Consider the following 72,089-nt stretch of genomic DNA (forward strand, 5'->3'; position numbering starts at 1 on the left):
AGTAATTCAGTATGCAAAGGAAATACAAATACAAGGTCTAAGGATAATTATAAACCGCCCTCACTGCAGTTTTCATCCATGCTAACTGCCTTCTTGGTTATGGCATTCAAAATGTTCTCCAACTGAAGGGAAAAAAACAAACCAACAAATCCCAAAAGAGATTACCTGCATTAGAAACACTGTAGAATCTCTGCAGTTTAAAACTCACTGGAAAGAAAAAAAAAAAAAAAAGGAAAAAAAAAAAGAGAGAGACCCAAGAAGGATTCAGTTGCTCAGTGCTTTATTTCACAAAAGAATGAACATCTCAGCAAATGTGTAGTATCATACTTTCCACATATCAGCAGAGCCCAGGCAGCAGCGAAATGTTACTGTTCTCTATGCTTTACTGGCTGTTAGAAGGAAAAAAGTAAATTGAGCATAATGCTCAACTATAAATATTGTCAAATACATCCCTGTTTTCAGTCTGTTTTAATTAAAAGAGATCTTATGCTGCCTCCTGTTGGTCACCTACAAACAGAAACATCTAAAATTAATCTCCACATTAGGAACTGCAGTCAGCACATTCTATAGCCTATACCTTACCTACTACCCTTTACTAACCACAGGAGGTAAACAGTTTTCTTCACAGAGTAATAACATAAATAAATCTGACCCAGAAAATCTACTCAATTTTGTGAATATAACGAATTTTAACAGCAGTAAACTGACTTACTACAAATGTATTTAGAATATAGAAAACAGATTAATTAGTCCTTAAATAATAATCATCAGGTCTGTGCAAACATAATCAATAAAATACCTGAATAATTGATATTTATTATAACAACTAAACCAGTATGATAACATTACCAAAGTGCCATAACATTTTGATAGCATTCTTTAAAAATTAAGATTATCCAATATAATCATCATTGGATATTAAAATCCCACATACAATATATATTATCTTCGTGTATATTATACTGGTCATGCTTATAATGTATTCTGTGACATAAAATAGAATACTATTAGAAATGTTTTGGTTACATCATTTAAGTGCAAATAGTAGATTATAATTTTACATGCATTTTGTATGTTTAAACATCACTCTATTTCAGTGAGAACGTACATAGTCGTTAATCTAGTTACTATCTTTAGAGGAAGGTACTTTTTCATAAAGCTTTGATTCAAAGAGCTTTGAAAAGTCATAAAAGATTTTTAAAAACTCACTTTGCATTAATTTTGTGACTTTTTTTTTAATTGCATAAATGCTCTGTAGACTGAAAAATCAGTTTGATCCAGACTACAACAGTTACTCAAGGAAATATTTTTTTTTTTGTGTAGTTCACTGAGATTTCTTACATCTTTAGCAATTAATCACAGGGTTTGGAACATAGGTCCTTTCTTCTATGATAAAGCCTTGTTTTTAAACATGACTTCCTAACACTTCTGCTTCTTCTGCATTCTGTTCTGCTACCAGATTTAATAATTTGTATGTGGAAATGTGGCAAATGATCCTTTTTCCTTCTGTGAGAGCTGTAGTACAGGTTGACGTGCCTAACTGCAGAAAATCAGTACCATTTCACAGTAACTTTTCTGTAAGCAATACTAGAAAGTAACTGACATTACTACATTATTTCCTGATCACTGAGTAAGAGCTCACCTCCCTGTGAAATCCGTGAATGATTTTTCAGACTGGGAACTGACATTAGTTCCTGCACAAGTATAGTGTAGAATATTAAAGAAGCATGTCTGTTTTCCCAGTTCAGCTACAGTCAGTTTTCACTGTCTATAATTTCTCTGCACTGAGGAATTTCTCACATACGTCATTGCTCTGTCTGATGTCAGATGCCAGAGTCTTATAGCAAGTAGCTGGGTGGAAGACTGCCAAAAAGATCTGCCGTAGGCAAAAACTTAGAGGAAAGAGCATCACCTGAATGACTCACTCGCTTGCTGTTTATGTGACCCAGCAATCTGGTCATGACAGTGGCAATTAAAACACCCTTGCAATTCTCTAGTCTCTTTCAATTTGCATAGCTATTTATACCCATGTACTACGGGCATATTATGTCACTTTTCTCAATGCATAAATTGTATACTCATATTACTCAGGTATAAACACAACACAAATACATAAGCAAAGGTGAATTGGGCGTTTTATTCCAATGATGTGACAAGTTGCAATAATTAATGGTTAATGAAGTCTCTATGCTACCCTGAGTAGCTTCATTAAAACTAAAACTCTCATTTTCCTATGTGTTTGGTTTTTTCCTATTGTTTCAGTAAGTAGGAACAGTATTCTTCCTCTCTCTACTCAATACATTTGCTTTGCACTAACAAAAAGTAGTTGTGTCCCAATATAAAAATACTTGCATTTCTGCAAGGTGATTGTAGAGGTTACCTAGCTACGTTTAGTTAAAATATGGAGACTTATTATGAAAAAAAAAAACAAAATAAATGGGGAAGTTGCCTGAAATACTGTAGCAAGCTACTAACTTCTACAGAACTGACACACATATTAATATACAGAAATTACTGAGTGGAAGGGTCCTGCTCTATTCCAAATATACATGATTTTATTTTACATGCTTATGAAAATTGCTATGATGAATGTTATCTAAATTTGTAAGGGTATCTCTTAACAAATTACAGAGTCAGTCACAGAATCAGAACCTTCCATTGTTTACTGTTTAAAACAGAAGCCTGTTCTAGGCAATATTAAGCTTTAAGCATTAATATTCAGCTTGGGTTTTACAAAAAGTACATGCAGTAGTGATGTGATAATGAACTTACCACAATTGTCTCAAGACATATAAAAGATGCCTCTGATGCCTCACTAAATTTTATTAATTATTTAAACTTCTTGAAAAGATGTGATTAAATGTTTAGAATCATGATTTCTGTCTGGCAGAAGACAACCTTACTGCTTTCACAACACTTATAGGGAACATAAGGGCTCTCAGTGTCTTATCTGGATACCTGGTAAGAAAGGAAATTCTCAGGCTGTGGAAGAATCCAAATTAATTTATGAAACCTAGCTAATTTCAGTGTCCTCCTGTCAGAAAGAAGACTGACTTTGTAAGCATGAGATCAAATTTACTTCAGAATATATGGCTAGACTAATATTAGCACTAAAAGTCCATTACAATTTTAACATTATCATAGCTGACTACTTAAAGTTTATCAAGCAATATATTGTGAAGTGTTAACTGTGTAATATTTTTTCATCTAAAAAATACAATGAAGTTCAAGATAAAGTGTTTTAATTAATTTAAACCACAAGAGATGATTTCTCACATCAGAAATACTATTTACTATTGCCTTTTAATATGGGGGTGTAGTTTTGTAACTTTATATTTGATGTATGACAAGATACAACATTTTCCCATAGTTAACGGAAGCAACAGCTACGGTTCAGTTTACCGCTTGCTGCTATAAGCAGCCTAGTGACTGCTTAGTAGGTAGCACTGAAGACTTCAGAGATGAAGACTTCCGACAGAAAACATCCTGAAGTCTTCTTTCTTTAGTTAGCAACATGACTGAAGCAAAGGTATTCACATGAATCATCTGTCCTGTAGAAATCTTACCTACCCTGCAGTATGTTATTGAAGCTTACTTTGCCACAGTTAATGGCATGGAAACAGAAAATAAAGCTACTACTAAGGCACAAGGATGGAGGAAAACTGGCAAAACTGAAGAGCTGAAGTAAGATGCCAGGAATTATCAGTCTCTTCAAGTTAAATACCTGGTTTTAATACTGTGAAGGTCACTTTGGCTCTTGTCCTTGCTAAGGTCATTGTGATAAGATAAAGCTGACAATGTATTCCTCTTACAGGTTTATGAACATAGAAAATCTGAATCGCACTAATGAAAATGTCTTTTAAACTTCAGTTACATAGGGAAAAGAGTACACAATCAGTTTTCTCATTTAGCAATTTGTCTATTGGGACAACTGTGAATATTACAGAAATAATGACACATATTACACAACTAATTCCTCATGAATATTCTTTTTGGAAAATTAATATAATTTTTTAAATTATTCTAATCATTACAGAGAAGAGTTGTATATAAAATTAAGTATATAATACTGTCTGTATAATGACTAGTATGAATGACATTTTAATGGAGTCTTCCAAAAGCAATCCTACAGCATTTAATCAAAACTGAAAATTTAAACAAATAAGTACATATTTCTCCATCTGTAAACTAATACTTAAAAACTATTCTACAACTTGTGCATTTAAATAGACTCTTTTAACTTGGGAGTTTCAAAATTCTCCAGAGCAAATTGTCAGTACAGGTGACCAGGGGTCCCTATATTTATTAAACTGAATGACCTGACAGTAAAACTCAGTTAAGGCTCTTGGCATTGGTGAAACTTCTTCCCACTCAGACCTACTACTGTGGTAGACTTGAACTTCATCTGTGATTTCTTCTGGAGCATAATCACCACCTAGTATATAAATTTTGTCTTCTGTCCCAACTGCCCCTGCATTAAAGCCAGCACATTCAAAAGATCCTTCCCCTTTCCAAACACAGGTTTCTGGGCAAAAACTGTAAACCTTGTAGGTGGAGAGATCACATATGTACAATGTGCAGTTCACTGGAACAGCTTTGATTAGAGTTGCATGGAAAAACTGCCCAAATTCTGCTACAAGCTCAGACCACTGATCAGTCATAGCGTTATACTTAAAGAAACAGTCAAGGGACGGATTAAAGGCATCAGTAATCTCTACTTCTGAGCCAAGGACATAAATTATATTCTGGCATGCACTTGCTTCTGGATAGTAGATACCTCTTGGTAACTGGCTTACAGATTTCCAGTCTTTGGAAAGAGGGTTATAGGATTCTACATCCAAAAGACTCCGCGTTTCTTGAGCTCCTCTGGTCTTTCCACCTATCACAAAGAGCTGATTTAAGGTTACAACAGATGTGTGCATTGTCCTTGGTTTTTTCATAGCTGACACTATGGAGAATTCATTGCTAACTGGGCAGTAGCACCAGGTTTGGTCAGTGGCATCATGAAATGGTTCAGCAATATGAAGCCTGACAGTCCTATAACAATTACCCTTGCATCCTCCAGTTATAAATATTTTTTCTCCATAGCTAGACAAACTTGACCCTGGCAGATCAATCATGTGCGTATGTGGTAGTTCTTTCCATTTATCTGTTTTGATGTTGTAGCAGAACGTATGTCTGTTTTCTCCATCTTCATCAGTTTTATGAACAAATATATATTTTTCTGTTGTTGAAGGACGTGCATCTGGAAACAATCCACTGAAGTTCTGCACACTTTTAACTGCATCATTGATTATTACGGAGCAATTAGCACTCTTAAGTAAGTGCTCTTCAGAATGCAGAAAGTCCTGCAAAGTCTTTTCAGGTAACTGGTGTAATCTCACTTTTTTAATCAAATTAGGCAGGTATTTCTGCCGTGTTTCTAAGTTGTGTTTGGTCCATTGGAGGACAGCTTTCAACACTGATTCTTCCTCAGGGACATCTAGTTCATCAGCCTCCAGGCATTTTTGTAATATCTCAAAATTCATCTCCAAGAAGTCACTCGATCTGAGCAGCAATGAAAAGTGGTGTTGTACAAAATCTAGCGCATGATCAAACAAGCGGACAGACCCATAACTTTCTGATAGAGAAAGCAACTGTAAGCAATTCACAAGATCAATACTTTTTATTAGGAAGTCACTGCAAGCTTTGGAAAGGAGTGAAACTTGAAGAAATGACGACAGTTGGAACAGCATTTCCACATTATCATTGGTTATCTCTGTTTTTCCTGTGTAAGCATAATCAAGAAAAGCTTTCACTGCCTTGGGTGATAGGTTACTAATAGTAACATTGCCATCATCCCGTTCTTTCATATTAACTTCAAACATGGCTCTGTGAATAGAATACACAAGATATACACACAAATTAAAGATTCAGCAAACAGATGAGAACACTGATGTGGAAGGAGACAATTAGGGGCACTTAATAATGTGGGCTGGCCTAAAATTGGTCTAAATTGTGGAAGTTCTTATATGAACAATGAAATTACTTGGTGTGTTTGAAAAAAAAATATTGGTGATAAGAACATATTCAGTGTGATGGCTTAACAAAATCATTGCAGCACTTGTGTTTTGTATGCATTTTCACAAATGGTGATGAAGTCCGCAGCTCTCAGCATGAGAGAATATGTGAAATATTTCAGGACAGCATCAGTTTCAACTTTGGGAAAGAAAGCCTGATTTAAAAAAATACATAGTAAAAAAGCCCTATGAGTTAAGTCATGCAATGTGGATGAGTACATAAAATTATGTGGAAAAAAACCCCTTCCAAATTGCAGGCTGAGCAAATGGCCAGACAGATGATGGGTGTAGTCCTCAGAAATAAAAGTAGGTAAGGGGTAAATGGGGAGAAAAAACACAAGGAAACTTAATTCTTGCTTTAGAGTTGACAGAGAGATGTATGAGTACAGGCCAATGTCAGAGAAAAAATGAGATTTTGATATGATTGCATGACATAAAGAAACCGTGCAGAAAGTAGATTGTGACTGAATACAAAGATGATGGTTGAAATTGTGGAATGAACTATTGACCAGGAGATTTGTGGAAATTTTATTACAACTTTAACTGCTTTATTCTAACTATGTAATAACATTTAACTCTTTCACACAATCTAACACAGCAAGATAAAATAATTAAAGTTTTACAAGCAAGTAAGTGCTAGCAACAGAACAGTGCTGCAATATCCCTTGCCCTACCCTCCCAGAGACTAAGCCTCAAGCTAGGATAGCAGTGGCTTCTGAATATGACACAAGATAATAAGGGAGGAAGAGTTTGATAAATCATCAAATGCAAAGCAGAGAATCTGGATATTAATATATCAGTTAATTCATACTAAAAAAGTGTTATATCATAGTTCAGTTATACACTTAGTATCTCTGTTGTAAGGGATTTTTGAAATCTCATTTTTTTCTGAAGCCAAAGAGGAAAAAAAAAACATCCCTGTGTATAGCACATACTCTTTGGGATGTGAACACCTGGTAAAGGAGGAACTTGTCTGACTTCCCGAACAAGAACACAAAATTACAGTAAGACTACTGTGTCCCAAAGACCTCTTTGCATACTAAGTGATGACCCTTATAATCCTTTGCTCATTAACCCATGAGCTATGAAAGCTCTAATTCAGGAGTAAAATAGCAACTGAACAATACTAATAGAAGAAGAGCAATGTAGGCAAAGGTTTTGACTCTTAAAGCTAACAAGTGAGGATCAAAATGTTGCTGATTATTCGGTTTACACAATGAAGCCAAAACTAAGAGAAGTCCAAAGGCCAAGGAAGACAAAAGGTGTTCCATTTCAAAATGTTTGTAGTGGACCTAGGTACTTTTTATTCTTTGAAGGTAAAAACTGGGCCTTGCATTGCAGGATGACCTATGAACCTGATGGCTGCTATTATCTACCATATCAACTATTAGGAGCAGGGAGAGATCTCTCCAGGCAGTTTTTAATCTGAAGAGTCTGTAGGTAATGAAAAGGACACACGCGTTTCCATGTGCTTAACTTCAGTTCTAAAAATTACCACTGGAAGTTATTTCATCCTAGTATTTCTTTCCACCAGATCATCTTGGTGCTGTCAAGCAGCTAAAAGACAAATGAAAGTAGTCTTGTGTGTCAGAGAAAAAAAACAAATCTGCTCCTACAGTGGAGAAAGTGCTCATTTCATCCACATTTCGTCTTTTTTTCAGTAATTCTTAGAACACATCTAGCTATCTTCTGTCATACATGGCAGACTCACTTAGACCATGGGATGTTCCAGGACATTTGAAAATAACACTCACCTATGTACGGGCAACCAAATTGAGGCTATTAACTCATTTCCAAGAGTCCATTTTTTCATTGTTAGAGTCTGAGCTTTGTTTTTAGTAAACTCTATTCAGAAACACTTTCAGTGTGGAACTGAAAGTTTGAATCTTTCTAATAAAAAGGTTAACAAGGCTTATTTATAAATTAATATTCTGTATGTGAATGAAGACTGTCCCTTAAGAATACACAGCTTTAAGCACAAGAAGGAAGATCCATTTCATGCTGAAAAGATGAAATCTGTAGTTTAGGAAAAGTATGCATATCTATTTAAATACCTCTGAAGACAATTTCTACAATACCGACCACTCTTCTTGGACAAACAAAAACCAGTTCCATTCCAAAGTTATGTACAATTTATCCACAATTTCTCAGTACAAGATTACAAGATGTATTTGTAATCAATCGTTTCACAACATGAATTTGTCAAAGTACATTGACTATAATATAAAAATTGATATAAAAACTGAAACAATATCCTTGCAGACCTTCAAGTACTGATACAGGCAGCAGGTAACTCTTAAACATACATAACCTGTGTCAGTTCAACCTAACAGCAGAACCACCTATTTATGATCTGAAACTTGTATTACAGAGTTTTAACTGCTGTTGGAATCTGATTCATAGTCCTCATGGCTTTCTGTAAATACAAAGAGCTGTATCTCGCATACCCCTAAAAGGATGTTTGAATGCTGTGCTCAAAACTCTGCAGACATATGTAAATTGTGATAATTTTTTTAATTTTAGGTTTTGTTTCGTTTTGTTTTTAAATTCTATTCCCTCCCTCCTTCCCTCCCAGAGAACTTACAATCTATTTCCTGCAAACTCACACCAAAATTAGGTTTACCTGAAAAAATCACTGCATGCTGCCAGTACGCAACGATGACAGGGAATTATTTCATCTTTCACACGAATTTTAAAATCAAAAAATATATTTTGTTCTCTGAACTTTTGTAGTACTTTTAGAATTTGTTGTCCATGACCTTCAGCCACTAAGGAATTGATTTTATTTTCAGGAACAGAAATTCCATTGCAAATAGGTCTGCTAATGTAATCCCGTTGATTGGCCATGTTTTCTTCAATCTATTCCTGAAATGGAAAAATAAGTAATTGATTCTACAGTCTTATTATTAAAAAAACCAAACGAAATCAATACACCATAAAACAAACAAAGAAGTTCCCAGCATTGAATTTAGTTTGTGTATCATATGCACAGTTAGAAATTTGTGTTACAAGTGACTTTGATAATACTACTACTTTGTAAAATATATTCATATGGCAAATTTTGTAAAGTAGATTATCTGCCATATATCAAAGAACAATTCTACAGATAATACCCACCTGTAAGAATTTTTTTTAATAAAAGTACACAGGAAGCACATCAAGGAGTGTGTTTAATTGTCAATTAAGAGAAAGACTAGTCCTAGGCTTACCCTCAAAAAACCCCACATTTTTACAATTTTATGTAAAATTAAGATGGAAAAAGAAAACTTAGTTATATATTTTACATTCCAAAAGGCTGATCACTCTACATCTTGTAGTGGAAGGGAGACAGAGGCTATTAGACTGCATCCTAAGTGGATTCCCATGAGGCACTCTGGACTGCAATAATGGCATACAAACAACACCAAGAGCCTGACTGAATTACAGGATTGCTGGGACTTACCAAACAGGGTCATTTAGAGACAGTTTTTTGACAGTACACCTTTGAGTGCTTAGTCAATTGAAACTGATTTTGTCATGTACCTCTAGTCATGTTAGGAAGCTTTGTGTTTGCCCACTCTAAGTTTCATTTACAGTGGCGTAAATTAACTGGCTTTAGAACACATTTAAATTTAAGACCATCTCCCTTTCAGCGGCCAAGTTTTTCTCTGGTGAAAATCCCTACACTGAAGTGTGGTTTTTCTATGGTAAATTGGTTTGAACTGTTTTTTACAACCACTTTGTCAATATAAAGAAACTTCAAACATGATTATATTTTATTTACACCTATTTAAAGAGCTATTTATTTATAGCATAAATTGCCCTTACTGAAAATCTGAGTCAAGACTGCCTATTTTAAAGCTTAAAGAAACATTCCAATTTTTTTTTATTCTAGGATTTTGCTTCCACAATTCCAATTAAAATCAGTAACAGATAACGGCCCACCTGAATTGACAGGGGACAAAACATTCCAAACAAAACCCAGAAACAAGAAAATACTGGTTTTGGTTTTCAATTTTCTGAAAAGGCTCATCTGATAACAAGATATATTCAGCGGAAACTAAACCATCAGGCAGTCTTCATGTGAGGTACTTTCACAGCAGACTGATCTATACTTTATCTAGTCAGGTAGCTCCAACCACAAATAGACCTCCATGTCTCCTGGAAGAGAAGAGATCCAGTGATCTTGCTGCCAGCACTGGCACCCTTGGAGCAGGCATCTTCTCCTTCCCATGGCCAGACAATCTCAACGTATTCACTCTTTCCATTCTAAGCCTGAGGAACTAGGAAAATACAGAAGAACAAGACCACCATTTATTCTGATAATGTATGGCCTCATAAACCCCAACTTCCATAAATCATGAAACTTTTTCCTATGTCAGAATTCTCTAGAATACCCTTTTCTTATGAATTTAAAAGCCTACTCCTCAAAAGGCTGAATCTTCAAAAGCAGAGTTGCTTCAATAACATTAGTTTCCCACATTTGAATGAAACTTTTTTATAAAAGAAAGTGAATTTCAAAGTTTATTTGGCATCACGTCAAATAACACTTCTTCTAAAAGAAACATAAACCTTTCTGCAAAATTCTGGAACTGACAATTGATACTAGACATCTTTCTCCACTTACATGTCATTTCTATAGCAAGGTCCAACCTACAATATGCTTTCTGATGATAAAATTACCAATTACAGTAATATTTGTATTATGAAGATGGAAACATCTACTGTAATCAAGTTGAACTATGCTATTTTAGACAAGACATCATATGATCACTTTCATACAAGCAATGAATGTTTCAGAAAGTTTTCTTTTACCACACTATTACCACAAATACTCTATTCCAGAACATTGGTGTAGAGACTGTAAACCTCTTAATTACACATCAATTTATTAATGCTTACATATATTTGTTCTTCTGTTAAAATTGTTATTTGACATCATTTTCCTTTGTATATTTCTTCATTCTTACAATTATCAAGAGTGTTGATATCCTCTCTCAACTTTCATTAGAATGAATAATTGTCAAACTTTCCAAGGTTCACTTATAAGGCTGAGTTTCTGGTTTTCCTTATTATTCCTTGCAGTTTTCTCTTTACTCTGGTTTGATCCTAAATTTCTTTCACTGATACAAGATTTGTTGTACAATGTTATGGTTCAGACCTCATCACTGTCTCACTAGACCAATTTCCAAGTCATCTAGTGCATCCTAATCCTAATCTCTAATAGCAGTATCTCATTATTTTCTCAAAAGCAAAATTCAGCAGTCCATCTTTAATGTTTTTGTCCACAATTAAGGAATGTAGTAATGAACGCTGTGCGATGACTTAGCCTAATTCACCCTTCTCTCTATTAAAAAATACATATTAATAAATTCAATTTCTAGCTGTCTTGTAGCCAATTCCTGACTTACTTTATAATTTTGGTATTAATGTACCACTTCACTGAATCTGCTGATGATTTTAGAGCCCTTCAAACTCTCTTAACAATTCAGCTAAAACTTGGTATGTTAAACAAGGCATTTATAATTATTTCACGCATTCTTCTACAAAGCCATATTAATTATCAGTAGGGGATTTTATAAATATTTGATCAGTAGGGGTTTTTATAAATATTTGATAAAAGGGTAAGAAACTTAGGGGGTGCAAATATACATGGAAGAGGTCTGCAGTTCAGGAATGCTGGGGAACACCCCTCTTTTTATTTGCTCCATAAACTCCCCCAGGATTCCCATTAAAAGGCCTGTCTTATTGTGGATTACCCAGAACCAAGCTCCAGTAAAGGGTTCATTAGATCTGGGATCTCTTACTTTTCCTTTTTAAGACACATCTGTGTGTTGTTGAGCAACCGGCCTTGCAGCCTCTCCTGGAACAAGACACAAGTACTGCTGTGCGTGATCCGATCTCTCACCACCTGGCAAAACCTCCCTGCTCCTCCTGGACCTTTACAGTCCTACACTGGCAAATGCCCCCTTAGCTATTAGCCTGCTTTTCTGAAAAAAAAACCAAAAAAACAACAAACCAACAACTGGTTGACAAAGACAACTGAAAACTATTCCAAAACTAAACTCCCCTAAAGTTAAAATTTAAACATTTTCCCTGGCTTATTTTTATTGGATAACACCTGAAACACAAGGCCAGTTGGCTGCTACAGTCAAAACTGATACAAACTTCACAGTTATTAAGGTCAACCCCATATAACACATGTGAAGGGGACATACATGTACCTCTCAAAACTATCTGTACAGGTGTCCAGCTGAGGGGCCAGATTCTGCATGCCTGACAGTCAAGGGGCAAGCAATGGCCAGTCTGTGTAGGGCCACAGAGCAGCGAGCAGTTGAACAGAAGGCTGGGGATATGCCAGGACCCAGGACATCCCTCTGGCTGTCCTGAGCAGCCAAGACCCCTGCCAGAGGTCTCAGAGACCCTGGCACAGAGCCCAAAATGCCTGTGGTTTTGATTATGACCCATGGAGCAAGTTACCAACCTTAGATGAAGATCTGCAAGCCACGACAAATTAAGTAGAATGATAGCAAATTTATCATGAGGTGAAAAAGCAGATTTTGGGGTTTTTAGAATGGAGGTCTGGGGGGCAAGATGAAGGGATCTGGACATGTCCAGCCTTTCTCCTTCTTCTTCTTCTTCTTGGCCTCCCTCTTCTGCTGTGATGTTGGCACTTTTAGATTGGTTTAGAGTAGAAGCTCACTGTCTAACATAGGTGATAGGTATTGGAAAGTAATTGTAAACATTGTAAACGTAGTTTTTAGTATAAAGACATAAAATAAAATTCTTTCTCCTATCCTGCTGAGGTCCCCCATGACAGGGGACCTCAGCAGGACAGGAGAAAACTTTTATAGATAAGATACAATAAACAACCTTGAGACAGAGAAATTAGGAGCCCTGACTCTTTCTTCAAGCGCCGGGCTGGGAAAAGGGACTTCCAAACTCTTCTCGGGGTCACTGTGACAAGCTAGAGACCCCAACAGGGATAGTAAACTACTTTTGGTCATTATGGTGGATGAAATAAGGGACAGCCTGAGAGCTCAGAGGGTAAGAGCATTCTTATGATCTGTCACAGAATCCAGTAATAAGGGCCCAGACCTCATTAGCTGTGCTGTTTATGAGACCCCTCTGTCGCAGAAGCATAGAGTGGTTTGGGTTGGAAGGGCCATGAGGGATCACCTGGTTACAAGCCTTTGCCAAGATTTAGCACTGTCCTTTTCCCAGGACACTAAGGGATGGAGCAGTCTAGAACATAAAGAGCTCATTGACCCAGATGCCAGGTAACCACACTGAGAACTCTGATAAGACCACAGTCAAAATATGAGTTATACACACATTACTCATAGTATCTAAGCATTTGTAAAAAGCTACAAGAAAGTGTTTAACTGACCTTGATTCCATGCAAACATCTGCCAAAACCTCACTGAATTTCTAGTGGAACTTTTCACTTCACCAATGCTAATGCTCCCTTTCCAAAGATATATGGAAGATGCAACATATTTATGATTGTTTTTTAGTTAGCACCATCAACAATCCTTCTTAAGTGTTCTTATAATTCTGTACCTAGAAGACGCTGAAATGCATTAATTTATTTTTTTATACTTTTCCTTCAGGAAGTTCAAATGACCTTTTAGACATGAATTTAATAACCTGGATATATGTTGAATCCTATATATTACACTAGGAAACTATAAACACAGCATACTGTTAAACTCATAAAGGAGACCAAAAACATCAGGACAGACATTTTCAGAACATTCAGGCATACACTAAAATCATAACCACTGCAACAGATGTCCTAGAAATGACTTTCACATCCATCCCACAGATCAGAAACAGTAAAGGAAACAGAACTGTGAAGTGACCTTTGAGCAGAGATGAACTTTTTTTTTGTGCAGAATCTGTTGTAGTTCCTACCAAAGCACTGATGGGAACATACTCACATAATGTGAGTATATTAATAAACACTTCTGCTGAAAAGATTTTGCTAAACCAACAGTCCAAATAGCCTTAGCTGCTACAACTGATAAACAAAATGGTTAGAGAAGTTTAAATATGGTAATGAAGTTGAGAATGGTGGAAGATGTGCAATTATTTCTTGGTGAATAACCAAGGAAAAGATATCAAACTAGGGAGAGGATGTGTAATAACAGTGAAGCATGAACACCCAAATGAGGGTCCAGAAAGACAGTGGCAAAGACACCAAACTGTTTGATCACTTTATAATAGCGAGATAAAAATATACATATAAATATGTGTGACTTTGAAATAGCCTAGGGAATTCTGCTTTGTGGAAGCACTGAGCACACATAAACATCTCACATAGCTCAGCTCGTACTCTGCCAGGAAAAGCCCCTTAGGGCTGTGTCTGCCTGACAATAAACAGGACCAAACCCTTGGAACGGGGCTGAGGCTCCAGACTGTACCAGCACAAGGGAGTGGCCATTCAGAAATTAGAGGTAACACTGCGCAGGTAGACATACATGCATGGAAGAGCTCTCTCCTCTTCCAACACAGCTGGCAAAACTAGTCAAAACTCAACCCTGATTTGGTACTTTATTAGTTACAACCAATTGTAAAACAATCTATCTGCTTTTACCTGAAAGCACAATACAGCTGTGCTACAGCACTCACCAATTAAAAAAAACTTAAATCTTTGTACTTCATAGCAGGTAACTTATGAGAAATAAATTGTTCTTCAATGGAACATTGTGTTTATTACATGGCCTTCTCCAGCTTGGACAGTATGTCTTACTAAGGACCAGGATTTTAAAAAAGGGAAATCTTAAGACCTGGTATTTTACAGAACATTTTATGTACCCAAGATGAAAGAATTAAGCACAGTGAAGATGAAGTAATTGTATAGATTTCTCTAGAGAACTTTCAGGGGGTCTTTTCCAAACAAAATGTAAGGGTGCATTAATATATGTTTTGAAAAGGTCAAGATCACCATTCTAAGATCTAATATTAAAAGTATTATAGTATTGAGTATACTGTATACCCAATCAAGATGATTTGCTATTTTCATTCCTTGTCCATTCAAAAGGAGAGAAATTAATGACTTGTTAATAAGTTTTAAAAACACCACTCTACACTCTGCATCTAATTTAACATTCACTAAGATGAGTATGAGTGGAACGCATATCTGTAGGATTTGGTGACACTTCTAATGAACTAAAAAGACTGACTACTAAAAAGCCAAGAGTCACTTAAAATGTAATTAAACTATAAATACTGAGTACAAGTTCTGTGCTTTTATATTCCATTAATGTGTTGATTGTCACTGATTGCCTGAGATTGAAAACACTAAGAGAATTCCAAGTTCCTGCCTAGAAATTTCAATGCAACTGAGTCTCACAGGTTTTTCATAAATAACTGAACTTCAAAGAAAAATAATATTCAGTCAATCATTTTAGCAAGCAAAAGAAAAAAGAGGACAGGACCTGTTGCGACATTTAATCCACAAAAATGACATTTATCAATAATAAATGTTGGGATAATATTCTCAGATTGAAAGGTGACACAGAGACTTTAAAGCTTTGTGTTCTTTAGAAGTGATGAAAAAAATCAACATGGAAAAAAAACCTAGCATGGTATCAGTAGGAAGTAAGGAAATTCCAGTAATTCCTGAAGGCATTTCCGGAGTGGAAGATTCCAACTCTGCAAGCAGTGATTATTAAGTGCATATTCCCTGATAAACACATGAACCCATTAAGATAAAGCAGTAATCACTTAAAAGAAGTAAAAGTGGCTGGATTTTCTCTTAAAATTAAATTTCTCTAATTCACCAAGTTATTTTGTAAATTATTTCCTTTGCCAAAAAAAGATCAAGAACTGTAATTTTAATTTTCAGGAAAAAAGGAATTAAAATGACACACTGTACTTCTAATTCTGCTGAAAATAACTGCAAATTCTGTAAAAGAAAATGACAGATTTTAATGGCTTCTGTAGTCTGTCACTTTTGCATGTGATTAAAATGTGGGTTTTTTTTCAAAACATGCATGAAATATTGAGCATCTTTAGAGATTATTTTAGTATACCTTATTATAATAGCATGTTTTACTTAAAAATGTGTGTTTATATTGAATACATCCATAATTATATTACATATTATACAATGCACCTTAAGCTTCAGATTGCACTTACACACGAAGCTGATTTTAAAAAAAACGTTCCTCCACTAGTGAAAAGAAGCGCTACATGTTTAAATCTCTGAAGTAGAGAACGTGGACAAGCCAAACCTATCAAACCAGAGGGGAGGTTTTTTTGGAACTAGGTAAGATCCACAATTCATTAGTATTTTAACCTATCAGTAACTAAATACACAAACTGCCACAATTTTCTCTTCAAAGTGCACAGAACACAAAGTTTGAAATGTAAGCCTCAGCTACAGTTTGATATTAGTGAAGAGCATTTTCCTGGGATTTTTTTTCTTGATGGTGTTAAATCCTCCTCTGCTGTCAGTTAACTTTGTCTATGGGTTTGGATAATGCAAAAAAGATTATGCCATTCCTTGCTTCATTAAATCATGGAGAAAAATAGGAACAATATTTTGAAATAAGTCAAATACCCAATTGATTCCTTGATTAAACATTTTTTTATTCAAGTTACTTCTGTGTTTAAAATATTTTGTGAAGACCAATCTATACTAAACTATAACTGAGACTTATTCTGGACAGAAAGACCTTCTGGCCTGTGCAGAAACAGCAGTTTTCCATATTAACAGTGAGCCAGCAACGGTGAACAACAACAACAAAAAAGGAGGATGGTAACAAATACCTGCAATAAAACAATTTTCAGCATTTTTGCATCATTTGTACATGGTCAGTAGGGGATGGAAGAAGTGCAAGTATTTCTAAAGGTAAGCAACAGAAAGACAGGTTGTAAATTTTCAAATAGGCCCCAGATTTTAGCTATGGTTCAACTCCAGAACCAAAGGACAAACAAATTTATTACCTTTTGAGGATTTACAGATGGCCTATAATTGAGGAAAAATGGGAATCCAGTTGACAACTATTGGAATTCTTAACAGAACAAAGAGCACGAGATACAAGAGCCTTTTGTTTGCACAGATCCTTAGGAGCCAGAACCCGCTCGGGTGATGCAGGCGCTGCATCTGCTCTCGGGACAATCAGCTCCTCTTTATGGTCAATAAAAGGTACACAGAGCCCGGCCCGCTGCGACAGCGACAGCTCTGCCAGGGCCCCGGAGGGCTCTGCAGCGGGATGGATGCGCTGGCGGCGACACCTCGGCAGGATGCGCTGCTGGCAGCGACGGGCCGCGCATCACCTGTCCGCAACGGGGCGCGCTGCCACTAAGAACCACCTCCCCCGGACCCCCTCGAGGCCATAACCACCTCCCAGTGCCGAACAGGGCCGAGGGAAGCGGAATTTAGCGGGCAGCTATGTTCCTTGTGCCACAGCCAGGGTTATCTGCCATCCCCAGCCCTGCACCAGCACCGGCCGCCATCGCCCCCGCCCCGTCCGCCGCGGGAGGGCAGCGCCGGCAGCGCCCCTACTGCGCACGCTCAGCCGCCCGCGCCTGCGCCCCGCGGCGGCTCCGTTCATTCTAAGGGAGGACTAATTCTGACAGGACGGGCGGGATGGGGCAAAGGGATCCCCTTCCCTCACAGCGCGGCCCGGCCGCGGCATGCGGCGCTCCCCGCCACTGCCGCCTCTCCGCAGGCGGCGAGGCGCCGGTCCCCCCTCAGCGCTCCCTCCGAGCAGCGCACACCCACCTGCAGCCAACACCCGCAGCTCACCGACCGGTCTGGCCCACCCTCCGCAGCAGCCACGCCGGCAGATTGGCTATTTCCGGCGTCATTCTCCTGCTCCTTGCACTCGGAATGGTTCCGCCGGCCGCCACTCCAGGTGAGGGCCCGCCCACCTGTCCTCGCTGACGACACCGCGGGTGCCGCTCCGCCGCAGGCACCGCCTTTCCCCTGATAGGTCGCTACCTGGCGCATTCCGCTGTCACTCACAGGGCGCTCTGACATCTGGTTGGGTATTGCTCTCAGGGGCGGGGCCCTCCGCGCTTCCCTCACGCCAATTGGCTGCCGCCGGGCCCGGGGGGCGGGCGCAGGGAGCGCGGCCGGGCCGTGGCGGTGGGGCCGGCCATGGGCAGCGTGCGCTGGGCCTTCCCGTGCGGCGCATGGCGGCCCCGCCGCCGCGAGTGGCTGCTGGCCGCGCAGCTGGTGCAGCCCGAGGAGAAGGAGCGCATCGGCAAGTTTGTGTTTGCCCGCGATGCCAAAGCAGCCTTGGTACATGGGGAGCCGGGGCGCGGTTGTCTCTCTGCACAGTCAGCGGTGCCCAAGTTCCTGAATTGCCGTGGGAGAACGTGCCGTGTGAGGGCATTTCAGGGGTGTAAAGCTAAAGGAGAAGGCTTGTATAAAAGTATGAAGCCAGGAGGGACGGCAGGCTGCTGTCAGTAGTTACTCTGAAAGACTTCGCAACTTCTAAGTCGTGATACCAAGTCAGGAGACAATATCAGCGTACCCCGAGGGATTCTACATGGGACATCGGGGTAACGACTGGGAGAATAAAGCTGTTCTAAAAGATCCAGGGTTTAAATCTCGCCTAATAACATAGTAGTACACGCTTGCTAATTAGTCTGAAAGGAGTTACTCATCACTTTTAGCTGTTGAGAATGTCATTTAGCACCTAGGTAGGAAATGGATGTACTGAAAGGAAGTCTGTTGAGACAATTTTACTGTTCAGGATGGTGTAAAAAGTATTTATTTGTGCCATAAAGTATCGTAAATAAGTTACTAATGTAGAGAAAGGAACTACTGCGATTTGTCTGGGCTGGGACTTATGTTAATTGTGCTAATAATGACCGTGTGTTTGATGCTCTGATGGACTCTTCTGCTTAAACTTACTTGACACAGGTTTTATAAAAGGGAGAAATTTTAATTATTTGGCTAAAAGACGCAAAGTGATATCAAGAGTAATAAAGCAACATTTTTTAGCTGGGTGGTTTTTTAGCAGCCTCGTAGCACAGTAGTTCTGTATGAATTACTTCCATTTTATTTCACAGGCTGGTCGCCTGCTGATGCGGAAATTAATGGCAGAGGAGCTGTGCATACCTTGGAACGAAGTCCACTTGCAAAGGACACCAAAAGGAAAACCTTTCCTGGCCAGTAACTTAGTTGGTATCAACTCAAATTACAGCTTCAATGTCTCTCATCAAGGAGATTATGCAGTCCTTGCAGCTGAGCCTGAGCTTCAAGTTGGCATTGATATTATGAAGACTGATTTACCAGGTAATTCATTATGGTGACTGAAGCAGATTCTGCAGTGTTTGAGTACTGAACATTTTCATATTTCCCAAAGAACCAATCTGTGTCCTAGAAATGTAGTGTAATTAGCAGAGGGTGTGTGAATGTTTTGTGTATTTGGGATTTCTAGCTGTTAAATGCACTCCTCATTGTTTATTTTGGGGTGCATTATAGGACAGATACAGATATATTTCTCTTTCAGAGAAACAGAACTCTGGGAAAATAAGATCATGAATCTTTTTATCATATGGGCAGCATCTGCAGATACTTTAATTATGGATTTGCTGTGTGTGAGGCAGAAGGAGGAACATCTTTCCAAACAGGGACAATGGGATCCATCCCCATGAGAGCTTGAGAGACTGTTACTCAGGTGTCCCATATGTATGGACATTTTGTGTGTCAGTAACACAAATTAGCTGTGAATGTGAAGTAATCCTCAGTGAGAAGGGATCATGAGGTGGTCTTGGGAAAAGACTACACTTTACAAACTTTAGCTATTGGCCTATTTATTAGTATGAAATGACTGGATAGGTTGGTGAACTTCAGGATCCAAATTAGGATTGTAGCAAAGTGTGTTTTTAAATACAGTTTTATGGAGGTGATTTAGCTTGCAGATGTTCATCAATGCATAGTCATGGGTTAAAGGAGAAACATACTGGGATTTATGATTCACTGGAATTCTTTTTTTCTTTAGAATCTTCCTTAAACATTTAACCAGATATGACAGTAGTAGCTGTGTTCTTAGAGGATCTTTCTTCTAATTTTTTGGAGTTGCCCGGCATTTTATGCTGCAAAATATGTTGTATTGTAAGGGAGAGGTTCAGGTAAACCCTGACTGGATAACTTTCTATCTGATCACTTTACACCTCTTTAATGACAACTACAAGTGTGTAGTTTTGCACTGTCACATTCAGCCAGGATTCACAGAAGCTTTGGTGCAATCTGAAGTTCATTCCTGTCACTCACACCTGCTGTAGACCCTCACTCTGAGCACAGTGGTCAGCAGATGAGGCCCAGGGCAGCCTTTGGAGAGTCCTCCAGCAGAGCTGTTGTGTGTTTGGTGACAGGAGCTGTGTCCAGTGGGTAAGCCTGCTTTGGTACAGGGCCACACCTGACAGGACTGCAGGAACTCAGGGCCCAAATAACCAGATTAAGCTTGAGGCTGGTGCTTCTGTCATAGCTCTCTCAGGCAAAGCAAGCAAGGTGATGTCCCAGCTGTGTCTCCTCACAGCATCTTGCACATCCTCAGCTTCTTCACTGGGGGAGCAGAGTGACAGAGAGGGCCTTGATGCTGTGCAAACACTGCTGATACCAGTGTGCTATCAACACTGGGTTATGCATAGACATAAAACACAGCAGTCCACAGGCTGCCATGGCAAAGGTAACCCCTGAACCCAGTACTCTTGGAAACACTGTGGTTGGGCTGCCACTGGCCTTACCACAGAACTCGCTAATTTTAATTCCTCATTCCAAAAAGTTTCTAGTTTCAGCAGGTAAACAGTGAAAATCAAAACATTCAAGCTCTTGTATTTGAAGCTTTTCTTGGGAACTGCAAAATTCAAATTTATACAGAAAAATAAAAAAAAATTATATGTGGAAGTAGGGATATCTTACATCCTCTGCTGGTATTTTATTCAGGGGTAAATGTAGCTGGCATTTTAAAGGCATGTTGTCAATGTCCAGCAGACAAGTTTTATGAAGGGTGTTAAACTTTATTTCTGAAGTCTAAAGACTAAGTAATACTTTGAGATCTGATACAGACAGGCTTTAGTGTTTTTGAGAGATGCTGGTGGTTTCAAAAAACTGAACAGTGAAAGATGACTCATATGTCTTCCTTTTTGTAATTATAATTTCTATTTTTGAGAAAGAAATAAGATACTAAATGGAAATGTAATAATTGTATGTTGAAAAGAGAGCCAGTAAATAAGTAATATTAAGGTTAGAACTTCATATTCCAGAGACTATAATTTAAAGCTGGCCATCTTTTCACCTGAAATTATTCTGAGGAAGATTTTTGTCTTAGTAGAATCACCTTCAGCTCTATTTTGTTGCTGGGCTATGAATAAGTAGCACTGACTTTACCAGTATTTTTTTATCTGATAGTTCCACTGAGTGGTGCTCTTGTCCTGCACTTGCTAAGTACATTGTATTTCTGAAGGTGCATCCACTATAAATCTCTTTCCTTGGAACAGCTACAAGGACAAAGAGTTCCCTATGAACAAAGTACATTTCAGTAGGTTTGTTTGTTTTCTTCAGGCACTTGTTTAACTACAAAGTTCTTCTTCTTATGGTGTTATCCAACAGCATCTTGATTGAGGTCTGTTGTATTGTAGCTCTTATATTCCTTTATTGTTCAACCAGTGAGCATGCAAAATCTGCAGTGCAGTTATACAAGAGTATCGTGCAGCTGAAAGTTTTGAGAAATCTGCTGTTTGTATGCTACTATGTAACAAGGAGTCCTGGTGCACATAAACATTTTATGTCACTTCTTAATCCATCCTATGCATTTTTGTTTTACTTATTGTTCATAAGAAATTGCTTCTTTCCATATGACTTGTGCTTCCTTATTAAAATCTGAGAAATGAAACTACTGCAAGACATAGCCTTCTTCAAAGGTGAAGGCTGGCCACACTAGAAGCTATTCTTACCATTGCAAAAAGCAGCAGTTCTACAGAAGTTCCACAGGTGTGCAATGGTTTATCACCTTTTTTCCTCTATTCAGATATTGCAGTAAATACTGTAGTGATGGTAGAAAAGGAAAATATCCTCTTCAGGTATTGTGTGTTGCTACCTTTTGGTTTTCTGGCAGGTTATTGTAGATTTAAATAAGTCTTTCAATTTAATTGTTTTTGAAGAATTACTGAGATCAATGGTTATTTTTCTTCTCTTTAGATCAATTTAAGATGAACTCTTGAGTCATTTGGAAAAATGCGGACTGTCCTGTAAATTTGTTTGTAGAAGTGTCTGTGTACATTATTTGCCCAGGTAATGCATGTGAGTTTATTTTAAGCCTTTCAAAAAAGACATGAGAAGGATTCTCACAATACTATTAACTCCTGTGGAAAAAACTGAGCTTATGTTTGGTTTTTTCACTTATGGAAAAGAAATTCTGCAACAAGTGTCGGCTTGGTTTGAGTGGTGTGTGGGATGTTGATTGACCAGTCACTTGAGCTCTGTAAAGCAGAACGTTTTCAGAGACTTAGGAAATAATTACAGCTTAATAAAAATTGCCTTGAGCATTTGAAAAAAGTTTAGATCTTAGGCTCAAGAGCTTTCCTGCTGTGCAAGTGAATTTCTTTTCATGATGCTATTTTTTAGCTTAGATGGAATTGCAAAGATCAGTAAATTAACAGTTCATTCCGTATCTTTGAAAATCAGCCTGCAATCTTTCTTACATATCCCACTATATTTACTTTGATCCAGATGTCTCCAATATCAGTTTTATTCCAGAATTAAATATTTGACATGCAGTAGAATTAGCTTTTCTCATTAATATTTTGATTTTATGCTAGGCTTGCTTGTTAAAAGACACAAAAGGGTAAATTATCTGCATGTGAATTTCACAGAAAAATTAATTTGATCTAAAAATACTCAAATAAATACTATTTTAAGAAAGTAGGCTATTATGTGCAAACACCTAATTATTTGAAACAGGTTTTCTCTGAGGCAAGAAAATATAAAAAAAGAACTTGACTCATTTTTCTCTTTTAATTCTCATTATCACATTATTGGGGTGAGGTAATGCAAGAGATGATAGAGTTCTTCAAATCAGAGACAGGTCAAATGTGTATATAAGTCCCACATGAAGAAGCTAAATACCATACTTCAGTCTAGCTAGTGGAGGAAAGCTCTCTCTCCAGACAGTTTTAAACTTTGTGCTGTTAATTTAAACTTTGTGCTGTTAATTTTGGTATATTCCTAAGCCTAGTTGAGTTAGGCTCACCTACATCATAGTTCAGATATTTGGCATGTCTTTTGTCTAGCAGCCATGGTCAGTTTTTTAAATTGCAATGCTTCTTTAATTGCTGCATTTCAGCTTTTCAATAAGAATTTCCTGACCTAGAGATAAATTTCAAATCAGATTGTTCTTTAGAGTTCTTTTGTCCTTGAAGTGATTTACCTTAAACAAAGTTTTAACTGTTCCTGGTTTTATTGTTGTATTTCAGTAAATCTTACAGCAGCAATCAGTATCTAATCTTTTACTGCTAGAGATAATCACCAAATTGTTAGCTAATGTTACAGCTTTAGGTGTGTAGGTGCACTGCTTGGAATGAAGAAATTAACAAAGGGTTTGATTTAAATGTTACTTCTTACAGATCAAAGAAGTCATCATTTATCAATACTTCTGTAAGCACATCATTTTTAGATGTGAAGGATGTTAAAACAGCTGATATTCTCGCTGAGCTAAAGAATCACAGTGATGTTATGCACATACACTGAGTAAACAGGGAGACATTTCTTTGTTCTTGTTCTGTTTGCTACTGGGAAGAAACAGCCATCTTAAATGTATTCTTAAAGGATGTATAATATGTAACAATTTCATTGCTGTGCTTTATTCACATTTCTAACACAGTTTTAATTGGAAATGAGACAATTCTGTAATTGATAAAGCACCAATGCTTGATAAACTGTGAGAGTTGATCTTGTGATTAAATCTCCTCTTTAAAAGAAAATTTCTTTATTTTCCAAATAAACATTCTTAATTCTTTATGATTATTTCTTTAATATAAAAATGTAAAACAATTTGGATTAAAATATAAACTGATGGCAAAATGCAATACTATAAAATTAAGCTGTGAAGAATATATATTTAAAATGAGGAATAAACTAGTGATTAGGAAAAGAAATATCCTAAACTAGGAGGTTTTATTAAAAATAAGAGTTGGAATAAAGCGTAACTATAAAAATGCTTGTCAGATTGTTTTGGTGTTGTGGGTTTTTTCATTCTGCACAATAATCACAATTTATTACTGATTTGGTATTTTGGGAAATTAAGTTGCACAGTCACAATGAGCAGCTAAATAGAACTGATTTTTTTAACAAAACCAAGTGCTTCTTAGCCTTTGACAGTTAGCTTTGGCTTTCCAAATTAAGAAAGTGTAACAGAAGAATCCGATCCAAGGACTAAGGTAATGCAATTACTATGTAGGTGTTAAAAAATTGCCCTCTGAGGAGTTTCTTGCTAACGCTGCCCAGTTCCAATAGCTTCAGCCCTACAGATACATGTATTTGTTGCAAGACTGCAACATAGAAGCTGAGTTTGCTTTGTGTTGTCACAAGCTTATTTAGATATTGGCTGTGCAGGTATTAGAGTTTGGAGCCCTTACTGGTTTCAAGGTTGTGAGACAGCCATTTAGTGACAGACTTGCAGATTTTTTTTTATACTGACTTATGAAATGCTAGAAACTTATCTTAAAAATTTCACAACTCTTCTCAGTAAATATAAGAAAAAATAGTCTCAGCTGTATTTGCCTGATATATTTCCTTTCTAAGAGAAATTCTTATTTTCAACAAGGCAAATATTTTTGTATTTCCTAAATAAAGATGACAGGTTGCTTATGTTATGTCCAGTTTTCAGGAGCGTTTAGGATTGGGAGACATTTGCTAGTTCCATAGGTAGATGCTTTCTTTCCATTTATTGGGTTGGTGCTGGGAATTCTGAGCATTCATAGCTATTATGTGCTGTGTTGTATTTTGATAGAAAATCCAATTTTGTAGTGTATTAAAAAGTTATTACTTGCCCTGCACAGTTTTCTGGTTTGTTCATCAGATTTGTTGGGTTCTGTGTTAAGCATGTATATCTTCCTTTTTCTTTCCTAGTAAAAAGAAATTTAATAAAAGCAAAGCAAACACTTGGAGATGATATCTGCAAGAGTAGATACAGCTGATACAGGTGAATAGACCATTGAAGTTCATCAGTTTTTCATCTGTGGGCCTCTGCTTTTTCATCTGCTTTTGCCATGTTGCAGCACATTTATCTTACACTTGCATCTTTCCTTGTATATTTTGGCTGGATAAAAGACAGCTCCTGTAGTGACAAAATTTAATTTGTGTGATGTTAAGGGGAAGGATGTGGGGGGGCAACATGCCAATGACCAGCTGACTGCTGTCTCTTCTCTGTGAGAAGACCAAACAAAGCAAAAGATGTTGGATTTTAGCTGTCAGGTGGGACAAACAGTCTTCCATCTGCTGGCAAGCCAAACAAATGGCTTTATAAGGTTTTGGTTTTTGGATTTTTGTTCATTTGTTTTTAAAGAATGTCCTTATGTAGGAGAGATTGATTCCCAAATTTGAAACACTAATACTACTTCTCTCATCATGTGGAGTTTTTAGGACTTCATTATGAAGGAGGAGTACAGACAGAAGTGGGAAAGTTTCAAGTGTGAAAAGAAGGGATATTTTTACTGCATTCAGCTATGCAATTCATGTTCTGGGACAGCTTCTGTGCCGTGTCCTGACTTCTGCCATTAAAGAGCAACTCTCATCAGACCTGTTCAGGGAAACCAGCTCGGTTTGAATCAGCTTCTGCTTTCTAAGGTCGCAGAGCTTCCCAGGAAAAATTTGCATTAGTCAGATGAAGGAGGTGTTAGAAAGTATGAATCATGTAGTGAAATTCATGTGGAAGATGAGGATGATTTAGGTACTGAGAATTTGCTCCCTGCCACTCCTTTTATACAATATAGTATTTTATATATATTTTAAATATCAACTGGATTCCAGTGCAAACCAAGGTTTTGCAGTGGTGTTAGCTTCTTAAAGATGGGCCTACTTTCCCAATAATTACTTTGTTGCTAAATACCTAACTTTTTCTGCTTGATAAACTGTGAAAGGGAGATCATAAAATGTAATAAAACTTTTCAGAGATCTGGTGGCTTGGTAGTACTAGGTAGTGTAAGGCTGAAGGTGGTCAGACACCATCTAGTCTTTCTGTTTACATCTGTAGTTGTGTCCTCATGACTTGCTTTATAAAGGAAAACATATATTTATGTTTATTTATATTTCTGTGGTTGTGTTTTAGTGTGATGTAGCATAACTTCCTAACTGTTGAAAGGAAGTAGAGTTCCTGCTATTCTGGCAAGGCAGTGATTGCTGTAACTGTTTGATATATGTTCTGTAATGAGAAACTGATTAAAATGTCTTTTTTGTGGGGTAATTTTTGGTTTTGCTGAAATATTATGGCTACCTAGAGCTCTGTTAGCTGTGGTCATGCAACTTCTTGTAAAGAGCTTAAGCAAGTAAAAGGTATAAGAGTTGGCAAGCACAAATTAGGAAACTTCTTATTTTATTACTGCTCGTTTTCTTATTTGCTATCACTTATTTAGTTGTATGTGCATTTTCCTCAAAGAGTTTGAGGTCCCTGAATCATCTTAGTGATTAAGATCTTTTGTATTTTACATGTTTTTATTTTCTCCACTCAGAAGTAAGCTAAAACCATAAGCTTGCATCCGGGTGAGTTTGTCTGCAAGCTCTTCAATAGCAAGTGTATATTCCAGCTGAACGTTTGGCATGATAACATGCAGAAATATTCTGGAGTCTGGACAAAATTTGAGAGGATCTGGAATTTCTTTTTCAATTTTAAGAATAAATGACAAAAATCATGAGTATGTTGCAGACAGTGTGCTACTTGTCTTTAAATTGATCAGCTCTGCGATATGCTGTTAACAGCTTTTAATTTTATTTCAGGTTTTTTTTAACTAAGTCATAGCTGCTGATTTTCCAGCAGTTTTAGAGTTAGAGCTATATAAGCCATTATGACTCTTTACTTCCTTTTGTTTTATATTGTCTGTCAAGGCAGCTTGCTTAAATTTTCATCACTGCTGTTAGACCCAACCACATTAATGCAGTTGAAACCTTAGCAGTTTCTCTAATATTGCAGAGACTTAATGGTGCTATCTGCAGAGAAAATATAAAACATTATCAAATTATTTCAGTCTCTTTATGGCTGAATTTTCCAGATTGACACTTTTATAATGTGGAAGATGTTGGGTAATTCAAAGGAGGCAATGCCAAATTTTCAGGCATTTTAGAGTTAGTGCTTCTCTGGGGTGTGCCAAGATAAAACACATGGAAGTTAACATGATGAGAATAGATGTTTAACATACATATAATTGGGAGAATTGTGGAATACCAACAGGAAGTGTGGAGGTCAGAGAATCTAAATCCAATTTCCAATTCACATGAAAGCTGTGTGAGCTGGTAGATTGAGAAAACATGAATTGTTAATGTTCTATCTGGTTCTTGTAAGTTACTCATTTATCTCACTAATTATTTGCCTTGTGTTGTTTCTAAATGTCTGTACAAGGGTTAGTTGATATTAATAAACAATTAGGGCTTAGGCATCTGTTGCACAGAAATGTTTTCTCTGTATCAGGTTTCTTTGGTTCCCTTTAGAGATGGTAAAATGTGATCAAATATGGTTGTACACCAAAAGGATTGTCAGCCTAAGCATCCAGGACTTGAACCATCCATCCAATACAGTTGGTTAGTTTAGAAGCTCCATAGCTATCTTGTGTTTCACATTTTAGGTTCACATTTAGCTTTCATATTTTAGACTGAGCTGTTCATGCTTCAGTTGTTTGTTTTGCTGTGTATGTGTCACACTGCCACTTTGCCTGTTTTCCATCTGAAAGTGAACTGATCATATTGATTAGGTATCACTTCTGAATCACTGACCTCTTTCTTTTATGCAGTTCAAGCTGGTGAGGAGGCTGTTTGCATTCTGGGATTTCTGTCATATTTTTGGTTTGGGTGTTTGTTTGGGTTTGGTTTTGTTTGTTTGTTGTGTTTTTTCAGGAGATTAGTTGATCAATGAGGTGGCAGTGGTAGCTTTATAAGCTAGTTTGTTTGGATCTCACCAAACCAAGTTGAGGACTGTAAACTCATAAAACCTGAAGTGAAGATGGTCGGTCATCTACTCTTCTCATTTTTTTTGAGAATGCATGGCATGGTTATAATAATTTTTGATACAAGTTTTGTACCATGCCTTTGTGAAGTATACACTGTGTTACCAAAGCTGACTTAAGATTAACCTGATGTTTGTAAAAATGTAAAAAAGTTCTGTATTAGCCTTATAGATTGTAATTTTCACTATTAATAGCATCAGAGTTTATATGGATCTTAATTCTGATTGCCTTTATCTTCCTACAAATGTAGCTTGTTGGGAATCTTTAGCAGGCAGAAAAATGGGGGGAAATTACAGTGTATTTATATGCTATTTCTACATTTGCAAACAGGACTAGAAAATATAGTCTGTTTTCTTATTTTTCACTCCTGCCTCTTTTTAAAATCAATTTCTATATCTGGTCTGTGGCATTTCTGTTCTACAGGGAAAATGCAAAGCATATTTTTGTCTAGTCTTTAAAAAGGTTTAACAAAAACTCAGTTGTCATTGCAGTGGAAAACATGGCATTATGTATTAATTGAAATAGCTCATGCAAAAAATCCAAAATGCAGACACATATGCACACATAGGAACACACACACTTAACTGTATATAGCATGTTTACAGGCTTAATATTGGAGTCTTTTTTACAGTATCACTCACTATTTCCTCTCATCACTCTTCCTGAAATTTCCAGGGTGTTGTGTGCTTTTAATTTAATGAAGAAACTTAACTTTGGGTTTAGGGTTTATTTATAATGACGAGAATGCAATTTTTGAAAGATTACTTAGTTTATATTCTTAAAGAGCTGATGTACTTAAAAGTTGATTAACAAGGCATGTGTTTTAAAATCAGAGACAGCAGTATGATTAATGCTCAGCATTAAAAGGAGTTAGTTTGTTATTTTGAAGAACTCTATTTCCTGACACAGGCTGGTAAGAAGTACTTACTTAAGAAGTCAGTTTATTTCTGAAACAAGTTGACAAGGGGGAGCTACTTTAGAAATGCAAATTTAAAACCAAATAATTAATTGCTATATGGACTCGTTCCAGTTCTTTCAAATGAAGTTTTTTATAAATTGTGGCAAGTAGTTGGCCATAACTTGAGGCTGTTTTTCTAAATCAAACTAAAAGCAAAAAACAGAGCATTTAAACATAAACTTTCTGCTGCTTCTACTTTTGTCCCCTTCATATCTCCTATGTTGTGAGAGACAAAGGGAAAATTGAAGGGGATTTAGCAAAGGGCCACCAGGTGTTAGAGGGTGGGGAGCTTGACTGACGTAGAAATGCTGATGGAGCTGTGTTTGTTGAACCTGAACAGGTGAAAGTTCTGAAGAGGGGAACCTAATCACAGCCTCCCTGAAATGTAGCTGCAGAGAGGATGTTCATAGTTGTCTTCATGAGGGTGCGCAGGAACAGAGCAAAAGGCAGCAGGCTCCGGTTGCTTCAGGGGGAATTCTGTCTCTGTAGAACAAGTCTGCACCATGAGAACAGCAGAATACTGGACTAGGTTCCCCAGAGAAGGGGTGAAATACTCTGCTTGACAGAGCCCTGGGTAACTCAACAGAAGGCTCTGTTTTTCAACAGAAGGTTAGACCAGGTGGTCTCCAAAGGTGCTTTTCAACCTACACATTCCCCATGGTTCTGTGAATCTGTCTTTCTCTGATACTGAAGCACATATGGAGAAAGGACTACGCAGGCTGTGGAACTGCAGGTAGCTTGTGGAGAATAGGAGTCCTAAGTCTCCTGATCCACTCCTCAGAGCAAAGCAACTGTCCTGCCTTAGGAAACAGGGAGTAAGTGCACTTAAGGACAAAGGGGTGCCCGAGCTTCTCAGAGGAGGAACGTGACAGACGGTGGAAACGGAGGGGAAAGTGCTGTGTGAATTTGAACTTGAGTGTTGAGAAGGGTAGCTGAACAGTTGAAGAAATCTAGGCCAGGAAAAGGGGTGAACAATGAGGAAGAAAGCAGTAGCATATGGGTTTGATATGCACTTGGTGTACTAAATGATTTAAGCATCAAGTATATTCACCACATGTGATAAAGCTGGGGTGGCAGGACTGACAATGCTGGAGCCTTTATATACCTCTGTATGCTGAAGGTAGTGTAGTGTAGTGTGAATAGTTTTGGGTGGTTTTCTCTGGTAGTGCTGGGCTATTGAAAGGAGGACAGCTCTCTGAAAGTAATAGGGGAGGAAAGGACAGGAGGACATTCTGGAATGTTTTGTAGTTTGAATCGCAAGAACAGGCTGGAATCTCACAACTGATGTCTTAAATATTCAAGAAAAGAGAGAAAGGGGAGAAAAAAGTAGATTAGAGCAGGTATTAATGTAGTTATTTGTAAAATGGGCCATACAAACACAGAGGCGAAAGAAAGTACCCTTCTCCAAGTTCAACAATGTTTTTTCTTTTGTTTCAGGAAAGTTGGGTTGTGTTAGTAGATGGATATGGAATTTTGCCTCAGTAATTCATCAAGGCATACTTAACGTTGTGGTTGCTTTTTTTCTTCTACTTTATTTTCTTCAGAGGGAAGGTAGTCCTATCCTTAGACTGTTCTGGATCATTCCATTCATAGCTTAGTGCTTCAACTGTCAACAAAATTCTGTCTTAAGATGTTCGCTTTAAAATGCCATTGAGGGCATCTCTGAAATGTCACTGCCATGTCTTGTGGGATGTATATGTCAGACTTTGCAGTATGGTTTGGAAATTGTGAGAAAACCTGAACGTGTGCTTTAGTGTTACATTGGTTTGGTCAGATCAGTTATTACTGCTGCCAGTACCTGTTTTAATTTACTGCTTAGATAGCTGTAGAAGACAACCACTTTATAGAGGAGGCTTGATGCCTTTACCCATGGTTGAGGATGGGGAACATAAGCACAGGAAAGGAAAGTTCCTTGCCGAGTCAACTCAAAAAAATTACTGGCACAACTAGTTAGAATCTGCATCTCAAGCAATTATTTAGTGAGTGAGTTCTTCAGAGTAGTGTGGTATATGAAGGGGGAAAATGTTTTGGATTTAATATGACTAATGTTATATTTTTAGTAAGAACACTAAGTAACTTATCAAAGAACTTGTCTCGGTATGTGGAATTGTCTCTATCCAGATTTTTATTATCCCTACTAGAGAAAAGAGATTGTTTTCTGCCATTGTCTCTTTAGCCACCTGTAAGTCCAGTTGGACTTGGATGCTTGCATGGGATACTGATTAACACAGGCTATGGGTAGCCAAGCTTGTAACAAGGTTCACAGATTTCAATTTACTATAGAAATGCCATTGATCACTATAACTACACACTGTAGTGTCTTCTAGAAGGCAAATTTAGACTAGTGGGGAAAAGTGGTGTAGCCCCCAAAAAGCTGCTGCAGTGCCACTCAGCTGTGATTATTTTTAGAGGTAGCTTAAATTTAATCTAAGGATTTGAAGGTTTGGTAGTTTAAGGCTGGATTTTTTGGAGGATTTTTTTCCATTGGTATATTTCTTACTGTTATTATGGGCACCTCTCTATCTCCATTTTCTTCCAGAATAAATCCAATCCAAATAGCTAAATGTGTGTGATAAATTCAGAAGACTGTGCTTTTACAAGTGCTTAAAAAAGTGTTCCTTCTGTATCTCACCGTCCAAGGGTGGGAGGCAGAATAGCTTGATAAATTTTGACAAACGGCATGCTATTTTATAAAATGTTACTAGATCAAGCTGTCAGGTGCCAGAGACTGTATATCCTACTTTTGTAGTTGAATATAATTTTTTTATGTTTATATAAAAATTATCATTGGTTAAATACTTTGCCTTTTAGAGAATGCTGGAAATACTACATCCTGTACAACCATCAGCTCACTGCTTTGAGGCTGTATAAATTCAAATTGTGGAGCAGAGTTGGTTCATATTTTTTTTTCTCATGAGTTTTTTTTCTAGAGCAATAATGTGAGGTAATTCATTTGCTTATTATTCCTACTCTGTTAAAATTTCTGTAAATATCTCTGTCTGATTTATAGGTAGTAGCTCAATTCCGAATTTCTTTCACTTAATGAAGCGACAGTTTACTGAAACAGAGTGGGATGTAATCAAGTCCATGAGTAATGAATGGATGCAGCTGGATATGTTTTATCGACACTGGGTAATACTTCTTTTCCTATTTAAAGCCTGCAAATGTTCACATTCTTTTCTGATGTAATTTTTTATTTTCATTATAGTAAAAATGTAATCCTTTTGTATTTGCGCAGAATCATAGAATGGTTTAGGTTGGAAAAGACATCTAAGATCATCAAATCCACCACTAAGCTATGTCCCTAAGCACCACCTCTACCCATATTTTAAAAGATTTCAGGGTCACTCAATCACTTCCCTGGGCAGCTTGTTTCAGTGCTTGAAATGCCATTTGAGGAAAAAGTTTCTCCTGTTATCAAGTCTAAACTCCCTGGTGCTACCTGGTACCATTTCCATGTGAAGATATTTGTGGACTTTATATTTCAGTGATTATTTTAATATCAGAATAACTTTGAGAACCATGGTACAGCTGACATTTCCAATGGGATTTATTAGTAGTTTTAAACACATAGCCAGAACAAGATAAAGCACTTCTATCTCTGTGCACCACTGAATAATTTGAGTTGCATATTTATTTTAATGCAGCAGGTTAGGCTGGGTATAAACTATGCTGATAACTTTTTCTCTTGATAATTCCATCGTCTACCCTCACATTTACAGTAGTGTAAGTCTTAAATTTATTTTATCTGCAATGTGTGCTCAGAATTAATGTTTATAGAGCAGTAAATAGCAGTTTAAAAAACAGCTTGTAGTCAGTATAAATAAAATACATTTTTGTCTTTTAGGCCTTAAAAGAAAGCTTCTTAAAGGCCATTGGAGTTGGAATTGGCTTTAACTTGCAAAGAATTGAATTTAATGTGTCTCCATTGCAACTGGAAATAGGAAAGGTGTATAAGGAGACAAAGATGTTTCTGGATGGAGAAAAAGAAGAGGAGTGGACATTTGAGGTAAAGAAAATGTTTTCACTAGTGATAAGCAGTCTCAACTCCTTATTGTTGCATTGAATGTTTGTTTGTCTTTTTTTTAATTGCAGCTTTGCCTCTTTCCTCTGTAGAACCCCACTGAGCTTATATTAATCAAAACTTAGAATATAAATCTGCAGCATTTTAAAGATTTTTTTTTATATTGCAAAGACACCTCATAGATGGATTAGTCATAATGTCTTTTTTTTTTTTTTCTGTGTCTGGAATATACTTCCTGCACTCTGGGAAGGACATTCCTATGCACGAAGTTCACAGAAATATATTCAGGCCTGATTTCTTGAACAGGTCTAAGATTCTAAAGTTCTTCATCAGAAGGTGTAGAATTGATGGTCTCAATATCTGAGTCTTAGGGTTTGGGCTTTTGTTTTCCTCCTTCAGAGTTACTGGGGCTTATCACTAAAACATCTGTCATTTCAGATTTGGTAAGAAATTATCAGTATCATCTCGGGTAGCTTAAAGGATACATAGGGAAAAAACGGATAGAAACATGTTTACTGATGGACCTGGCAGTGCTGGGTTAACAGTTGGACTTGCTGGCATTGAAGGTGTTTTCCAGCTGAGATGATTCTGATTCATAATGTTCTCAAATTATTTTGTTACCCGAAAAACAAGCTTTAAAAACAAAATAAATGACAGTCCCATATCTCTGCACCCCAGAGGCATGTTTGTTCAACCACTTTAAACAAAGCAAAAAATGGCACAAACTGTCAAGTGCACTTTTCAGTAAGATTATTCAGTTTCAAATTCATATTTGCATTTTGAAAGCACCTATATTATTGTAGACAGCTGTTCCAATAGAGCTGTCTGAATGAGAAATTTCTGCTGTATGTTTATTTTCTTTAGTATACAAACTACATGTACCCTGTGCATGTGGTCTGAAAGAATGAATGTTCCAGTAATGTTTAATTTCAGAGTGTAAGTTTTTTTCACAGTTCATTCCTTCATTCAGCACTCCTGTCCATTTTTGGTTTTGTGTTCCAAGTCTACGCATACTAAATCAGTCCCCTTATTCAATTCCTGTATAGTATAACAATATTAGTATGTCATGGAATTCACTAGTTGGAATTACACTGGCAAAGGAGGTTATTGGGAAAGCCTGTGGTAGGTCTTGTACCAGAATGCTTTCTTGTCGGTTTCTCGGCTGTTTAGGTGGCCTGGAAAGGCCCAGGGTGGCCTTGGACAGCCCAGCGCTTCAAAGGACGTGGAGAGACTTCTGATCTTGTTTCGGTCTCGGTGTTTATTAATTGTTTATCTAAAAGATTTTCTTTCAGCCTGACAGAGGTCTGCTCAGCAGCCAGCCATGAGCACACTGAGAGCCCCCGGGGCGGTCACTTATCTTTATACCCGAAGTTACGTATACAATATTTATAATTTTTCCCCAATGCCTTCTACCCTTATTAACCGGTGCACTTCTAGTAAAGACCAATCCCAAAGTGCCACCATCACCACAGAAGATGGAGGCCAAGAAGAAGAAGAAGAAGAACAGGACACGCCCCAATTCCTCCATCTTATTTCTTTAGACCCCCCTGTACAGAAATCCTAAACCCTGTTTTACACTCTAATTAACTTATCCCTTCACCATTCACCCCAGTGAAATCCTCCCAGTCCTCATACAGGTGTCATCTCCTGTGTAGGATCAAAGTCCAGCCACCAGACACTTCTGGCAACATTCCAGGACTCCCGAGCCCCCCAAGGGTGTTCTCGGCCACTCTGCACCTCCATCCTGAGGTGCCGAGATCCCACACTTTCTGTGTTACTGCAGTGTCCCATGGCCAAGGGAGCATCTGCCTGTCTTCATTGAATTCTGGAACTCCTAATTTTGGTCCTCGATGTGCCTGTGGTTCATTGACAGAAATAGCCTGAAGATGATGATGCAGATAGCTCCCTGTAATACTTAAATGCTTTCTAATTGATTGAATTTTTTCCTAGTACTTAGTAATTACTGCTAGAACATTCATGCAGTTTTTGTCTGAGAAATGTCTCCACTTCCAAGCTTGCCCACCTGCTTCCCAAAAGTGCAGTATTATAATGAGGCAGATTCTTGTATTTCAAAGAAAGGGCTTAATATCAAGTTTCCTTTAAGTACAAGCTCGATTGGGATATAATTTCATTTAAATATCAACATTCATTAAAATTAAATAAATAAAATGTTTTTCAGTTACCAAGCTCTGGAGAGCCAAAAATTATGCATAGCTTTACTTGTTTGTCTCTTCCCAAGTTTTCTTTCAATTTTGTGTTTGTTTTCTTACTTAGAAAAGTCTTTTTTTTCTCATCAGATTTTTTGAAATAACTTTTTGGTTGAAAACACTAATTTTGAGAAATCTGAAAGTGTCACTTGTAAAGACTACATATTACTGATACAGTCTTTTCCTTAGGTTCCCTGTTGTGCCAGTTTTACTTTAGGGAGATTTTTCTATCAAATAAAAAAATATAATGACCTCACTTCTACATTTCAGAACTGCCTATATCTTAGTGAAAGGAAATGATCGAAGTGAGCAAGACTCTTTAAAATTCAGTTATCACATATTTTTGATTGATTTATTTCAGTTTTTAAGAGAAAGATTTTAAAGCTTCTCTTTAAATAGAAGCTAATTTACTAAAAATAGAAGGGAGAAATAAAGGGGATTTTATCCATTTAAGTTACACAAAATATTCTGAAATCTCCTTCAGAAAGTACCATGTAATATGAAAAAGATAACTTTAAATTCATAAAGACCAAGAAAAGATCCTCCACCTTATACTTGTCATGACTAAAAGGTCAAGAGAAATATTAATGAATCAGAACAAATCAAAATTGACACTATTTAGACACCCTGTAACTGTTCACAGTCAGAGCAAAGCCAATTCAAATTGGAGATAGAATTTTCTGTGAACAGTGCAGAAAGGTTTCTTTTATTTCATTGTAAATACCAAATTAACTACTATGTAGTTAATAGTTGACTGTGTGTGGTCCTTTTACCAAGGGCTTAGTTTTGCTAGAAGTATCTTTGCCCTCATTCACACCCTGCATTTTTTGGCTTCAGTGGAAGGCAGTTGATCAGAAATAGGCTCTTCTTGTTTGGTCTTGATGGAAGGATTTAGCTTTAGGGTCTTGGTTTTGTATATTACTCTAGAGATTGCTACGCAGATTCCCTTCAGCTGTTTTGGAAGGAGTTGGAGGAAAAAAAGCTTTGTTTAAAAGCATCAATTTCATTTTAAGATATGACTGCTATACGTGTTGAATATGCTTTATTCATGTAGACAGTACATGCTTTCCTCATTTTAAAAAGGTGACTTTAGCTGTTGCTAAACAAAGGACAGCTAGCCCAGTGGAGAGTGGTAACAGTATTTTGTCAGGGTGTTGATTTAGGATGGAGTCATTATGATGATGGTGATGATGATTATTATTATTATTATGGGTAATTCTGTATGCTCCGTTTACTTCCTTTGAAGAAAATAAACTTGGAAAATTATACTAGTTTTATCTCTGGTATTATACTAGTTTTATCTCTGGTACAGTTAATTTTCTTCTTAGTATCTGGTGTAGTGCTGTGTTTTGAATTCAGGATGAGAGTAGTGCTGTTAACACATTGAAACAAAGTCAAGGACTCCAGTTTCTCATAGTACCCTCCTGTGTGGTATGAGCTGCGTACTACTATGACAAGAATGAAGAATTAGTTAATTCTAGTAAAAACAAAAGAAGTTAATTGAAAACAGCTATGACAAGTTCTATATTTTAAAGAGATCAATGCAAGTTTATAAGATAGACAGATTTGTAGCAGATCTTAAATATGGAAATATATATTGGCACAGGAAAAGGTTTCCCAGAGAACTTATGGATGTCCCATCCCTGAAAGTGTGTAAGGCTAGATTGGATGGGGCCCTGAGCAACCTGGTCTAGTGGAAAGTATCCCTGTCCAAGGCAGGGGTGTTGGAATGAGATGATCTTTGAGGTCCCTTCCAATGTAAGCCATTCCATGAGATTATGAAAAATAAATTCCTAGTCAGTGATTTGCAAAATGTTAAATATATTCGTGACCCTTTCCTTATTAGTCCCAGTTGTGTACAATTGATCAGGAAGAATAACTGGATACTACTTACTGGAATCGATGTTAAAGAAGAATTTTAAATGAGACATAACACTTATTTTTGTACCTACCTCAACTTTGGATGCAATTATTTTATACAGGAAGTACATGATTTATCCTAAACTTTGCTCTGGGATTAAGAATCACCTGGCAGGACTGCTGTTGCACAGATAACATTTTGCATTTTTTCACAACAAATATTTGCTTGTTTTGTTTATATGCAAATAAATTACTTCCAGAATATGAATTTCAAAGAGAGATTACCTGGGTCAATTTGAAACATATTTAGTAATTGCTGGTGTGCAACTGTAGTTGGCATCTTTCACCCTCAGTAAGAGAAGTTAATCCTGTTGCATTGTCAGGAATAAATAAGAATAGAAACTTTCATTTCTAAGACTAGCTAATCCAACTGGATTCACTCATCAATCAGTTCTACTGGCTGGGAAGGTACAGATTCATCATAAGCTGTCTGTTGTTGAGTGAATTCATAATGATTTGAATTCCAGACACATCATTCTGCCAAGTCTTTGAAATGAGATCATTGTAAACCTCTGTGTGCTCTAGTAACACTTTTGTTCTGTGCAGACAAAAACAAATTTTGGTCCATTATATGACTTCTGGTTTATAGAGAGGAATCTTAACAGAACAATCTCTCTACCCTGAAGGAATTCTGTAGGATTGTCCTCTTTTTGTTAATTATCTATTTCCATTTAAGATACTAATTTTATAAGCTGGTATAGCAATATCTCCAGGGAAACAAGCTGATCCACTGGTTTTTATGGTTTCAGTATGTTTCATTAATTCCATTGCTTAAGGTTTTGCTGGCCACTGGTAAAGGCCAGGAGGGATGTTCCTTTCTGTATTTCATCTGGATTTACATTGCTCTGAAACAGCAAGGATAGATGAAGGGCACAGTTTATGTTTTATTGTAAGATGCTGAAAACTCTCTTGTGACCACAGAGGATACATGAAATAAATGAAATGGAACCTTTTTCATTTACTGTTCATTGGGCAGGGTCTCTGCAGGGAAGGTCTATCTAAACAATCACTGCCTGTTAAATGTAGCTTTGAACTGAAAACACCATTATTTTGCTAACAATATGTGAAATAGCATCTATAATATGTTTTTAGTTGAACAAACAAGAAGTAATATAAGTTGACCTCTTAGCTGATAAAAAGAAAATTCTGTGCTTAAAGCTGTTTGCAGATTTCTGATTACAGGTGTAAGCCACTGCTGAATGTGCTGTACTGTGCTCTCTGTTCTGATCTGTCTTTGACCTCTTGGACATGCAAAAAAAATGAAGAAGGGTGGAAAATGAAGCAGTTAAAAAGAGGATACAGTAATTTTTCCATCTAGAAAAACAAAAAACTGCCACCCCAGAACTATAGAAATGGTTTAGCAACACCTGATCAAGCATCTAGTATTCAGAGTTTCTTATTTTTGAGGAAGTTACAGAAATGTTCATGCTGACTACAAGTGGTTACCTCTGAGATAGCATTCTTTATGCTTGACTTACTTTCAGTTTTGTATCCTAGTAAAGGAGTGGAAAACCCAGTCAAATACCCCATAGGAAGTACATTTATAGCTCTTGCAGTTATATAAAGTCCTGCTTATTCTGTAGGTTTTTTAGTTTTTCTTACATGAAATATTTTTCTTAGTCTGGACAGAATTGAAATATTCATTTTCTTACTAGCACTTTGCAGAAGGGTACGACAACACGAGCTTGATGGGGCTTTTTTTAAAGTAGGTGAGGTTTCTAAAGTTCACTGCTAAAGCTGTGAAATGGGCACAGTTTTGGTGCTGAAGAGATCAAAGTAAAAGCATAGCTCTATTTCCTCACCAGCACCTCGCAGCCAAGGCACCACATTTGCCAGAAACGTTCCCCAACCTTATAGTTGTACTGGTGCTCCACATGACTGGAGCAGCTGCTGCCTTGGCTGGACTGGGATGAGTAGATTTGAGCTGAGCAGCTTTGCATTTTTTTTTATATATGTATTTATTTATATATATATATATATGCACAGGGCTGTTTTGGAATCACAGGAATAGTATCCTGGCAACTGAAGCCTTTGAAAATTCTGTAATTAGATGAACTGTAGAAAAGTCTGATGCCCACTGACACCATTCTTCTAAAAGACATTTTGCTTAGATTAAAAGGGGAGAAAAATAAGGCAACCGACCACCTGTCAGAGGAAATAGGAGGAAATCATGGTGCTTTCTTTATATTATAATATAGTGCAGTTAAAATAATTCCCAAGGAAGCCAAAATTGGAGATTTAGTATTAAGTCCCAGGAGAATATCCCAATGACTTTCTAATTTTCAGATGAATGGCAATATCGAAACAGATCACCTTCCTAGGTAAAATTCTTCTTATTCTTCATTTCTAGTTTAGAAAGTGTGCAGAAAATACATGAAAGCTTTTGAATAAATAAGCAGGGAAAATTTTATTTTGTCCCCTTAGATACATATATTTTTAAAATCAATGGAATTATGGCTTGGCTATGCATTAAGCATTATTCAGAAGTAGTAAATGTCTTTGGGGTTCTTTATCCTGAAATTGTTTAGGATGAATTTTTAGTCTTTCTAGAAGAAAACACTTTCAAACCAAACTGTTAAATAGATAAAACACTACATTACTAAATATATAGTTATACATCTAAAATTTGTTGATTAGTATTTACACACAGCAGTACACAGACTGTGTCAGGAATTCAAAATTGTGCTCTTACATGCTGTCTGAAGCCAAGAGGGAAAGTGTCATTTGTTTAAGTTTACACTGACATCACTGTTTTTCAGAATACCTTCTTGAGATTCACAGTTATCTCACTGGAAAAGGATAACTAAGATGGGTTATATGGTTTGGGAGTAAGAAAGGACTGGTAAAGTAATGCTTAGGTCACAAACTTGAATACAAATATTTACAAATGGGTAAGATGGTGGTAACCTGTAGTAATCTGTCCTCAGCCCTGTGAACATTTAATGTGTCTGCATCATTGAACTCTTTAGGAAAACTGCTAAAAAGTACTATTGCTTTTTGAATTTCATTATTTTAAAGTATTTTAAATGGTCTTGTGCTATTGTTCTGAACCATTCTCTAAAAACTTATATACTCTGTACTCTGGAAACAGATAAAAGAGAATGCATTTACATTGCCATTTTTGATCTTTCTAGGAAACCCGCTTGGATGACAATCATCATGTTGCAGTGGCACTTGGGAAACAGGAAGGATTTGCACAGAAGGATTCTGATGTAAGGAATTGGGAAGTAGTTCTATCTCTTGGTGACCACTTGAAGATAAACTTAGAGTGTAGCTAAAAGTGTGTCATCTCATAAATAGGGCCAAGAAGAAGGCTTATCTTAGGCATGGTATTAACCAGAACCAAGCAGTGTTACTGAAGTGTTTTCTCTAGTTCTGTTGTGCCTATTTCAGAAAAAGTCTGTGAAGGAGAAATGGTTTCAGAGGACAGCAACAGATAATGTCAAGTCTCTAATGCATGTGTTTAATGTGTTCATTCAAGAGAAGATTAAGTGATTTTTCTCACAGCCTGCTAGTACTCATGTGGGAAAGATGGTTTTCACAGAGGGAAATGGAAACAGTGAACCAATCTGGACTGCTAAACTTGTGTGACACCTCACCAAGTTGATTATAGTGGGGGACTGTCAGTGCATGTATCCCAGAGCAGATCCATTGCTCAAACACCATTATGACAAGATAACCCTTGAGACAAGCAGCAACAACCAACAGATGGGAAGAACAGCAGTGTTAGTCTTCATTCCATGTGGTGTCTCTGTAGAGAGAAAGAGAAAAGCTACTTAAAAGCTTTTCATGATTTTCTGTGTAATTTAAAAAAGACCTCAGTCCTAAAAATAACAATAAAAGTCAAATTTAAGGGACAGGCAGATTGGCAAGTTGTAGCCAAAACAGCCAGACAGTCAGCAAATGAGAGTGTGACAAATTGCCAGATTTTCTCTGTTGTTCTAGTTGCTCACAAGAAAATTGGTTAGTTGTTTTATGTTATTTAGATACAAAGATTCTACCAGGAACTAGAAAGAATAAAGAAAATTAGTATAGGAATGGATAAAAGCATGGAAGTGGTAACGCACACTATCTTTTATGGTAACAAAGTCAATGTTCATGGATAGCAAAGGGATGCAGACCTTTTAACTCATATTGGTTAGATTGAGAAAAAGAGGTGTTAAACTACCTTTGAGGATTTAATGTGATAAATCAGTGGACAGATATTTTTTAAGAAATTATGTGCATTTTTTTTGGCAGGACATACTTAAGTTAATTACCCAAGTATTCTACAGGAATCCAGGATTTTTAAGTATTGACTTTCACCATCATGGTCACTTAGCTTAAACGTACCATAGAAAAAATAGTCATGGTATCAAAGGTTATGATGAAAAGTCTTTGAATCAAGAGTCTCAAAGGCTAACTTGTCCATTGACTAAATTTATGATGGGCCTAAATTTCATTATTTCAGTTCTATGAAGAAAGGTCACTTTAAGCAGAACAAGAGTGCGTTCTGTGACTCCCCAGTAAGGAAATTAAGTGAAAATTTATGTACTATTGCATTGTGCCTTTTTAGGCCTCCTTCTAACAGGAACATGGAGGAAATGAATGTTACCTTCTCTCTTTTTAAAAGAACTATAAAAATTATTATATTTATTGCTAGATGTGTTGAAAGAAAAAGTTGTTCATTCTAGCTTAACATGTGGGTAAATGTTACCCAGTTGTTTTAGGATGTCAGTGTTTGTGTCGGTTCCCTCTCTGCAGTCACAGGAGTATCTGCTTGCAGAACATCTGTTTTCAGTTTTCTTCACAAAATGATGGCATGTACCTACAATTCCCAGGAAAGATCAATTGTTATGTCAATGTACTGTAATTAAAAATCTCTAGTCTCAAGAGTCTTATCAAAATGCTAGTGACTGCTATATGCTTGAGGGAACAGAATGTTTATCTATGCTCTTAACCTAGATCTAGACATTTATCTAAGGCTAGTCTCAATAAAAGATGTCTGAGTTTAAAATTCTTTATAAATCCTGTGTAGGATATGAAGGATAGACAGTCTGTCTCTTGCTGTACTTCACAAGAGTTGTGATGCATTCTGTCAGGACACGCTTCCTTCAGACAAGCACGTGCTGAGGTTCAAACTACATCTGTTAACAACTTCTTAGCTCAGAGGCTTGGTTCATATTTGGTATGCATCTGTAATGTCACTTGCATGGCTCTAGGCACCATGCCTGCAGTTTTACCTCATCTCCAGAATGTCAGATGAGCAGAAATGTCTCAGCACCATGTCACTTGTGTAAGGACATAAAGTGAGAGGCAGCTCAATCTTTTTCACTTTCAGTCTGCATTGACAGCTAAGAGTTCTTCTGTGCTGTTACAACAAGCACACACCATTTTGTTGTCTCTGCATTTATTCTTGATAGTAGCCTATTGCTCAAATACTGACGTGGAGAATTTTTGCTTTTTGCCTATTTACTGACCTGCCTTCACTGATGTGACAGAAAGGAATAACAAAATCCTCAAATTTGACCTTGGACCAAGTCACCTCCAGCACTTGGATGTAAGGAAGGAAGGGTCTACAGGGCACAATTATGAACAAATTCCCCAAATCTTCTCCTGAAAGTCAATGTGCTGGAGTGCTTCTGAAGTGCCTGTACGCCAGTGCACTCAGGATGAGGAATAAACATGATGAGTCACAGATCTGTCTGTGGCTGCAGGGTTCCAACAGCACGAGATGCTGGAGTTCAGGATCCTAGGGCAGTGAGGAGGACTCACAACCCTTAACAGGAGGAGAGCAAACTTTCTCCTCCTCAAAGGACAATGAGGGGTCCTGTGGGATAGGGCCTCAGAGGAAAGCTGAGGCCAAGAAAGCTGCTTTTAATTCAAAGATCATCTCCACTCTCAAGAGAGTTCCATTTCATTGCATATGAAGTCAGGCAAAAAGGCCAGGAGGTCTGCATGGATGAACAGGGAGGTCCTAGCCAAACTTGGACATAGAAAGGGAAGCATACAGAGGGTGGGAGCAAGAATGGGTAACATGAGAAGAATACAGAAATATCTGAGCATCCAGGGATGAAGTTTAAAAAGCTAAAGCTCAAATAGAATTTAATCTGACCAGGGATGTTCAAAGCAACAAGAAGCACTTCTGTAAGTGCAAAGAAGCCAGAGGGAAGGGTTTTACTCAACAAGACGAATGTTGAAAGAGGCTGAGGTGCTGAATACCCCTTTTGCATCAGTATTTGTTGGCAAGACTGGATGTCAGGAATCCCAGGTTGCAGGGATGAAAGAAGAAGGAGCAAGGAAGATGTGCCCTTGGAGGAAGAGGATTAGGCCAGGGAATGCTTGAGCAAACTGGATGAGTGTAAGTCAGTAATATTTATTGGCTACAGCTGGCATTGCAAGGCCCCTCTCAATAATCCAAAGATTATTGAGTCCCCAAATATCACGGGGACTGGGAGAAGTGCCCGAAGACTGGAAGAAAGCATGGGAGAAGTAGGACTCAGGCAATTACAGATCTGACAGTTTCACCATGACTGCTGGAAAGGTGGTAGAACAGCCAGTCCTGAGCACCATTTCCCTGCACAGGAATGACAAAGAAATCACCAAGACTGGTCAGCCTAGCTTTGCCAAGAGAAAATCATGCTCTACCAACTTGGTAAATTTGTGTCATGAAATGACTGGCCTGGTAGATGAGGTTAGAGCAGTGGGTAGTTGTCTGCCTGTATTTCAGTACCTTCTGTCTCTGGCACTGTCTCTCATAAGATCCTCCTAGAAAAATGCTGAGAGCTGGGTAAGCAAACAGTGATGTATATTGGAAACTGGCTGAATGTTTGAGCACAGGGTGTGGTGATAGAGGTGCAAAGTCTGGTTGGAGGCCAGTTACCAGTGCTGTGCCCCAGGGGTCAGTACTGGTCCAGCCCTGTGTCACATCTTCACTAATGAACTGGATGATGGTGCAGTGCGCCCTCGGCAGGTTTGCTGGTGACACCAAACTGGGAGGAGTGGCTGATGCACCAGAGGCTGTAGTGCCACACAGAGAGACTCTGACAAGCTCATCAAAAATGAGTCAGTTTGTCTGATGTACTGAGTAACACCACTGCAGAGGAGCCCTACTGAATTTTATGAAATATTAAACATTAAGAATAGGTTGCTCCTGCAAATGCCTATTTAGAAGAATCAGCTATATTTATGTTTGATTTGTGCAGGCTGTACTATCTGCCCTGCTTTCTCCAAACAATTACATTTGGAGATGGCATACAGCAGGCTGCACAGTAGCGTGCTAAAAAAAAAAAAAAACAACCAAGCAAACAAAAAACCCTAATATTTCTAATATTTTTCTTCTTTGAATTGTGATTTTTTTTTTTTTTTTGTTGGAGAGATGAACCTATCATGGAGACCCTGACACCATCATCTCTAATATCTCAGTCCACGTTTAATTGGTTTTAACATGGGGAATTGCAGGTTGATTGTGACCACTTCAGTTTTTAAGTAGCACTTGAGTCTGAGAGAAGCATGCAAAACATCAGTGACTACTGTATTAAAATGAGTACAAATAGGCACACCTAGTGGAATAAATCCTCACACAATTGACTCAAATAATCTTATCCGCTGAAGAATGAAGAATGTTTGATGGTGGTCTTTCTCTTTACTGGACTTAAATAGTCATTCTGTCGTACTTGCAGCATTCTGTAGCCCTTATTCCATCAGTTTTGTGAACTGTGTTTGAACAAAAAGCTCAGTTTTTCTGTGTGGCCTGTTACATGCTTCTAATAGTAACTGTATAGCCTAAATGAGGGGAAGTGATATTAGTCTCAAATATAGACTGTCTTCTTTCTTCTTCAGTTAGCAATGTGTAGTTTAAATGTGACAGAGAATTTTACAGGAAGAAAATTGATATTTATTGATTCATGTTGTGCTAATATGTTTTTTCTTTAGGTCCATTCCATGGAGCCCAACCAACCACAATTTACATTATTGACTTTTGAAGACTTAGTTGCATCTGGTATTCCTGTCGCACCTGAGGATTCTGCATATTGGGACAATTTCTGTTCAAAGCAGGAGGGTCCAGTGAGACAGAGTTCACATTCAAGACAGGACTGTGTATAAGAAAAAGAAACTTGACAAAGTTCTTATGCTGTTATCCTGTTTAATTTGAAGTCCGTGAATAAGTGCACATATGTAAATGAAATGTATCTTTCTCTATTAAAGCTGACAACCTGATTTTCATGACACTTCATTGGAATTCTAAGGAAGACATGTTTCCTTTCTGAAGGAATTCTGAATCAGAAGCCTAAACCAACATGCCTTTTTGCATCTCCTTGCCTGTGGTTCTTACACTTCAGTAATTATCCAGGCTAGGAACAGAAAGCAGCTGTACAATAATGTTGTTTATAATGAACAAGTGTTTAGTATATAAAAATGTGTTTCCATACTAATTAATGCTGAAACTTAAATTATGATACTGCTTTTTCTCTTACAAAAATTATTCATTTATTCTCAGATGGACGAATAAAAAAAATGCTACAAATTCTTATGCTGTACAACACTTGGTGTTTGTGTAGTGCCAGGCTGTAAAGGTCTGTAGCAGTCTTCAAGCTACATATGTGGATGGGAATTAACTTACAAATATTTCATAGTCTTTTCACTTCTTATCTTTGTTTATTAAAGCTTTCTGTATGCAACTTAGTATTTGTCTTTTAACAGTTCTTTTTTGTATTTTTTTTCCTTAGCGATAGATGCAAGCCAAGCAGCAATTCAATTTTCCTAGGCTTGCATTTGCATCAGTCATGTAGGGAAGGAAGCTCAAAGAAAAAAAAAAGCTATTTACTTTTTTCCAAATAGTCTTGTAATGTCTGATGACAGAACATTTTTACTGTCCTAACATCAAATGAAGATTTCTGGAGATCTGTAGATCTTGGGTGCACATCTAGAATATTTTGTCTCCTTTTTCAAAATAAATCCTGTTTTGTGCCATTACTTCTCACTCTTCTTTCTAGAAATCATAGATACAATGAGATCCATCTAAATTTGAGAAAACAGAATGATCTTTGCACAAAATTGCCTTCTGTCCTGTGGTTAAACACAGATCTTCATTGAATTTGGGGTTGTGTACAACTAGGCTTCACCCTGTATTCTGGTGTACACCGTGAAAAGGAGAATCTACTTGTAGTGTAACCACTGAATCTATCCCATATTACAAAGATGAAGAAAATTTTATGACAGAGGATGATTTTTGCAACTATTGAACAAGCATTTGGAGTTCTGAGCTCCATTGAATAATTCTGAATTCAACATGCTGCTAAACTCTCCTGCTTCCAGTGCTGATTAATTTTTTTTTCCATTTCTATGAGTCTCTCATCCTGCATGCTAATCATAGTTTTTAATGTTTTGCCTTTTTTCCCCTCCAAAGCTGCAAATCAGTGAAGCAAAGACTCTTCCCTTCAGTCTCCACAGGGGCAAAATTAGATGTTCAGTAACTTCAAATCTGAAGTTTAAAAAAATACAGAATACCTTATATACAAATTCTAAGTCATGTACTCCAGAGTGTTTGTCTTTTAGAAAAATGAAATTCAATTTGCAAGAAATAATTTGCAATCCACAGAGATCCAGTATATGCCAGTCAGTCACTGGACCCATCTATTGCAACTTTGCCAGACAGTTTGAAGTTGCCAACTTTTTTGCTAGGCCAATGAATCAAACTGCAAATATGGGATGAACTGAATAGAAAAATTTCCAATCTAGATTTCTGGGGATAAGAGAATTAATTTCATATTAGAGATTAGTTATTTTTGCATGAAAGCAGTGTCTCAAACCAGAAATTTTCTTTCATTGGAAAGAGTTTTAAAAGTATTAGTGAATTATTTATAATATTGTGCTTGCATGTAAGTAGAGGACAAGCCAATTTTGTTAAATTAGAAAATTGTGCTTGGTTTTCTTGCAAGATATATGATAGTTTTCAAGACTGTATCTAATTAGAAAGAGTTTGTTTGGGTTAGTTTTCCATTATGTAAAATCTTAGTTTAGAGTAGTTCATAAAGAATTTTCTAGAAGACTGCAGTTTCTCAGGGTGTGATTTTTTTCTGTGTCTTTTAATTTACACTGAAGTGTTTGAAAAATAAGGTCAATCTCATTTTTAGTTTTAATAGCAGTTAGGTTAGATGATGGTAATGCCTTTTGAAGAACCACTTGAGTCAGGTTGTTTTATGTCATTGCAAATGGACACAATTGTTGTGCTTGCTTTTACCTCAGTGGGAAAGAGCAGCTAGATCATTATGGAATTTTTGGCTAAAAGCATGCTGCTAAAAGGCCAGCAGGACATTCTGACTCCTTAGAAATGTGAATGATCCTTCTTAAAATCAGAAGTAAGTTTTTCTGGAAATCTGTGCTGTGGAGGCACATACTGAAATAAGTGTTGTTAGTGTGTACAAATAAATTAATGTTATTTCACAGTCATAAGATAAATTTCTTTTTTAATTCACTGTCACACTTTTCGCTGATAAGAAGATGATTGAGCCTTTTCTCCACACAAGGCCACAACACTAACTTACTTGCATTTCTACAGAATACAGAGCCAATGGCCACAGAGCCTCTCTGCCATTTGAGAGCAGCTCCAGCTTCCCTTGTAGGTCAAGCTGTCGGCCCGGTCCAGGCTAGGTGAGCTGACCTTTGCTGTCTCCCATCATTCTTCTGTCCCATTTACATCTAAAAGCCTCAGCGCCTTTTGATTCCTTCTCCAGAGCTCCATTCCTTCATCTGTTTTGTTTTCTACATAGTGTCCTTGACATAACTCTACCACATGCCTGTGAGGGTAAGAAGCTGTAAAAACACAAGCTCTGCTCCACATGAGCCTTTTCCAGCAGTGGCTGCAGCTAGGTAGACTTTTTCCCTATGGAACAGCATTGACCCATCCTCCCATTTCTCAAATTCTCAGATTTCGGTCTTAGATTGGATCCTATGTTTTCCTAGGTGGCAAATCAACACAGTGTTTCTGAGAAATATTTCTTAAGTCTCTGATCAAAAAATAAATTTCAAAAGTTTTGGTCTGCAGTGAAAAGATGGTTAAAAGTGAATAGATGTGTTTTAGTTTGGACTTCTTCAAAACTTTTTGTATCTTACATCAAAAACGGTTGAGCGGATTAGGAACTTCAGGGGGTAAAACTGGGTTCAAGGCACTTAGCAACTGTGTGACAAGAGACAGGTGCCATTTGATGTGAAAATCTGTAACTGAAAAGTGGATCATGAGAGTTCACTCAGCCTTCTACGGAGTCTGTAAACTTACACAAGATGTAGATTGTTACTATCTTATGGGATCAAGTCCACTGGTGTTAATCAAGTATGCTCATCTTAGACAAGAAATCAGAGGTGCATCAACAGAAGAAATGTATATATGGTTGTTATAGGTGTGCTCTGGGAAACATCTGGGGAACAGCTCAACTTTAAACTACCATCTCTACCCAAGACACTGCAATAAGGAGATGATTTGTGAAAAAGTTGAAAAGATGGTTATGCAAGTCAGCATAGAGTGGCCTTTGTTGGAGTTTTACACAATTATAGTGCTACATTCTACAAAGATAAGTGGTTCTCGGCAAAATTGAAACCATGTCTAAAACAGCAATTGAGACTGTCAGCCTTAACTGCTGCCTAATTCTGCAGGTGTACTTCATTATCCTCCAGAATTCAGCTAGTTTTGATTACTTCGCTCTTTGTAGAAAATGTAAGCATGAAAATGAATTCTGAATTTTCAAGGGAGACAGCATTTGAAATAAGGTTTGTTTTTTTTTCAAAAAGTCATTTTTTGCAATATGTTATTTTCTTGCTCTGCACAGGCAAATTATTGTTATGAATCCTCTTTCTTCTAAGATTGGGTAAAATTTCTTTACTGCAATAAAATGTGGACTATTTTGTGTTTGAGTTGTTTGTTTGTGGTTATTATTTTATCTTGCTATTACTTAGATTAAGACAGAGGTAAGATAATTGAAACACTTGTCTAGCACTCCTTTGCGATTTTGGAAACAAATTATGGGACCATTAAACTGTACATTCTTAATGATATCCTTTGGATGAATCATGAAGCCAAGGTCTGGACCAGTTCTCCACTACTTAGCTTTCAATTTTAATTTTATAACATGCAACCCAGTTTCTGACAAATAGGACATAATATTGGTGCATTCTGTGCTGGAGTCTTTCTCATCTTGTGGTCGAAACTGGCATAGTGTGAAGTTTAACACTCTTAGGAGGATGAACATTTTCAAATACTAGACTACAGTGCTGCCCAGTGTTGCTTAAAATGAAATTTCTGAAGATTTGTTTTTTAATTAGGACATGGAACTCAAAGGTTTTTTAGGCTGTAGTAGGAGCTCCTTCATACAGAAAAAGCTCTTTTACTTGCACAAGACTTTCTTTAAAATTTGTGAAAACTTCTTTGTATTTATAAGTGAGTTAAACAATAAGGAAACGGGTATTTCAATTGAAATGCATCTTCTGTTTTCCAACAACTCTCAGAGTACTTCAGAGGTTTGCCAGGATGTTTGCCAGATATGTCCTAGGGATTTAGTGATGCCTTTTGACATTTGGAGCAGGAACACCAAGATTCCCAGCATTATCAAGATGCAATGCCAGATCAATAGGCAATGCCAGAACTTGGAAGGACTTTAGGAGCTTTGATAAATGGTAACGCTATAGTTATAAATGGCAAAGCTCTGAAGGGGTTGTATAAGAGTTTTCTTCAGGTTCATACTTTTAAAAGTTGTATAAATGTCTCACTTTGGACTTGGTAATTACCTCATAAACACAGGCATTTAAGTCTAGCCAGATATTCTGCAAAAACACTGAGATTTTCATTTTATACTTGCCCCTTTTTGTTGAAACACCTGAGTAGACAGGTACCTCATTTCTGTCCTGTTTCTCTGTGTGTTGGTGTGCCTTGTGCTGTGCCCTTGGTACCATAGGACCTCTAACACACCCACCTGAGGTACTTTTGCTGCAACAAATTTCAGTAGGGCTACTCCCAGCATGCTGAGAATTCCTGCTGGCAAAGTTGTCTTTGAGCTGAGAAGAAAATGTATTGTTACCATTACCAAACTCTAGTAGATTAATTGAAAATATGGGTAAAGAAATTACATGTGAAGACTTTAATGCTGTAATGCAAATGATGAAAAGTAAATATAAAAGAAAAGGTATACTAATGCTAGCTTTTAACTCACAGAAGTTCTTAGTTTTGCTTTGTTCTAAGTTTTCAAAGCAACTGAACTTGCTTCAGTGCTATTATTTGGGATTCTGGGGTTTTTTTCCCCTCAAGGTTAAATAGCATCTGTGTTACAACTTCAAAGTCCCGGTTAAGATTTCCCAACTGTGAGTTTCTCTTGTCCCTGTAGCTTAATGTTTCCAGACTTGGTTCAGTGTTCTAAGAAATTGCTTTCCTTTAATCATGAAATAAGCTGAAGTTCACCCAAGTAGCCAGTCACATCCACTTAATCCCTGGGAATCTTTGTGCAGAGGCAGAAGTCCGGAGCTTGGTGTGCCCTGCTCCAGCAGCCTGGTGCTGCTTGAGCAGGCAGTGATGTCTCAGCTGTTGGGTGTGACACTGGCTTGCTCAGAGGAGGAGAGGACATGCTCCTGCTGCAGGGGCTCTAAAGCTGCCTCCTGGTTTCTGGAATGACCTCGCTCTGCTGAGTGATATTGCTGCATTATGTACCAAATATCAAACTCTCCGTGGCATGACTGCTTTGATTTTTTGTTTCGCAGTGTTGGAGTTCTGCCCCATGAATTTGCTATCACCTGTTGTAGCCACTGTTTTCAGTTTTTGCCTTTGCATGAATATACCGCTGGTTTTGGCTTTAAGGCATCATAGATAGCAATCTTAATAACTAGTGCAGAAGGGAAATGCAATAAGAATAGCAAAAAAAAAAAAAAACTTAATAAAAATGATTGCAGATTTTATATGCATTATTTCATGTTATATGTAGTAAGCTGTATATGTAATATTTTACAACAATAATTTAATACATGTATTCTATGTTTATAAATGTGGACTTCTATATAAATGCACACACTGCTTATCTTATCTTTCAATTAAGCACAGGTCTGTGTTTTCCTCTGCAAATAAGTACACAAATATCTGTACGTAGTTGAAATACTCATTTGTTATTTTTCATCATAGGGGTGTTTTGATATATTTAAATGATTCCCTATTGAAATTACTTGGGGTTTGCATTTAAAACAGCACACAGGCAAAAATCAAAAAATACTGCCATGAAAATATTTTCTCTTTAAAATGAATACCCTATGTTTTCTCAGCTTCAGTAGCAAAGTTTTCAGTAATTTATCACAGCTGCCGTCAGGTGAGTGGATTCTCAATCCACTCAGTTTCTGTATCTGTTGTACAATGTGCTCCTCATCCTGATTGAGAGCTTTTGTGAAAGGCACAGTGAAATGCTTATTCAGTGAGGTCACTGGTCTCTTTGTTAGAGAAATGGAATTTTCCTGCAGTTATTAAGTTCATACACTGTTTACTGAATAGAATAATATTCTCAGCAAGAAGTGTTTACTACCTGCATAAAAGCATTTTGTTAATCTTGTGACAATTACGTGGTCTACAATTAATTAGCTGCCTGTACAACATTAGGAAAATGTATTAGATTAATTTTGTATAGTAAAACTGTGTGGGTAGAGGTTGTATTCTGGTTTTGTATTTCCACATACCACAATTACTGTTCTCATGTGAGTGAAAACAGTGTATTACAAAGAGACTGATCTTTCTGATATCATTGTTTCTGCCTAATTGCTTGTTAGGATCTTTAGATTATTTGCTTTGTTAATTTAGAATGTTTTCCCTAGAGTGCAGTAGGATATTTATTTGCATTTCAAGTCTAGCAGTCAGACTTCTCCTATTTGCAGAAATCATTGTTATCTCTTGGTCACTTTTTGGGATAAAACCAGAAAGTAAGAAATTGCTGATTGCAGTGGAAGCACATTAGTTTCAGTTGGATTGGATAAAGTCAGATGTGCTGGCCATAGGGCTATAGAGCATTGCTTGTGTAAATGCCTTTAAGAGATCAGAAGATACTTTTATTCTCTGAGGTGAGAAGGAAGGGAGGAAGGAAGGAAGTGTCGGAAGGAAGTGTCGGAAGGAAGGAAGTGTCGGAAGGAAGTGTCGGAAGGAAGTGTCGGAAGGAAGGAAGGAAGGAAGTGTCGGAAGGAAGGAAGTGTCGGAAGGAAGGAAGGAAGGAAGGAAGTGTCGGAAGGAAGGAAGTGTCGGAAGGAAGTGTCGGAAGGAAGTGTCGGAAGGAAGTGTCGGAAGGAAGGAAGGAAGGAAGTGTCGGAAGGAAGGAAGTGTCGGAAGGAAGGAAGTGTCGGAAGGAAGGAAGGAAGGAAGGAAGTGTCGGAAGGAAGGAAGTGTCGGAAGGAAGGAAGTGTCGGAAGGAAGTGTCGGAAGGAAGTGTCGGAAGGAAGTGTCGGAAGGAAGTGTCGGAAGGAAGGAAGGAAGGAAGGAAGTGTCGGAAGGAAGGAAGGAAGGAAGGAAGGAAGGAAGGAAGGAAGGAAGGAAGGAAGGAAGGAAGGAAGGAAGGAAGGAAGGAAGGAAGGAAGGAAGGAAGGAAGGAAGGAAGGAAGGAAGGAAGGAAGGAAGGAAGGAAGGAAGGAAGGAAGGAAGGAAGGAAGGAAATGTCAGATGAAGGCAATAATTTCTTCTGAAGGACTGCTGAAAGAGTGAAGATCTCCTGAATGTAGTAGGAATTCTAAAACACGTATGATTTATTTATAGATGCCAATTTGAGGACTTGAGAAGTCTTTTAATAGAATGATTACGGTTTTGGTTTTGTTGGGGTTTTTTTTTTTTTTTGAGTGACAGCAGTTGGAATGCAGCATTGATTGGATTGAGTTGTTTAGTTTGTATACAGAGGTTTTTAAAAGGCAAATGAAAATTCAATTGCATTAGAATTTAAATGTGTTGATGCAAGCATCTGTTTGCTACATTGATACAGATATGTAGAGTGCACACATATACGTATGCATATATATACACATAATAAGCCTTACAAGAACTAGAAACCAACCCCATCTTTACTCTTGGTTACCTCTGTAAGCTAGAAGTGTCAGAGAAGTGCTTCAAGAGTTGGTAATACAAATGGTACAAATAACTTGGGCTGATGCAGGAGAAAATTTGAGATCCAGCAGCTGAGAAATAAAAAAACAGTGCCTTGAACAAACAGGAGAAGGAGCAGATTAAGATATAATTTTTTCATCTGTTGGAAAGTTTTGTTAAAAATACAAGAGTTAAAATACTGCGCAAATGAGTCAATATAGTAGGTAAATATCTATTTTCTTTATCATTTAAGGATTGATATGAAGGAAGTCAGCAGGAACTGAAGCAACTGCACTGAATTTATTTTGCTTTAGTCCGTTGCTCTTAAGGGCTTTCCTAGTTCAACATCCAGTGGGACACAGGAAAAATCCGTGGTACCTTTACAGGACATGCTTGCAATTTTTTTTGAAAAGAGAGACCAGAAGCAACTGTTTCAGAAAACAAATGCTTCTGGAAAAGAGAAGCTCATGGTGGCTTGGCAGGTAGCAAAACACCTATTAATTAGAAAAACAAGTGGGCACATCACAGTCAAATAACTACAGTGTCCTGCTTTGAAAGGGTGGTTTCGTGGTGCTGGTATAAGGCAGGGTATCAGAAATGCTGCCTACATGTTCTTTGTGCAGTACAGGTCCTTAGGACTTAGACAAACGTGCTCTTGGTGTCTGTAAAATTATTGATAAAAGAGTAATCAAGAGCATAAGTGTTAACGGAAATCTGAATGCCAACTCTTGTGGATTCTTCAGTCTTGACCTTCTGAGAATGGACACCTGTTTTCTGTTGTGTGTGATGATTCCCCAGCTCTAAAGTATCCCATTTCTACCATAGGACACTGAGTCAGATGTTTGTCCATTACAGCATGCAGGGCTTCCCTCCTGGACCCACGAGGTTCTCTGGGAACTCACATAGGTTGGGGAAATTTGATGAGAAAAATGAATCAGGCCAAGCACTGCAAACCAGTCTAGCACCTGAGCTGACATCAAACAAGACTTTGGAAGAAGAAGCTTTAATTCTTAAGGTAAGTACAAAAGCAGCTAAAACTGGAATGTCTAGTGTGCTATTTGTGGTGAAAACTACTGTTTCGGGATTTATAGATTCTAAGATAAGAGCCCCAGTCTGTCAGTTTTTCATTTATGTACATCAAAGCATGCACTTTCAATTACAAATAATACAGGACAATAGCACAGTGGGGAGATAAGAATTAAGGAGCTTCCTATTCTGGTGATAAAGTATTTTTTAAGGAGTCTTCCAATTCTGGTGGTAAAATATTTTTCTCCATTCCTTTAGCTTCCAAAGTTTAGGATTTCTGCATGTGTAACATACATTTTCTTGTTATTGTGATATATGAGTTTTTGTTTATTTTATTGGTCTAAAATTGCCTTTCTTCTATTTTAACTATTGAAGGGTATGTAGTTATGTTTTTACTGGATGTCTGATAATATAAAAGTGTCATTTTAGAATTAGTGTCTGCCTGCTGCCTGTATTTCTGTGCAACCATAATAAAATCTCTTCTTGTTGCCTCTGTTTTCCCTCTGTCTGTGTATCATCAGCTGAAACTGCAAGCCCCTTTTGAGAAAAAAAAACTGTCTCCCAGTAAAATGGAGGCTTTGTCCCAGCTGGAGCCCCTTTGGATGACTCTTACATAAATACTGCAGGAATAATTGAATCCCACCAATAGCAAACTTAATAATCCAACAGCAGCTCCTTCGAGCTCTGATGATGTTGTGCATGGGTATCATCCTGAGCTGCTTTGCTGATACAAGAATGATTTGATGTTTTTCTGCTAATACACTAAAGATGTGAGCAGAGACCTTGGGTGGCTCCTGTGAGTGAAGACATTGCTGCCACCCTGGCACATTGCATTTCTCTGTCTGAAGCAGAGGTGGGTTTCAGATGAAATTTCCAGCTGGTTTCATTCCTGCCTGCTCCTCCATTTGAATTAGTAAGTCTGTAATGGAATTATAGAATATCTGTGCCAGTAATGTTTATACAGCAGGCAGTATGCCAAAGGCTTGACAATATCATAACTTAATTAAATGTGAGTGTATGTATGAACAAAAAGATAATTCAGTTGTGCTTAGGGTATATAGCCTCTGCTTGTCAGGCTTTCCTGCTTAACCTACAACTTCTTGGACAGGATATTTTTATCTTCTGCAGGCCAAGGTCTCTTTTGTGATGCTGCTTGCATCCCAAGCCAGTTCACAAACACTTTGTAATCACAGCACATTACCAGCACTCTCTTCCTCCTGCTCCTATTCTTTTACCCATTTCTGTTTAATTTCCCTCCATGGGCGACTGAGTCCAAGTCCCTCCTTGCAGCAGAGATTTTCCTTCCCTTGACTGCAAAGGTGTTCTGAGCAATAGGCTCCCATTTTGTACACATGAAATTGAATATCTGCAGTGTGAGTCTGGATATTTTCTTTCCCAATTTTATAATTTCCCTTTTTTCTTTCTCAATTCCTTTTTATTTCTCCGGATATGTTTTCCTCTTCTTCAATCTAAAGCTACTTCTATTTTTTCTCATAGAACATATCCACATTTTACTTTCCAGTTTGCTCCCTCTTCACAGCCTGAAGGTCTCACACTGCTGTGTTCTGGCTACAGAGGTGGGGAAGGTGCATTGAGTTAGACTGACTCAATCTGCCCTGTGACACTGTTTCCAGGTAGGAGTAGAGTCTTCCAGGTTCTGGCATAGATGATGTTCACTCTTTTTGAACAGCAGTCAGACTAGGGTTATGTTGATTTAATAAATATTTTTAATTTTATCTTTTTGGGGCAGGACCTGAATTTATAATGAGGAAAGGAAAGTCTAAAGGTTTGTACCACATGGGTCTCACTGGCCTTGTTTTCCTCTTCACATGGTACCTGCATCAAGTTATCAATGCATTTGCTTCCTCACGTGTAAAATGGACTGAGATAGTTCTATTACCCAGTGGCTTGATTTGTTTAGTGCCTCAGAGCCCTTGGATTCAAGCTTTTAAAGAGATGAAAATGTCCTAAAAAATTGTTATTCTGGTTGGGTCTATGGGTTTTGGAAAGACATCAATGGATTTCAGAGGCTTTGGTAGCCTTGGCTGTGCTCAAGCAGAAATCAGCATAATCCACTGTGAAGGTTTCTGAGTGCATCCACACACACTACCAGCAGAATAGAGTTAAGTTTTAGACTATATCTGAATGGATTTAGGTGACAACCTACCAATTTCTTTACTTCTAGCAGTGCAGGCAGAGCCAAAAAAGCCAACTACACAGCCACTGTCAACCCTCTGGGATGCACTATACGAGCTCTCTGGGATCCACTGAGTCTCTGCTGCTTCTTTGCACCTCCCAGGCTGGTCCAGTCTGGCTTCGAGTCAATTAAACAAAAATGTTCAAATTATCGGTTTGATGGAAAGGGTGAAATCACCCACAAAATAGTTAAGTCTCCTCACTGAGGTGGCTGATGCTAGCCAAAAGACTGCAAAAAGCAGATAACCCCACCCAAAGACTTTAAAAAAGTACCCCAACAGTGTGGCAAGTCAAAAGAGAACACTTGGTTTCCTGTGGATTGTGTGAGCAGTCTGAGTGCAACTGGAATTTTTGATGACATCATTTGCATAAAGGACATATAAAGTTTCATTTTAAGTCTTAAGGTATTTAGAAGTTTTAAGGATAAAATTATTTCTCAAGGGTATCAAAATGTAGTAGATAGCTGGAGGTCACACAGCTAAGCTGTAGGAATTGGATAAATGTTCATTTAATGTGACAAGTGAATAATTTTATGTTAGCTTAATGTTTTCAAAAGCTTGGGTTTTATTTTAATTGCTTATCAATGATTTATGTTGCACACCACAGGAACAGAAACAGTGACTAGCTTAATTATGCATAAAAAGTAAAATGCTTATGAGTTTATTAGTTTCTGCACTACATAATAAGTTTTCTATTGTTTCCCCATGAGAGAAATATGAATATTTCAGTATATTTGAATATATTATCAAATAAATATAAACTGAGCCATTGCTTCTCTTCAATCTTTGTCCAACAGACTTATGAGGTCCAAATCACTCATTATGTCATCTGTGGTAGAGAATCTGTATCTGGGCATTGACCTTCTGGCTGCTGACTTTTATTGGACAGTGAACAAAGCTGTAATCAAAGCAGCATTTAAACTTGACATATAACTATTTTGCTGCTTCTCTTCCACTGGATATATAAGCCATAAGAAATGAAGATTGTCATTGTGGGAGTAGCATGAAGCAATCTAGAAAAGATACCTTTGAGGTTTTAAAATACCAGCTGTTGTGATCAGTCTTAAACATCCTGGGGCAGCTTCCAATGAGGGTCTCGGGAGCAGCCATGTCCAAAAGGCATGTATGAGCTGATGAAGAGAATCTACAACCTAGAAGCCTTTAAATAGCATTCTCAATAGAAGAGATTTTGGGCACAGATGTATATAAACTGTGAAAGAGGAAGCAATATCTTCTGGTTCCTGGACAGGTCAGACAGGTCAATGTATGAGATGGAATTCCGTCATTGTAGGTGACAAAGCCCAAGAGGCAGAGACCCCAGACCTTTTATGCCTACAACCATTTGAGAAATAAGAGCAGTAGAGGCAAGACAGAACATCCCATGCCCCTCTGGGCACCCAATGAATTTCATAAACTGTTACAGGTTACAGGATGATAGGTTTGAAATCCTGTATTGTGTTAATTTAGTATTATGTTAATTTTTTAGTTCTTAATATTATGTCTGACTAGGGCAGGAAGATGTAATAAGCTCTGACTTACTGAACTCTGGTAAGAGCTGGGTGGTTCCATAAAGTGGTAGCTCATAAGAAGCAGACCTCAGACTCCTCAAAAAGTATAGCCCTGTACAGCAATGGAGGCAAAATCAAATTTTGCCACAAAGAGGATAAAACAAATAATGAGAATGCACTGCCTGGGCTAGAAAATGTATCATTGCCCTGCAGAGAAGGTGAGATGAAGAGAATATGGTTACCCTGTGCTTCCCTCCTCTGCCAAGGGAGGTGGTAGAGTCACCATCCCTCGAAGAGTTTAAAAAAAGACTGGATGTGGCACTTGGTGCCATGATCTACTTGAGGTGTTAGAACATGGGTTGGACTCAATGATCTTAAAGGTCTCTTCCAACCTAGAATTTCTGTGATTCTGTGATTCTGTGATTCTGCTCCATATCTAATGTAAAGACATTCCTCTATTGTGACCTTCTTGTGTCACTGTCATATTTTCTGGAAAAATCCCCTTGCCCAGGATTCTTGTCCTGGGAAGCTGGGAAGCCTCAGAGAAAAAGGAAAACAATATTATCTCATTTGATTCTTCTGTGTTTTGCTGCTTTGGAATGTGGTTTGGAGATTGTTTATCCAACAGGTGGTTGTTTGATTGGTTTGATTTAATGACCAATCACGGTCCAGCTGTGTTGGGACTCTGGCGAGAGTCACGGGTTTTTAATTAGTATCTTGTTAAGCTTTCTGTAAGTATCCTTTCTCTATTCTTTAGTATAGTTTTAGTATAGCATAATATAATATAGTATAATATTGTCGCAGACATTTTTTCACAGAAATCCTTTCTTTCAGATTTCTGTGTCTTCTGGAGGGCAGAGGCCTCAGAAGATAATGTAAACAATTGTTATCAGCTGCGGTGGAATGCGATAGGATGCACCTATTTTGACCGGTGATTGGTTCATGTTCCCATGTTTATAATTAAGGGCCAATCACAAGGAACAAGCTAGGGACAGAGTCCTTGGACAAAACTTTGTTATAGATTCTCTTCTTTCTATTCTTAGCCTAGCTTGAGCAGCTCTGCAAACCTCTCTCTTATTTCTATTTAGTATAGTCATAATGTATTATATATGATATATCAATAAATCCAGCCTTCTGATTCAAGAAACAAGATTCACCGTCTCTCTCTCACCAGCAGCGACCCACTCAGGGCGCAGTAATATAATATAGTATAATATAGTATAATATAGTATAATATAGTATAATATAAGCCTTCTAAGAACATGGAGTCAGATTCATCATTTCCTTCCTGCCATGGAGGACCCTAAAAATACCACATTCTCCCTCTATTTCAGGGGTGGCTCACGGACAGTCACGGGGTGAGGACTGAGCTGGATATGCAGCAGGGTGGCCCAACTGTCATTGGCACTGGGGAGGTCCTTAGATGGAGTCACACAGGAGTGGTGCCCACCCCTGCCTCTTTGTTTGCAATGGCAGCTGAATTCCTGACTCTGCCTGAAGGCAGCTGGGACTTGTGTGATCGCTGAGGTGATCACAGTGCTGCAGCCAGGAAAACTTGATACATGGGGTCAAAAGCTTGTGTTGGCTGTTGGTACTGGACCTTTTCTGCAAGTTCCTTACTGTCCCACATTTACAGGATCAGCATCCAGCTTAGCCTATAGTTAGTCCTACCTGGATGCAGCAGAGGAGAGTGTTAGAGGCAGCAGAGCAATGTGAAACAAGAGGAGTGTTTGCACTGGTGCATATGGATGATTGTCCTGCAGGCACTGACTGACAGATGGGCCAGGAGAGAGTCAGACCCTCGTGTGTGAGCTGCACTGCCATGTGGGAGCAAATGAGACTTTCTCCTCCTTGATTCCAGGCACTGGAAATCTCCAGAAAGAATCAGAAAGCAAAGTTCACTCATCAGCTTCCTTCTTTACCCTTTCTGTGACTTGTCTCAGCAGTTGCAAAAAGGAGAAAACATCTCAAAATTTTACTTAGGCTTCTGCTCTAGTTTTTGGCTAGTACTCACAGGTTTATCCTCTCCCTCAAGTCAGAAGTAATCATAAAAATGTAGAGAAGTTCAAATAGTGTTTGGGAATGCTTTCTGAAGAAAAGCCTTTCCTGGTTTCTCTTCTCTATTCCATATACTAGGCTTCTGATTACTTTTAAATTTGTTTTTTAACCATGAATTTTTGTTTATAAAAATTGTGTCCTTTAAGTTTGACCAGACTAAGTCTTTTCTCTAACTTTCCTTACTTCAATGCCACATATTTTATTTTTGAATTTGAAACAACTTACAGAATATGATGAAGGAATAAGAACTGTTCATATAAATCAGCCTTGGCCGAACGTCCAATATACATTTGCCTTTAAATTATTTCTACAATATAATTATTATTTAAATTATTGCAGGAGAACACATTTCTGGTGCTATTGCCAGACAGTTTTTGATGGATGTAAATGAGGATGAGTTTACCCTGAATCAGCAAAGGCAGATATGTGGGCAGACCTCTCTGCCACTGAGGTGTGTCAGGCTCAGAGGCTTCCAGTGGAAACACTGGATTTGAATTTCCAAAGGACCTGGAGCTATGCTTAGGAAGAGCAGGGGCTGTATCCACTCAGTCTAGTTAGGTGGGTGCTGTATTTAATTTTTTGTTTCAAATTTATTTTCTAGTCGGACCATTTGTACAATTGTCTCAAAGTCCTCCAGCCTATTTCTATCAGATTATAGTTTGGCCCAATATTCTGGAAATAATGATCCCATTCAAAATCCACACCCTGCCTGATGTTTTCAAGGCTGGCCTTGGTTTGAATGTAGAAGTACAGGGTGTCTAATGCAAATCTAATGATGCATAGAAAGTAACTATTTCAGCTAAGTGGAGCATAGTATTTACAACTAGAACCCATTTAAGTATTCTCAGTATCACTACTACTTGTGTTTATAATGTTTATCTATATGCAAATGAGAACACTGCTGTTCATATTTATGTTTGTCATTTTGTCTCAGTTTGTCAGGAAAAGAGCTAAAAGAGCTTTGATAAACTTTCTGAAAAGAATTCTTACAGCTTTCTAAAATAAAACTTTGACTGGTGCAAGAAACAGATGCGGAGGTTTTTTAAATTATAACTCTTTGCCTAAAAAATACTGCTGAAGTTTTAAGTAAATGTTTTCTGTATTAGGTGTTTAGAATAGGTCCTGTACCTTGGTATATTGCAAAATAATAAGTAAAGCTAATTTAATAGATGTTCATCCAGTTTGCCTCTCTTTGCTGTAAAAGACCTCCTTCATCCTATTCATGATTCACACGCTTAGGCTACTGTCCCCTCTTCACTACTGCAATCCATCAAGCAAAAGGTTGAATTTGTCACAATGCTGAAGAGCTGAAGCGCAGCGAGATGCTAGCTCTAAAAGGTGCAGCTTGACCACACAAGTCAAACACAGAGCATATGTTGTGTAGGTGTCTTCTAGAGAAGCCCGTGGACTTGTGAGGGCACAGTTTTCAGCTGGCTCAGTTCCCTTCACTGGCCTGCCCACCATGGCTTCAGCACTGGTACCTGGGAGGGGAGCTTGAGTGGCAGAGGACAGGGCACATGGAACAGCCTCAATCACAGCCTCTAACTGCTTCTCCATTTATCTTGTGCATGCTTCCATATGACATAAAGGCCCATTTTTAAAGGTCAGCCTTTATTTCAGCATGAAACAGTGGTGAGATATCCCTGCCTCTTACTTCATCACTTGCATCTTTTTATGTTGTAAAAAGAATACTGTTGGAAACCAAGGGTTCCTGTTGAAGCCCCACAGTTACTGGTGGGCTGGAGTTGATGTCTTGCTCTCCACGTGGATTACAAAAATTTTGCCTGAATTCTGGCGTGGGGGATGCTCCTTACGGGGAGCAGAGTCTGTGTAGCTGCTCAGCCCAGGAGTGTGTGGTGACTGCAGTGCCCTCAGCCTGCTCTGTGGCTTGTAGGAAACAGCCAACCATAATCGAAGCTGAAGGACTAAACCCATGCTTCACCTTTTACAAGGTACTTTTCTAGCAGTGGATTTGGCTTTTCTTGGTGCTGGGGCACAGGCTCCAGAGAGGAGGAAAGTTTGAAATGTCAGTGAGGTACTTTACATTCGGCAGTGCTGAGCACATGGGTGTTTTTGGGGAAAGACATACATCATTAAATGGAGTCTGTTGGTGCCCAGCACTGGGGGGCCTAAGTGCTCTGCTGGGCTTTGAATGCTGTAATTTGTGCTGTCCAACATGAAGAGTGGCTGTAATTTGCTGCCTGCTTCCCTTATAGATGGTGAAAGAAGGCTAATTATTTGGCCAGACTTATTGGTATTTGGGGCTTTATGAATTTTATCATACAACTTGATTAGTTTCCCAAAGAGGTGCTCCAAGTTATGTTTCCTCAGGGGACAAACAATTTGTGGGAGCTCCTTCTGAGTATCTCCCATTGCCCACCCACCACTCCCCACCCCAAAATCACACACTATCTCTTAGCACTCAGTTGTTGATCAGCCTGGGAGCAGCACCACCTCCCAGGTTACTCTGCCTTTCATGCAGCTCAGTTTCTAACCACATCAATGTGCAATGTGCTTTTTGGGCAAAGGCCCTTTCCATTTCTTGGAGACACTTAACTGCTTTTCAGTTTTACTCTGAGTAAAAGGTGAATGCTGATGTTCTTGGCTTTGGGAGGCTTTATCCACCCTCCTGGTTAAAAATTTTAATAGTGACTTACCTAAACAAGGTGGTACCTTCTGAGCAATTAATGATTAAGAGCTTGCACAAGATGTGGAATGTGTAAAAGCCTTAACATCAGCAACGAAGTAGGAAAACAGTAATTTCAAAATTATTTTTAAATTAAAGTATTTAAGTGACTTGCAGTACATTAAAATCCATCATATTGTATTATACATGATTAAAAACTCCCCTAAGAAACACAACAGATATAAGATTACTGTATCATCATTGTAATTTTAAGAAGCATTATTATGCTTTGTGCTTTGCACAATGCTGCATTGGTGACAGCTCAGAGAATTTCTTCAATAATGCTTTTACATTTGTGTCAGACAATTGTTTTGGTGAGTGTGTACTGACTTCAGTGAGAATGGCAAATTAAATCCAGCCTCAGGTGGAGTCAGCAGTGGTGCTGGTATAGGGAGCAGGTGTTTATTTTGCAGTCTGTCCCCAGTGCAGATGGCTTTAGGAGGCAGGAATGCCTCCTGCCCTGCTGGTCTGAGGTGTCTGCAAATGAGGACTCTTCCTCACAGATTACATAGTATTTTGTTTCTTTATTGCTGTAACCTATTTCAGAACTCTATCTAAAAATGGCAGAAAGCAGAACAGTAACTTGACTTGTCTTAGACTGGCACTCTCCAGGAGAAGAGAAATATGAGACTAATTACTAATTTTTCCTGCAAAACTGCTTGACCAAGTAGCTGTAGCCATTGTAAGTCACTATTAAGCCCCATGACCAAGTGCTGCTGAGGAAAAAGCATTTCTTAAAAATCTTGCTTAGCTGTTTTCCATTCATGTTTAAACAATCATCTGTGATTACTTCAATTTTCAAGATGCAATGTACAGAGGGAGCTCTGAAACTCATTGCTTTTCTCTGTTCAAACCTTATTTAGCTAAACCTGTTAGAATAAAACCAAATAAGAATGTACAAAGTAGATAAGGGGTGATTTTTTCTTTCTGATAGAAGTAGAGGAATTTTTAGTAAATCACTTCAATTCAGCGTTTGTAGGTGAAATTGCAGAGGTTAATATGTGCTGCTAAGATAGAGCTTCTGAAAAAATTGTTTCTTGGTAGTTATATGGAAGCTATTAGCTACAATCTGAACCATCAAAAATATAACAGGTACTGTTTGCAGCATGAGTTTTCCATTTCTTGAACATTATTGACAACTTCTAAAAAGCGGTCCAAAAAAGAAAATTTTGAGAGAGTCAGCAGTAGAAGCGAAAAAAGAAGGATGAAGACGGTCCAGAGATTTCCATGTTTCTCAGAGATAATTTCTCTCCTCTTTGCAAGCAAAGGTCACTTCAAAAAGTATGAGATATTGCAAAAAGAGAATTTTAAAAAGAAATTAAAAACAGGTGTGAAATCTTTTGGAAAATAGTATAAGATGGAAACCAACTGAATTTGCTGAGTTATAAACAACTTCTCCAACTGGCTGTATGACAAATGAATGGCTGTGCCACTTAAATCAGCATGGAAATTCTGCAGCACTGCATGCCAGATCTGAAATGGGGCAGAATGCTTGTTATCTCTGCAGCATTTTAAAACTGTAGAAAATAAATGAAATTACCTATCAAAAATAAATCCCCAATACAAAAAGTTTTGCACTTGGATGGGAATTTTCCCATCTGGAGAAGAATGACTGTCAATAGTGAGCTGATGCTTAAAAGACAAGCCAGAGGACGCAATCTGGCTGCTCCTTTGAGTCCAGGGGCCCTCTGAAAGTGAACAAGTGACCCAGGGGCAGCATCCAGGTTACAAAGTTTTTGCAACTTTTAATGAAAAAGGCTGTTTATACTAATTAATGTAAATATTAAAATAAACACTATAAACATATAGAGAAAAAAGACCACCTCTCTGCAGAAACACTTATGGCCCAGCATTGAACCAAACACAGAAAATGGAAAAGGCCAAAGGGATGAAAATGAAGATTTTCTTCTAATTCATTCATCAGTTTCTGACAGGAGCATCAGCACAGGAAATGCATGGTCTCATTTTGAAGTTTCCAAGGGGAAAACCAAGGAAAGATGAACCCTCTGTGTGTTGGTGGCTCTTCACCCGGAGCTAGTGTCCAGGCTCCTGCTCCACAGGACTGACCAGCTCATCCCTTGGCTGCTGAGAGGGGCCCCAGACACTGCCTGGGAAGAGCACTGCAGAATGAAATAAGTGTAAGAGATTGAATAAGTTGAGTAAGCCAAAACCATTGTCAGAAACTGCATACAAGCAAACAATTCCCTCTAACAACAGTTTGTGGATAAAAGTTTTAAAAGCAGTTGCAGGTGTGAGGACCATGCATGGAGTTTCCCCTTTTTGGAATGTCTCTGGTTTGTACTAAGGTCACACTAGTGACAGTCACTCAGCTGTGTGGTCAACCTTCCAACCATGTATCCTTTGGGAAAGGCAATATTTGTCTGCTGCAGTCCTGAAGAGATCTGTATCTGCAGAATTGACTTTTCAGTCCACTTTGTTGGATGTGATGTGCTGTCTCATCCCCTTATCCATAACTACTGTTTTTTCAGGATTAAAATATGAACAAACAGTGACTATTTATATTAAAGATTTTAAAATCTACTGTTTATTCTAACTTCCATTTACTCTCAAATCTGCTGCAAACAGTAATTAAACAATATTTGAAATGTCACTACAAAATATAATTATAGAAATAGCTGATTTTCATGAAAAATTAGCAGAAGAGATAAAACCATGAGTTTGAAGAAATCCACCTTAGCAAATACAGATTAAATATTTTAAAATTTATTTTATGAAATCATGAGCTGTAGTTAATGTTCTGTGTATATCTTAACATTTTCCTTAAGTTTTCCACAATGCTTAGTTTTCAACTTTCAGAACAGAAGAACTTGGGCAGGTTTTGCTGTGGATTCAAGAAAGACAGGAAAGAGATCTTTCTTAGCCTTGAAAGCAGTTGTCACTTCCTTGTTGGGGAAGTTCTCTCCATGTACAGAGTTGCAAACATCTCTGACACAAACACAGATATTTGCAGCCTCCAACATTTGCTCAGAGAATTAGAGCAGAGGCAGCTGCGCAAACTTTGTGTCTGAAATTCTTTGAATGGACTGGGCACTGACTTAAAATCATGGTTTTTAAAGTGAGCTGACCCTGTGACCAAATATGCAATATTTGAATGGAGGGAGAATAAAAAATATAATTGCAATAGAATTGAACTCTGCAAAGACACATTTAAATATGCTGGGTCAGTGAAAGGTTTTCTAACTTACAGTTCCCTCTGGGATATACAGTGATGTAAACTGCTTGTACCAGCCTCAGGAGCACAACCTCTCCAGCACGTGATAGAGGTTTAATGGTGGTGTCTCAGTTCTATGGCCTCATGCAAAGCCTTTTAGTTTTGTCTCACAAAGGCAGAATGATCATCCAGTCCCTCCTCCCATCAATATTTTCTCTGAAACTCAAATTTTTCTTTTAAGTTGGGGTGGAGACTGTTACTGTGTACAGGAAGTGTCAAAAAAATCCCCATGTTTGGTCTGAATTGTCATCTTCTCTCCATCCTGGAAGAGGTCTTCACCCTCAGGTCTGTCTGCTGTGGCACAGCCCGTAAGGGAGCCCAATGGCAACACTCCAAAATGTTGCACTTTCTGATTTCATTAACAGCAGAATTCATGTGCCAGTCGTCAGGTACAGGAATTCTCCTTTCATTTCTCTCCCAGCTCCCCTGCTCTTCGGACCCTGCAGGCAGCCAGGGAATGTAGCACACCTTCTTTCTCTGCCCTTAGCAACCTGATGCTGTCCTTGCATGCAGGATAGATGGATGAGAAAGAAAATCCCAGTCCCAAGTGTTCTCTCCCTCCTTATGAGCACAGACAGACTTTAAACCTCTGTATGTGCCTTTCCCAATGCAAATACATTCACAGGTCCTAGATTAAAATAATAATAGATTAAAAATTTTAAAAGAAGTTTGGAATGGAATTGCCGACCTGAATTTGCTTTTGTCAGTGTGTTGCATAGCAGCCTGGATGACAGGTTTCTTTTATAACCATGTTTTAAATGAAGATATTTTTTTTAGTGCATCATACAAAGCATGCAGGTTTGATTTCTTTGTAATATTTTTGCTTGCTTATCACTTTCTGTATGATCACATCCATTCTTGGAAGGAACACTGCAGCACAGAGTATTTGTTTGCATTAGGTTATCAGAAATGTGGTTCAGTCTGAGATTAAAAAAAGAAAGAGAATGAATTACAAGTCTCTTGAGATATGATAACTCTGTTCAGCACTTCAGTTTTATATAAGGAGCACAGGAGAATAAATTAAAACTACACAGATAGTCTTATTCTTCTTAATTCTTGAATTCAAGTGCTTTATCCTCCTGAGATAGTTCCTTCAACCTATATTTTTTTGCGCATAATGTATGTAAGTATTTATATATAGCCTGCCTCTTCACCTACTGTTTGGAAAATTTCAGGTGATAAGAGGAGACATTTTAAAAGCCTGACATAAAATTGGTGCAGTGCAGGGGAATGGTAAATAGGAAAGAAAAGCAGCAGTATAGTACTATTGACAGTCAAAGCCTGTACCACATAACCTTTGGGCTGCAGCTTGGCATGCACAGCCAGTCTGGCATTAGCATTGCCTCGAGGGAGGCCTTGGTCTCTCTGACCTTGAGAGTCTTTGAATGAGCAGAAAATGGGATAATACTGAGGTAATACCTTCTCTCCTGAGGGATGTGCCATTTATTAGCAGCTTTTACACGTTGCTATTTTGTTCATCATGGAAAATAGCCTCAGAAAGAGCAGGTTGCCTCAGTTCCCTGAACACAATTATGTGTTAAGGGACTGTGGGAACATCGAGGTAGGAGAAGCAGGCCACAAAAATAAAGGAGAGTGTTGCATTAAAGGCACATCTGACACAATATCTGAGCAGAAATTCTCCAAACATACCACAGTGAAGTGTAGGAGTCCTGATATAGCCCAGCCACAAACATCCTGCTCTCCTGCCCAAGCAGGTCAGCATCTCTGGGCAGGTTGATCCACTCTCCCAGGGTCAGAGACCCTCAAGGGTTTTCTGGTTAAACAGTTCCCTGTTGGAAAGAACTGCCTCAGTGAGGCTGAAATGTGTAATCAATTGTGACACAATTCAGCTTTGAAACAAGCTTTGGTTTTACTTTGAAAAGAAACTGCTGGTTTTGAAGGTGGCAAATAAAACATATCTTCAGTGATGCTTTGCTTTACCACTTCTGAATTATTTTTATTTTTATAGTGCTTTCTGGCTTCCAATTTGTTGTCTGAGAGTTGTATGTGTAACTAAATTAGACATGAAATACAGTCAGTGATAATTTTAAAATAATATTTAACATGAACTTTCACAAATTTGCCCTTAATTTTAAGGAGAAATCATTGTAATTGTCTAGAGCCCAATTCCAGCATGATATACTTCAGGTTTTGCTCTGTACATTTCAGTTTTAACTCCAGTGGTCGGAATAGGAATCCTCTCTTAGTACAACACCATTACACATCTGTACAGTCACTGCTGAGTTCTCTGGAAAACAGTGCTTAGATGTGCATTTTTCATTGAAAAACCAAAAATGGGAGTGATGCGCGACCATTCTGCTCAGCTAATACAAACTGCACTCTTACAATATCAACTACAAATTCATTGGAACACTATGAACTCCAGAGAAGCACATAAGAAAATTAAAGAAGCAGCATCTGTAATATAATAAGTAGACATAAGGTGGGCAGGTACTCTAAAACTACAGCCGTCCAGTCTCCCAATAAATTTATGCAGAAATGAAAATTTTGATGATACAGTGCATCTAACTAGGTTATACCACCATTAAGGGATGTTCTGAGTACATTGGTACAGTAATTTACCATAAAGAAGCAAGCAATCTGTTTTCCTTACAGGAAAAAATCGAGTTTGACAACACCAGTCAGACAGATTTAGAAAGGACTTTTTACAAAGGAGTTTTACAGATAGCCATCCATTTTCCAATTATAATCTAATTGAGGGTCTGATTTTCTCTGGTTTGTATCAAAATCACATAAAAAATGTACTTGTGTTCATCATACAAGTGTATATTTGAGTAAAACATTATTTGCTTGACTATAGCATATTTCCCCAAAAAACATCAATATCTTCACCTGAAGGCAGTAGAAATCTTCAGCTGAGGACACCAAAGGGTGAAAAATCCTTCACTTTCTCAGGTGCCTTCTTAAGAGCCATTGCTCATATCACATTTTTCATGGTACGTATGATTTCATTATTGCTCACATCATTGCTCACATCAGGCTTCACCATTCCTCATCTACATGTTTTCCCTCCTGGACATCCGATACCTACTTTGAGATTATGGATTAAAAACATTCAAAATTGATAGTCTTTGTTTTGATTCCTGTGAGCGTCCAACAGGCATGCTTATACATCACAAGCAGATTAGGCATGAAGTCACCACAAGGTGATCTTGCTCATCATATTCTTTCATTCAAACAACATTTTTTCTGTTTTCTAATTTTGTTGTGATGTTGTCTTGGAAAAGCAAAGTATATTCTTTTTGCTCCATCAGTTCAAGGTGTTTTTCAACATTTATATAAAGACATACCATTTACATAGATGTTCATTATTCACTTTTACTCTGAAGTTTTGAGATCACACTACCCAGAAATATCGTATCTGAGGCAATAGCTATTTCCCAACACTGATCAAAAAAATCTTTTTAATTGGTGTTTACATTAGATTTACCCTCTTACTGTAGGCATGTAAAACTAGTAATAACAGAAAAAAAAGACCGGGCATGTTTATAATTTTGAGAGCAAGAGGTCTATGAACCTGTTCTAAGACTTTCCAAATATGGATTAAACACATCCGCAGTGTCAGTAGACCTTTATACCAGCTCCAGTTCAGAAAAGAATCACAAAATGTCTAATGTTACTCACAGCAAGTTTTGAAAATGCTAAAAAAATATGATCTCCTGATGTTGAATTTTGCTCTTCAGCAGCTGGATTTCAACGCTTGGTTCCAGTTTGTCAAAACTATTCAGAATTGCCATTTCTCTGAGGAAGATACTCCCACACACGAGCAGCCTTGGGTGTCATGGTGTCATTTGGGTGCCAAGCAACCTTTGGACAGAGTGATATGGGTATATTTTAAATTGACAGGCCCCAAAATAGCAAGCTTAAATTCCCACTGGAAAGGTGGTGTATTGAAAAGGATTTCATGTGCAGCCAGCAGGTAAAAAAGCTGGGAAACAAGGTACTAGCCATACTGTCACAGGTGCACAATAATGCAATATTGATTTTAAGCATGAGCAGTTTTGGCATGTAGAACAGTCATGAAGAAAATGTGTGTTATTAGATCTAATTCAGACAAAAATGGATTCGATGCAAATCTTTGCATCAAACTGATAAACAGACTTGAAAGGCAAATATGCTACTGGCAGCCCATGGAGTAATGCTCATTTTTCAGTTTTAGAAAGAAAATGCAGGAACAATAAAAATACTAATTTCTGAATGCTTTATGTACTTGAAATTAAAAATCCTCTACAGACTTTGAAACTGTTTGGACCATCTGCTTGTCAGAGAGCAGCAGCTGCAGGCTGCTTCGTGGAAGAGGGTGGTTTTGGAGCCAAGGGTGACAGCCACAGTGGCACAGCTGTCCCCATTCCGCCAAGGTGCCATGCCCCATGGCACGCAGACAGCAAGGACAGAGCAGGTGCTGTGTCCATGACCACGGCCAGTGATTGCCAGCCACATCTGCAGTGGCAAGGCAGGACCATGGGCAAGCCAGGAATTCAGGTCACCAGGCTGGGGCAGGGGGAAGTGTGGGACAGCGCTGCGTGCAGGAAACTCTGCAATGAAGCTCAGGCAAGGGCTGAGGTCATTAACTCAGCTCCTCAGTGAGAAGTGACGCCCCAAAGTCTTCCAGCTCTTGTGCTGCATGTCTGAGCCAAGGTTACCCAGCCGTGCTGTATCAGAGCAGGCTTGGAACACAGGCAGCCAAACCCACGGGAGAGGGGAAGGACTTGCAGAGCCTCTCCGTGCAGTCAGAGCCCTGGCACTGCTCACCTTTGGGTAACACAGTTGAAGTGTTTGGGCTAACAGAATTTAAAAACTTTCAGAGACTGGAAACTTCCAATCATCCTTGCCAGCCTGTGGTTACTGCCTTATTAAGAAAATGCTGTGAGTCAAATTATTTTCTGGTACTCCTCTGTTGGTAGGTTTTGAACATTGGAATATTCTGCTGGAGCAAGTCATACTCCAGCAGATATGACAGAAGTGGAAAACATTTGGATAACCAGTCCATCTAGGTTTTAGTGAAGAAATAACAATGACAAACAAGTTATAATGTGCTATTTAGCAAATCTAAGAGCCATCTGAGCTGTACAGAATCCACAGACCTGATTTTTCTCACTGGTGCTTCAGAGAAACAAAAGCAGAATTTTACAAAAACAAAAGCTTCTGCAGAGTTGTTAATTCAAAACAAGCAGTTTTGGCAATACCCAGCAATAAAATGGAAAGTCAACATTATCTTAGGGCACTCTGTTCTTCCATTCACATTAACCTTGGGCACCTTGATTAGCCACTGCCTTTTTACTCATAGATCATCAAAACAGTGAAGACATGCCTTAGTCTGCCAGCATGGTCTGCTTTCAATCCTGACAGGAGAAGGATGGTTGAATGTTTCATAAAACATATTCTGTTCTAATGAGTCCAACAAAATGACTGTCAATAACTTTCTGCTTGTGGTGAGTGCAAACATTTAAATACCGTTGCAAAGTGTGGCTTGCATCTGGTCTTCTTTGGTGTGAAGCTAGCCCAAGTGTTAGACTTTTGGGAGTGTATGTCAAAAATAATCCTTGTAATGTGCTTTTGCACTAACTAGCTGGCTCAGCCCAATTGCACATGCTCATATACTTCCCCAATCTGCAACTCAGCTTCAGAACTCTGTTCATCTCTGTTGTCACAGAGAGCTGATTGATGTGTGGTTCTGTTTCATTCTGTTTAACACATGAAAATGTTTCTGTCTTCACAGTTGCTGGTGTTAAGCATATGTGTTCATCACAGGGATGCAACTCATTAACTACTAAGGAAGTTCCAAGCTATCATTTGTCTTCCCTTTGTAGTCTTTGAAATAATCCCTGGGGTGTAGGACTGAACACAGATAATCTGGAGTCAGTTCAGTGAGTCACATGTTCCTCATCAGGAACAAGAGAAAGATTCAGCAGTCCTACAGTCTGGAATGAAGATTCTTCAGTGGCACCAGCTGAATAGTTTACAAACTGGCCAGCTT

General features: G+C 38.1%; 2 protein-coding genes across 9 annotated transcripts; one reads left to right on the forward strand and one right to left on the reverse strand.

Moving 5' to 3' along the window:
- Nucleotides 1-263: 263 nt before the first annotated feature.
- Nucleotides 264-17,905, reverse strand: KBTBD3 (kelch repeat and BTB domain containing 3). Of its 6 annotated transcripts, none has more exons than XM_063148936.1 (4): nucleotides 17,776-17,905; nucleotides 10,189-10,321; nucleotides 8,683-8,924; nucleotides 264-5,871 (listed from the first exon to the last, which is right to left on the reverse strand). In XM_063148936.1, the coding sequence occupies exons 3-4, from the start codon at nucleotides 8,904-8,906 to the stop codon at nucleotides 4,251-4,253; spliced, it is 1,845 nt and encodes a 614-aa protein (XP_063005006.1). In that variant the 5' UTR covers nucleotides 8,907-8,924; nucleotides 10,189-10,321; nucleotides 17,776-17,905; the 3' UTR covers nucleotides 264-4,250. The 6 variants fall into 6 exon arrangements, with proteins under 6 accessions (XP_063005006.1, XP_063005008.1, XP_063005007.1 ...); XM_063148938.1 differs by having other exon boundaries at nucleotides 10,189-16,893; nucleotides 17,776-17,873; XM_063148937.1 differs by lacking the exon at nucleotides 17,776-17,905 and adding an exon at nucleotides 16,995-17,277.
- A 240-nt stretch (nucleotides 17,906-18,145) lies between these two features.
- Nucleotides 18,146-46,281, forward strand: AASDHPPT (aminoadipate-semialdehyde dehydrogenase-phosphopantetheinyl transferase). Of its 3 annotated transcripts, none has more exons than XM_063148943.1 (6): nucleotides 18,146-18,381; nucleotides 19,074-19,299; nucleotides 32,186-32,307; nucleotides 33,023-33,184; nucleotides 40,461-40,538; nucleotides 45,241-46,281. In XM_063148943.1, the coding sequence occupies exons 1-6, from the start codon at nucleotides 18,154-18,156 to the stop codon at nucleotides 45,409-45,411; spliced, it is 987 nt and encodes a 328-aa protein (XP_063005013.1). In that variant the 5' UTR covers nucleotides 18,146-18,153; the 3' UTR covers nucleotides 45,412-46,281. The 3 variants fall into 3 exon arrangements, with proteins under 3 accessions (XP_063005013.1, XP_063005014.1, XP_063005015.1); XM_063148944.1 differs by having other exon boundaries at nucleotides 18,146-18,297; XM_063148945.1 differs by lacking the exon at nucleotides 18,146-18,381 and adding an exon at nucleotides 18,430-18,560.
- Nucleotides 46,282-72,089: the final 25,808 nt, after the last annotated feature.

Source organism: Melospiza melodia, chromosome 2 (genome assembly GCF_035770615.1).
Source record: "Melospiza melodia melodia isolate bMelMel2 chromosome 2, bMelMel2.pri, whole genome shotgun sequence".
Lineage (NCBI taxonomy): Eukaryota > Metazoa > Chordata > Aves > Passeriformes > Passerellidae > Melospiza > Melospiza melodia.

Excerpts from the sequence above, each read along its gene's own strand:
- KBTBD3 (XM_063148936.1), bottom strand. The coding sequence starts at position 8,906 with ATGGCCAATCAACGGGATTACATTAGCAGACCTATTTGCAATGGAATT. Across the intron at positions 5,872-8,682 it reads GCATGCAGTGATTTTTTCAG|AGCCATGTTTGAAGTTAATA; the intron begins GTAAACCTAATT and ends TTCTATTCACAG.
- AASDHPPT (XM_063148943.1), top strand. The coding sequence starts at position 18,154 with ATGGGCAGCGTGCGCTGGGCCTTCCCGTGCGGCGCATGGCGGCCCCGC. Across the intron at positions 18,382-19,073 it reads GCCGTGGGAGAACGTGCCGT|GCTGGTCGCCTGCTGATGCG; the intron begins GTGAGGGCATTT and ends TTTATTTCACAG. Across the intron at positions 32,308-33,022 it reads ATATGTTTTATCGACACTGG|GCCTTAAAAGAAAGCTTCTT; the intron begins GTAATACTTCTT and ends TTTGTCTTTTAG.